Source organism: Miscanthus floridulus, chromosome 18 (genome assembly GCF_019320115.1).
Source record: "Miscanthus floridulus cultivar M001 chromosome 18, ASM1932011v1, whole genome shotgun sequence".
Classification (NCBI taxonomy): Eukaryota; Viridiplantae; Streptophyta; class Magnoliopsida; order Poales; family Poaceae; genus Miscanthus; species Miscanthus floridulus.
Genome location: NC_089597.1, coordinates 130,575,163 through 130,647,251, shown reverse-complemented (window position 1 = coordinate 130,647,251; position 72,089 = coordinate 130,575,163). Strand labels below are relative to the sequence as shown.

Here is a 72,089-nt window from a genome sequence, read left to right as displayed (position 1 = left end):
AGCCCAAGATTGACCATCATCTGTTGGAGTCTGGAGAAGGTCGGCTACTAATCGAAATGATTTCCACAAAGCATTCCAGTTCTCAGTAGCCATCGCCAACTTACCAGTCAAGACTTCAATAGTTTTTTGGACCTGCACAAGATCCCTGTCAGCTCCATGCCTAATCAACTTGGCAAGCGCGAGTTCTTCTTCAGCACAAGTAATTACCTCCTCAGCCCTATTGTGATTATTGTGAACAAGTATCTTCATTTCCTCAATACCCTCCGAGAGCTTCTGCTTTTCAACTCAGAGAGCTAGACCAGGCACCAAAAAACAAGTCAGCAGAAAGGGAAATTTGAATACAAAAGGAAACAAAAAAGAACCCGCAATACCATTGCACTCTTTCTTCATGGCCTCTATATTCTTCATGGCCTCCACATTCTTCAAGGCCTCCTGGACAGCAGCATCCCTCCGCTCTTCTGCCTCAACCACCCGGGCACGGAGAGCCTATTCCTCCCTCTGGTGCGTTTGACGCTTGGTCTCCATCTCGGCCCGATAGAGGTCAAGCTCTATTTTTAGGGCACTAACCTCAGAAGACAACTTTTTCTCAGTTTCAGACAAGAAAAAGAAGCCGGTATCATCCCGAGAAAAAGGCTAAACAAAAAGAGAGAGAGAAAAACAAGACATAAGAACAGAAGAAAGATGAACATCCAAAGAAAGAACTTCAAAAAAACTTACCTAGAGTTTTTCCCCAAAAGAAGTCGCAAAGGTTCCCCAGGTAGCGGTCAGCTCTGACAACTGATAAGTGGCATCGAATTGTTGCAACACATCATCATCCAAACACTGACCACCAGTAGCAAGAGGAGTAGAGGGAGAAGCCAGCCGATGCAAAGAAGGCAAGACCAGGGCCGCATCCTGGGAAGCCCCGGATACCTCCTCAGATGGATCCACCGCCACAGCCACGGTCACCCCCAGAGTCAGCAAATCCACAGCAGTGTGATCACCAGGGAACCCTATCTCCCTCAGCCACCTCGCCGACCGTACATTCCGAGTCCTTAGACTCAGTACATAGGGGTGCACCAGATGATTGACAAGAGGACGACTGACGGTTAAGGGAAGGCGAGGGTCTGCAAGATGATAAGGAAACTTGACGATAAGAATATGAATCAGAAAAAGGAAAATAGAAGCAAAGAAACATAACCAGGATTCACTCACTTAGCTATCTTCTTCTTCATAAAATCCCCAAGACGAACAAAAGACCTTAGAGGGGGAACTATAGTAGCAAAAATATCACCACCACTCTACGACAGGAGTGGCATGGTCGGTATCGGAGCCACAGAAGAACTCGAGCTCGATGACCGCTTACTACAAGAGAACAAGGCCAAAGTCAGAACAAAAAGAGGTGTTCAACAACAGAAAAACAAGAAAACAACTCACTGACACATGACAAGGGCCGCATCATCATCCTCACTCTCAAACAAGGCAACCACAGCGCCATTTGAAAAAGGAGAAAAGTACTCGGTTGAAGGCACAAACAAACAACAAAAAGACAAAACATATTAATATGCTCACCTAGGAGCACGCTACCTATAACTTGAGTACCTGGATGAGTACTCGACTGGCGAGACTTCTTGGTAGCAGACAAACCAGAAGAAGAACAATCTGCTCGCCCCCTTTTTTCCGACACTACGAGGAGCTTGAGGAACTGGATGAGGAACATACTCTACATATGCGTCAAGAACTATGGAAGAAACACCAGGAAACATCATGGTGGTTTAAAACTTACTGGTTAAAGATGCCCCAGCAAGACTCTCCCTAGTCTCCACCATGGCAGGGCGGTCATCAAGGGGGATCGGATCAACGAAGTTACACCCCAATTCCTATAAAAGAGTAAAACAACCAGACAAGAAAGATTAAGCAAAAAGTGGAGACAGCAAAGGAAATACAAAAAGTAACCGCATAAGAAAAAACAACTCACAGCAGGAGGCGGGTTGTTAGCACAATACTCAGGGACAGCATGCAGGATGACACTTACTCCTTTCAACATCTTTTGAAGGCGCTCGAGCACCTCCTCATCAGTCAACTCAAGGGTAGGGACCATACGAGAAGGGTCCTCCGCCCTAGAGTACTCAAAACCATAATTCTCTCGCTCCTTTGGAGGTTGAACACGGCGGCGAAGAAAACTGGAAACGATCTCGAAGCCGGTCAAGCCTTGCTGTTTCAGAGTACATATCCTCTCAAGAAATGGCTTTATCGCCTGGAGCTCATCCAGCGTCAGGGGATTTTTTTCCCCATCGATCATTAACTACGGGACCAAAACCAAAATGAACAGCAAGAGGAGGAATCATATTGGCGGTATAAAACCAGTTGGCACGCCAATCCCTCACAGAATCAACCAAGTCATAATCAAAGAATTTACTCTTACGACCCTGACGAAACTAAATCCCGTAGCCACCAAGAACATGGGTGTCATCGCTGCGGGGTTGGGGCTTCAGACGGAAGAAGTAACGAAAGAGAGAAAGAGAAGGAGGAATTCTAAGAAAAGTTTCACAAAGATGAACAAAAACAAAAAGATGAAGGACAGCATTGGGAGCAAGATGGTTCAAGCTAATCCCAAAATAACTAAGAAATCGATGAAGAAAAGCAGAAGTAGGAAGGCAGAGTCCAGCACGGATAAAGGAGAAAAAAGAACAATCTCACCAGGACCTGGAGTTGGGACCCGATGCTGGCCTGGAGCTTTCCAATCAGCAAACTCCTTGCCCTAGATCAGACCATCACTGACAAGCTCACGCAACTGATCCTCAGTTGTAGTCGGAGCCGGCCAGATCTTCTGAGCAGCCCTCATGGCCATGAATTCTTGATTTTCAATCACAGAAAGCGATGCCTCCTTGTCTACAAAGGTTGCCTAGGACTTGCTCGCTGATTTCTTCCTACCCATATACTAGCGAAAGCAATAAAGCACTAAGAAATGATGATGCTTAGACGACGGCACTTAGATGACGGCGACAATGATGATGGCGGAGTTTTGAAGACTAGGGTTTCAAGGCAAAAGCAGGGTAGCAAAGAAAAAGAAGAAGAAAGGCCTTTAAATAGATTTTATAGCAATAAAAACGCGGCCCACCAGGCCCGTTTAAACACGGCATGAGAACGCAACGATCCATTTCTCACCACAACTGACACAGCTGAAATGACGGACGGCACACTTCTACACAAACGGTACAGTTCAACGGGCAGATTTCAGACTTATCCATCCAGCACCATGGCAGAGTTATCATATTGGTACAAAAAGAACTCATCAACCATGAAGCAATGAAGGGTTACCTCACAAGGAACACAAGAACCCGGTTCTTATAGAAAGAACTCGGGAATCTCATAAACAACTAGGACATCAGCAGAAAAAAGAATAACAACTCAGATTCAAGACCCTCCAACTCTTTGTTCCAAATAGCAAGAGGCTCGAGGGCTACACTCAGTGAGTGCACTTTTTTCTTCAAAAAAGCGCATGTCACCAAGAAGACTTCTTCAAGACAGACCACTTCAAGGCCTCACAACAAAAAAAACCCGAACCGAGCTATATCCGAGTTCTTTTTGATAAAGAACCCAGGTATATGCTCAGGAGCCCTTCGATGAAGAATCAGAGCAATTTCAAGACAATACCCTCTAGCTCCTTGTTCCAAATAGCAAGAGGCCCAGGGGCTACACCCAGATGGGAGTACTTTTTCTTCAAAAAAAAGTACACACCACCCAAAGATCTCATGAAGCGCTACACGGTTTCGCTCAAGAAAGCACTCGGACGTACCTTCGATGTCGTCGACCTTCACTACCCATACAATGTAATCTTTGGCAGAGGCTTTGCAAACAATTTCAATGTCGCCATCCACATTGGATATCTTTGTATGAAAATGCCATGTCTTCACGGTGTCATCACTGTACATGGCAGTTAGAAAGAAGTAAGAAATATAGAAAGAGCAATCCACAAGTCTTAGAGGAACATAAACTATGTTCAAACAACTAGCAATAGCACACCAGAGCCTCCAGACATGCCTAAAGGGAAGACAGACCTTAAAGAACAAGAAGAAACAAAGATGGTCCCACTCGAAGATGCAATCCCAGACAAGAAAGTCACTATCGGAGGCAACCTTTCCAACAAAGAAGAGGAGGAACTCCTTGAGGTCCTTGCTAAAAACAAGGACATCTTCGCATGGTCAGCCTTCGACTTGCAAGGAGTCAGTAGAGACATCATACAACATTCTCTAGACATCAACCCAAACATGAAGCCAAAAAAGCAGAGACAGAGGAAGATGTCAGAAGATAGAATCTTAGCAGCAAAAGCTGAGGTACAGAGGCTGCTAGATGCGAAGGTCATCAGGGAAGTCAATGTCAATGTTTCACCACCGATAGCCTACCATGGGGGTACCCGGGGCAGTTTGTTCGGGCTTCGGCATATGTAGAACTCGACGGTAAACACAAGAGACAGTCGATTTATCCGGGTTCAGACCCTCGACTATGATCGAGTAATAGCCCTATGTCCAGTCGGTGTTAGGCTTTGCATTGGATTGATGGTCCAGTGTTCTCTCTAGGAACCCCACCCTCCTTTATATAGTCAGGAGGCCAGAGTCCTAGTCGGTTTACAATGAGAGTTCCTAGTAGGATTACAGAATAATACTACTACTAAGATTACATGGAAAGAATCCTAGTTAGACTAGATCTTCTCCCTTCCTTGAGGGGTATCCCATGGGTCCCGCATCGACAAGCCCCCGAGCACTTCATGGTTGAGCTCTGGAAGCCTCGTCTTGTTCCTTCAGGTCTTGCCGAGTAGGAACAAGCGTATGTACTCTGTTCTTGCATTCTGTTGATCTCCAAAGGAAACAGGTAGAGAAATTTTCCCCAAAGCTTGAATCCTCTTGCCTCCAAAACCGACCAATGGAGAATCAGAAGGTTATAATTGGTTTCTGCTTAGTTTCATTTGATCGAAGGCATTGACAAAGATAATATCTACTGAACTCCCTAAATCAACCAATATCCTATTGATTTCCCAGGCTGTAATATTGGCCTTGATTACCAATGCATCTTCATGAGGGTAGCTCTCTAGGTTGAGGTCTTGCTTGAAGAAGGTCAACGGTGTCTTTGACCAATTTGTGTAGCGGACTGGGTCTTGAACTGCTACATTGTTGACGAGTCTGAAGTGATCCTTTTTTCTATTTCTTTGTTTGGAACTCTAGTGATGAGCCTCCGACAATTGGAAGTATCTTGCCAATGGTTGGTAGAGGTGTATGTGGATTGAGTTGGTTCTCTAGAAGGGGTTCGTTTTTTGGTGTGGCCATTTGTGTTGTCTGTGGAGGTGGGGGTAAGGCTTGAAGCTATCTATTTGGATTTTACATAGGTTGGCTTGTCTCAATGTAAGTGATGTGCGGAGGCCTAGGGTTTACATAGGTCAGATTGGCCTCTACTCGGTGATTACTGCCCTGCCCTTGCTAAGAGGGTTGCTGGGTAGTAGGTCACCATGTGGGTAGGAAGCTAGGGTAGTATGCTGCTGCTAAGGTGGACGGGTGTATCTGGGTAGAATTGAAGCTTGGATACTGTAACACCCTAGGTATTAGGCTTGCATAATTCCACTTGCATTGCATGAGCATACGCATCAAGCATTCCTATATGAGCTTTCACATATGAAACATGCAATTGAAACATGAGAAACGTGACTTGTTATTTTATGTTTTCCCTATGTGTATGCTTATGATCATGTGTGATTGAGTGCGAGTGGTTGATGTTGGTCACTAAAACACCTTAGCTACACTTAGGATGCCTAATGGAACCATGTTCATGTAGATCACTTTACCTAATTAGGCTCGTAAGTGATGACATGCTTGGTTGACCTAGGAAGTATTTGTGGGTGACCAATGTGAAATGCTTGTGGGACCTTAGGGGTACCCTAAACATGTTTATAATGTCACTAGGAACAATTTTGGTATTCATGACTAAGGCTAGTTTGGTCTCTAAGTCATACCTATAGTGTAAAGTACCATTTTCTTGATGTATGTTTGACTGGAGTTGAATAGCACTTTAGAAACTTTGCATGGCTATGCACCCTAAAATAAAGTTGTAGAACTCAAGTAGTGTAACAACTTTTATTTTTAGGTCATAGGCTAGTTCAGCTCCTAACATGCTTGAATTTGGATCACAAAAATCAATGCAATGCTGTTTTTCAAACTTAGGAAATTTTCTAAGTCATAACTGAGTTTACAATTTGATGTAGCCTACTTTGGGTTGATGTAACTCTTAAACCTTTGTGAATTAGCTGATTCTTTCTAAAGCAATATTGTATCCCTAACATAGCTCTACAACTTTGATTTAAGGGGATTTTGCTAACTCGCCACAGATTAGGATTTAGGAGGGGGAGAATTATCGCTGTCAGTCGACCAATGCTGGCTCTGATGGCTGTCACGTTCACGCCGTCGTGGCCGATAGGGCGCTGGCCATGCTCGGCAAGTGGAAGCCGTATGCCAGCATTGCCCCCACTCATCAGGCCATCGTGGACACGACAATGCCATGTGCCTGCTGCTTCGTCTACTACCTTCGCCCGCGCCCTTTCGCCTCGTCCGAGCACACATTTGCGCATTACTACCGAGAAAGGCGCCGCCGCATAGCTCCTCCGTTGGCCAGCCATTGCACATTTGCTCACGCACATAGATGTGCCTTGTTTCGCTCTACTCCCTAGACCCATTTGCAGTCTTGTTCGAGCCAAGGTGAGGGCCTATTGGCCATTCCCAATACCATCGCCATGAATGGACCCTCGCTGGACCTTGAGCTCGCCGTGGCCTGAGCTAACCATTATGCCTCCGTGCTTCCTTTCCTTTGCATTGTCTTCCCCATGTCTCGTAGATGCTTTTACCCTACCTTGCCTAACCGCTGCCCCTCTGACATCGTCGGCGCATGAGTCTCGCCAGAGTGAGCTTCGCCGCCACGCTGCCATGCCCGCGGCCAGGCTTCCCGAGCGCACTAACTAACCCTAGATTAGCATGGATAGCTTTGCCTGAGCACCATGATGCTGAAGCGCCTCTCACCTGGACCCGCCATGGCTAGAGATGGATGGCGCCCCTTCGCGCCGTGCTGCCATGGCCGGCGACGAGCCACCTCTAGTGCTCCTCCGTGCTAACCACCTACACGTATAGATGCGGGAGAGGGTGAGGATCATCACAGTGGTGTCGGTTTCACCGGAGAGTTCGCCGTCGGCAAGCTAACGCCAGTCAAACCGCCGCCCCTGCCTCTGTGTGACTGACCTATGGGGTCCGCTGACTTGTGGGTCCCTCGTGTCAGTGTCTGTAGTTCTAGGTTTTGTTATTTTTTCCTAATTTTTGTGCTAACTTTGGAAAATGATATCTAGGGCTAGGAGTGTCCTATTTGAGTGAACCAAATTTTGTTGGATTCCTCATGAAGTGTAGTATTTGATAAAAATATGAAATGTACTATTTCTTATAGTTTTTTAAGAGAATAAAATAGAGTTTAATAAATGCTTTTAAATGGTTTCAATCTTGGAAAATCTATAACTTGAGCTAGGAAAGTGCTAAAAATGTGATTCCAATTTTGTTGGTCTTGTATTGTCATGTACTACCTGGGCAAAATATTAGTTGCACTATGATTGCGGGGGGTACAACCCCGGATACCCACGGTAGACTACATGGGCTGCGCCCCCAGGGGTGGCCCAGCCCACAAGACGAAGCCTTGCTGAGCACGGCGCCACTCGGCGCCCCCCGCAAGACACTGAGAAGATATCCTGAAGATACTATGAGATCTGTTAGGATATGTTCGATCCTAAGATTCCTATAATCTGTTGTTACTTTTCGATTATCTCCCACATCTAACCGACTTGTAACCGCGCCCCCTAGACTATATAAGGCGGGCAAGGACCCCCTCAAAACATAGGCAAGATCATACGAAGCCAATATAATCCAACAGGATATAGGAGTAGGGTATTATGTCATGCTGACGGCCCGAACCTGTCTAACTCTTGTGTCTCTGTTGCCTTCTTGTTCTTGATTACACGCATCTCTGTCGATCAATCTACCTTCATGGGATACCCCTCGGAGGACTATCGACGATATTCTATCGATAGTTGGCGTGCGTGCTGTTTCCTTGTCGAACAAGAAGGTACATTTTGCAGGCTCTTCATCCCTCTCATAGCCCAGCTAGATCTTCATGGTCAGATCGATCTCCTGGATCATCAATGCTGACGGAGACAGAGAGCTCATCGAGCCGGTGCAGATCGATTCTGCGCCGATCACCGTAACACCTACGACTACAGATCCGATCTTGGAATCACCTCTGAGGTTGTCTTCATCTACAATTCGTCGCCTGCTCTCCTACTACCCAAGGAGGTAGACCAACAATGATGATCTACTCGCATCCATCGATCAGGTTGGCCAGAAGCTCGCCGATTGCCTCTCCATCGCAGAATCGTCTCTGACTACTCTGGTTCAGCGCCGACCACCCTCCGATTCTGATCTATCGGAGGTCGATCTAGAAACTCCAGGGGTTACAGCCCTGCCCTTTGGGCTCACCAGCATCGCCACCACCTATCAAGATGCCCTAAGGGGCAAATTCGTCAACTAGGCGGGGGACATCTATCCTCTCGCCGACCAGATCGCCGACCAGCTCTCGCCGGCTGTCAACATGCTGCAGATCAGCCAACGCCCTGAAGCATCCCTCCAAACCATCCTGGAGGAAAATCTAGACTCCAAGTCCTAGGGCTCTACGGAGACTATTGTCAAAACCACCGCCGTACAACCTCCTTTCCCACCCTTCAGTGGAGGTGGAATTTTCAAAGTCAGCGTCGATAGCCCTCCATGGGATGGAGAAACCGAGGAGGACTGCGCCGCTCGAGTCAATAGGAACGCCAACCATTCGCAGCGCTGAGCAAATGAGGCTACCCTTGTGCTAGCCAAGGTTGCTCGCAACGAATAGCTCGACTCGCAAGGAAGGCGACGTCCACTCCAACACAACCTCAATGATGAATTTGTCCATGTCGACAGCCACGACATCTACAAGACCCCAAGCGCCAACTTGGTCATGGCTGCTAATGAGCTCGCTCAGCTCGAGCAAACGCCCAAGGTCGCCAAGGTCGCTGCGATGCTTAAAGCGGCGCACTGCTAGGTCAACGAGATCCGCCAGGATCAGAGACCCTCCTACTCGACAAGCTCGATTCGCCGATTCGCCGCCCCAGCGGAAGCGATTTCGCTAACTAGAATTGTGATGATGGACAACCCCTCTAGGGGGGAGCTGGGAGAACTGCATTGGCTACCCTCGCCAACATAACCAAGAAGTCGACCAAGACGTTCGAGCGCACATCAATAATCTCTAGGACTTCTCGTGTCGTTAGCACAGCTATCGTCGTAGAGCACGAGGAATCCGGACATGTCTATAAGGTATAATGACCGGTCTACTTCATCAGCGAGGTTCTTAATGAGTCCAAAACTCATTACCCTTAGGTTCAAAAGCTGTTATATGTCATTCTGATCACGTTGCGTAAGCTCTGCCATTACTTCGAGTACCACAAGATCGCCATGGTTACCGAGTTCCCTTTAGGGGACATCCTCCGCAACAAAGAGGCCAATGGCCACATCATCAAGTGGGCTGTCGAGCTCGGCACTTACTCTATTGAATTTAGAAGTAGGCCAACCATCAAGTCATAGGCACTCACTAACTTCGTTGCTGAGTGGACCAAGATCCAAGAGCCCATCCCTGTTGCTTGCCCCAAGCACTGGGTGATGTACTTCGATGGCACCCTCAACATCAATGGTGCTGGTGCTGGCATTTTATTCATTATGCTGACCAACGACAAGCTCGGATACGTTCTCCGAATCCATTTTCTAGCCTCCAACAATGCCATGGAATATGAAGCATGTCTCCATGGACTCCATATAGCCATTGAGCTCAGCGTCAAAAGCCTTATGGTATATGGAGACTCTGCACTAGTCATCAACCAAGTCAACAAAGATTGGACCTATTCTAGTGAGAAGATGGACGCATACTGCGCTGAGATCAGGAAACTCGAAGGAAAGTTCTATGGTATCGAGTTCCACCATGTGGTACGAGATCAAAATCAGCTCGCCGACCACCTATCTAAGATAGGCTCTTCTTGCGCCGCGATTCCACCTGGGGTTTTCGTTCAAGACCTCTTTATGCCGTCTATCAAGGAAGAGAAGGAAGTTCAAGAAATCCCCCCTGCCGAGCAGTTGGTACTTGCAGTACCTTCGTCGGTCACAGATTGGAGGGAACAGTTCATCAAGTACCTCACCAGTGCTGATGTACCGCCAACAAGACCGAAACTAAATGCCTAATTCATCGCAGCAAGCATTACGTGCTAGTAGATGGGAACTTGATGAGGAAAAGTGCCAAGGAAGGGATACTGCAGAAATGCATCACCCAAGAAGAGGGAGTGAAACTACTTCTTAAAATTCACTCTGGTTCCTGTGGCAATCACGCGGCCTCGAGAAACCTGGTCGGCAAAGCTTTCTAAGCTGGTTTTTACTGGCCCACGGCCATCACCAACACAGAAGACCTCGTCCGACGTTGTGAAGGATGCTAATTTTTCGCCAAGCAAATTCATGTGCCAGCGCAGGAGTTGTAGACCATCCCAGCTTCTTGGTCTTTCACATGCTAGGGACTGGACATGATCAGCCTTTCAAGCCTGTGCCAGGTGGTTTCCGGTATGTGTACGTCGCCATTGACAAGTTCTCCAAGTGGATCGAATACAAGCTGCTTGTTTCGGCTACTGCAAAGAAAGCAGTCGAGCTCTTCGAAGAGATCATCCATAGATTTGGTCTCCCGAATAGCATTATCACCGACCTTGGAACTACATTCACTGGTTATTATTTTTAGGACTTCTGCGAAGACCAATGCATCTCCATCAAATATGTCTCCGTTGCCCATCCTAGAGCCAACGGTCAGGTCGAACGGGCGAACGGCATGATCCTCGATGCCCTCAAAAAGAGGCTATATCAGAAAGAGGAAAAGCATCTGAGCATATGGCTCAAGGAGCTCCTAGCTATGGTCTAGGGACTGCGCACTCAAGCTAGTCGCAGCACCAGTGTGTCTCCATACTTTTTGGTCTATGGCTCAGAATCCATACTTCTAGCGGACATTGCCTTCCGAGCACCTAGGGTGGAACATTATAATGAAGAGCAAGCCATAGCTGTTTGGACAGAGGACGTCGACAGGGCCGAAGAAGAATGCCTGATCACTTGCATCTGCATAGCCAAATACCTAGAAGGCTTACGAAGATACTACAATCACAACATCAAAAGTCGTTCATTTGTTGTCGTAGACCTTGTTCTCTGTAGAAAATAGAAAACCGAAGGGATGCACAAGCTCTCCTCCCCTTGGGAAGGGCCTTACATGGTCAAAGAGGTTACCTGACTAGGGTCTTACCGGCTATGTGACTTGGACAGAATCGATATCCCCGATTCGTGGCACATCGAGCACCTTATACGTTTCTATTCTTGAAATGCTCTAGATATGTACTCTCCACTCCATGATGAATGAAGTTTTTGTCGCCATAATTTGTCTCCATTATTTCTCCACTCTGGTTTAATCTCCATTTGCGATTGCCAGCTCTAAGCTACTCCGGTTTAAACTCCAATACGTGATCTTCATAAAAGCTCCGACCCATTTCTCCATACTAAAATATCTCTAAGATATTTCACCAACCATCGAGCAGCACACGTTCCACTCTGTGTTCTTAGGAGAAAACCCAGTCTCCAATCTCTCCCTACATGTGCTACGGGCTCTGCGCTCTGCGTTATGGGTGGTCGGTTGCGGTTCCTTGGTCACGTCTATTCGTCCTACACGTGCACAGGCTTCGCGCTCAACATTATGGAATATGGGCTAGCCAAGGCCAAGAGCCCAGTAATGAACTAGCTACTCGAACGCTACTTATACCACGTATAAATGCATTAGGGTTAACAATACATCTATTTTTCACCAAAAGTGTTAGCAAGATGCATAAACATGCACATGTCTATATACAACATTTATACAAATACATAAATGTTTGTTTACGCCCTTGAGCATTTAACTCTCCTCTCCAACTGTTACATATAGGTTACTCTCCAAGCATGTCATTGCGCTTGGCCCTCATCGTCTGCCTCGCCGAATAGGTCGACATCGCTGGCTAGCCTCTTCGCCATGTCTTCCACCTCATCCTCCAGCGGTTGCTGCTTCGTCGCACCCATCCCTCTGGCGAATCCGGCCCCTATCGCTCGAAGATCGATGGTAGGGTAGTGGGACCGGACCACCACTAGGGCATGTGTCATGGCGGTGATAGTGGCATCTCGGTTGAAGCTCTCGAAGTTCTCCCATGCTGCCTTGCACCTATCGATGATGGTGTCTGGACATGGCGGCCTGTCGTCGGGCTGAGGAGCCACCTCCATATCAATGTAGTCGAGCACCGGCTTCCACAGCGTCAAGCTTTCTCCTTTGGGTTTGCGCCTCCTGCTCCATAACGTCGAACTACACCTTGGCCCTCTGGCAATACTCTATAGGCACCACAAGGATCTGTCACACGAAGTAATCACTCCAGCAACAACTCCGACCATGAACTACTCACCTTTTAGCTCCTCGGCTAGTTTCTCCACTCGCCCAGATGCCTTCTCCTTCTCCTCTTGGAGTTGATGGACGACCTGACGCAACTGGCCAAGTCTGCATCTTGCTCTACAAAAGTGACGGTCATTAGCAACATTAAGACTTCAGCAATACAGAACAAGTTCATCGATTTGTAGTACCTTCCTTCTACTCAGAGGCGCTTCTAAGCTACTCAGAGTTGTGCTCTAGCTGCTCAGAGTTGCGCCTCAGCTACTCGAAGATGGCTGACAGCTGCTCGGATAAGGCCCCTTTCTGGTATTCTAGGTCCCTCGCGTTGGATTCAGCAAGATCTCGTTCACGCTGGGCCCTCTGGATGCTTTTCTCCATCAGTTTCATGGCTTCCTTTAGCTTCGTGTTCTCCTCAGTGAGGGACTCCATCCGCTTGATCAGCTACTGCCGCTGTGTGGCAGTTCGCGCTTTGCCCTACAAAGCATCAAGATAATAAAGAAGCATATTCTCCAACACCAAAAATGGACATCACCAATGCAATACTAACCTTGATCTGCTTCATGGCTATGGAAAGGGTGGACGCTAGCCTCCTCACCTCCCTAGTGGTGTCCTCATCTTCCATGACCACCACTTCATCCCCCCGCTTGCGGAGGATCCGGATGGCTTGAGGTCAAGATTCTTCATGCTCAATCTCCTCAACCTTGTCCTCTTCCTCCATAGTTGATGGCGCTCCCTGGGGGCTCGGTGGCCGCATAGGGCGTCTAACCATGCCCTGCGATGTCTCGGGGCACGCCACTTGTTCCTTAGGCACTACCGGCCTCTCTGCCCTAGACTTTGGCATGACATCGGTAGCTCCAGCCTCCGCCTCTAAAGACTCAGCAGCTCTCGCCGTTGCTCCTAGCATCGCCGCTGACTCGCCTACCATCGTCACCAACTGTTCTCCACCGCCAACTCCATCGGCAGCGGTGGTCGACTCCTCCATAGGCCGCCGAGCTCCTGAGGACTTTGGGATGGGGTCCGCTGGCATTGTCTCTGTGCTGGGGACAGCCCTCGGCTGCTCGCCAGTCTGGACAGATGGATCTAGGTCCTCCGTGGGCCTCGTTCTGCATTGGATTAGCTCATCAATCACAGCAACTATAAAGATCGGACAACAAATGATTCCAAGGCAAGGATACTTACACATCGTCTTCCCGGTAGATAGTTCTGAACCAGCGCTGCCTTCTTGAGCACCCAGGCATAGCTCTGGGCTCCGCCCGCATGCCCTAGGCGAGAGGTTTAGTGGCCCTCACCATCGGCCTCTCTTCCACCTACTGCTCGGGGACTCCCTCCCCTCCCTTCAACTGCACCTCCGCGTGCGTGTTGCGTGGTGGCGCCTCAGTGCTCGAAGGAGGAGCTACTGGAGCCCCATCATCATCCGACCACTCGGACACCACCGCACTCTACATCCAAGTGGTCTGATCACCACTAAGCGAGATGCCTCCCGACTTGCGGGGAGCTACACCCACCGTCTTCCTCTTCTTTTGGTAGGCTCATCTATCGCCACCTTTTTCCCCAAACCTTCTTTGACATCCGAGGGGGACTCTCCATTCGACCAGCACCCTTGCCTTCGAACTCCGATGAGGCACTGATGGCACCTTCCTCTGGCTGAGTGGTTGGCCGAGCATCCACTGCCTTCGGCCAGTCGCTCCTCAAGACACCCAAGAAGTACGCCACTCATTCCTGCAAATGGATCTTTCCACAAGTGAATCAGTTCACTGCTCGGCACCAGTACAGGGAAAAAAGCATCAGGAACAATAGTTGAGATTTTTTACTTGAGGAGGTGGGTTTGTGCAGTTGAGGCTCTTGTTTGCCCTGGCATGCTGAATGGCGCGTTTGGAGTGAATAGTTCGGCTGCTCGGTGTATCACTGTTTCCTTCGACAGCCTCTCTATCCTCTTCCAGGTGCCGTCAGTGCCCCCCTTGAAGTCAAAACCTGCGTGGGTCCTCTCCTTGCAGGGCTAGACGTGGTGCACTATAAAGCTCGCCACCACTAGTACGCCATTCATCTTTATGCCCTTTATCAAGCCGAGGAGCTCCCTCACCTGATCCATATCAACACTGCTCGGCTTCTCCGACCAGCTCCTCTAGTTCTTCGGAATGTGGTTGACATCGCAGCGGATGGCAGGATGACTCTACTTCATGTAGAACCACCTGGCGTAACATCCCTTCAGTGAGGTGTTCAGTGGCACAGTGATGTACTCGCCCGCCATCCCATCGTGGAGTTGCAGATACATGCCACCGACTACTTTGGAACCGCCGCCGCCCTTCTTCTTCAGCTAGAATAGGTGTCAAAAGAGGTTGAAGTAGGGAAGAATTCTGAGATACGCCTCGTAGAAATGGATAAAAATGGAGATGTGCAAGATGGTGTTGGGATGCAGATTGCACAGACTCACTCCCCAGAACTCCAACAGATCCTGCAAGAAAGGATGAATAGGAAATCCTAATCCGTGCCAGAAATAATCTTCAAAAACTACAACTTCGTCGGTGTGTGACATCAAAAAGGGCTCACCGCTGTCTAGACACCATCCGATGGTAACACGGTCAGGAAGAACGCCCGCCTCCACCATCCCATTACGCTTCGCCTCCCCCATGAGTGACGGCACCCATTCCTTGTCATGGCTTGCTCCGATGGCCGCCTTCTTCGGGTTACCACCTCCCCTCTTCGGTGCCATCTCTCAGATCTAGTTTGGGATTGGCGGTGGAAGCGCGTGTGAATGTGAATTGGGAAGTGTGAGGGCTAAGGAGGAAGACGAAGTGACAAAGTGGCAAAGGTGGGAGCGCAGAGCGCGGCGGCACAGTTATAAAGCACCCCCTCCACTTTTCGCATTTAAGGGTTTTTGGGAAACCACACCACGATTCGCTCCTCTCTGAATTTCCCGAAGCAGCGTGGTGGACCGTTACCTGGGCTTCCGCGCAACTACAGCCCATATCGCCTATTTTTCGCCGCAATTTATTACTGCACACTGAATATTGACCGACCTCCGCAATATCATTAAGGCTCAGTAACTCCTACTTTACAGCCACTACTCCGTTTTTTCTCCACGATTTGATTTCTTCAAGATTTCCACTTGTGGCTCGGGGACTACGTCATCACTACAACTTGGTTCCTCACCATGCTGGGAATTTTCCTCTGGTTACTGTTCTTTCTAACCCTAGCACCACGTGACCACGTCACCTACTGTCAGGCTTGGGGACTAAGTGGGCACACTTCACCTTACGATGAATGTGCGCTTTTTCATTTTAGGGCTGCGCCCAGGGACTGGCTGCCTGCTCGGCTGGTCTTCTGCTTTTCTTCTACTTTGGACCCTGGCACCATATGACTATGTCACCTACTGTCAGGCTCGGGGACTAAGTGGGCACACTTCACCTTGCGGTGAATGTGTTTGCTTTAATTTGGAAGACTCTAGGACTCTTGAAGTTGAAGAAGACTATCTCCCTTTCTCGAGGTCGGACTCTAAGTGGACACACTTGGTCCACTACGGGGAAATTTTTTATTTTGAACTTGAGCTCCTTACATCCTTATGGCAAGCCTTACTTGGGATACATTGCTCGGCGACGGTTCACAACTGCTCAGTGACTCATTACAGTGGTCGGACTATGAGTCTAACTGCTCGGCTTTGTTCACACCTACTCGGACAAGCTCAAGACGGCGTTCCACAATGGATACAAGGTGCTCAGGGACTAGCTGTGGGGTTACAACCCTGGATACCCACGGCAGACTACATGGGCTATGCCCCTAGGGGTGGGCCAGCCCACAAGACGAAGCCTTGCGGAGCACGGCGCTACTCGACGCGCCTCGCAAGACACTGGAAAGATATCCTGAAGATACTACGAGATCTGTTAGGATACGTTCGATCCTAAGATTCCTATAATCTATTGTTACTTTCCGGTTATCTCCTAGATCTAATCGACTTGTAACCCTACCCCCCAGACTATATAAGGCGGGCAGCGACCCCCTCAAAATACAGGCAATATCATACGAAGCCAATACAATCCAACAGGCCATAGGAGTAGGGTATTACGTCGCGCTGACGACCCAAACCTGTCTAACTCTTGTGTCTCTGTTGCCTTCTTGTTCTCAATTACACGCATCTCTGCCGATCAATCTACCATCGTGGGATACCCCTCGGAGGACCGCCGACGATATTCTATCGACAGTGATCTTGCTGGAAATAGGAGTTTGCTATTTATCTTAAATAAATGCCAGATTCTTGTGCTATTTTTCATGGTAAAAATATATATCCATTGAGCATGAAACTTTTTGTACAGTGTTCTTGTGCTGTGATGAAGCTAAGAAAAATATGAATACTGTTGTTTGACACTTTTAAATAGAATTTCCTATTTATGCTAATTTAAGCCCTACTGGCTTGTCATTTTTATGTAGGATGTTATACTTGTTTAAATGCTGTGAAATTTATATAGTAGCCTATTAGGGACATGTATCAGCTATTGTAAGTTTTGTGGAATTTTCTGTACACTTTTGCTATGTGTTTATTATTTCACCTAATTATCTAAATAAATTAATAAATGCATGAAAAGAATTTATTTAGGAATGACCACTATGTTTTCTAGTACTCATTTTATGTATGTTAACTATTGGTAACATTGGTAGTGCTCAAAGTACTATTCTTGTATGTAGTGAAATATTATTTTCACTGTAATTCACTTATAGTGACTTTCTGGACAGATTTTAGAGTTATACAAATTACATGGTGAAGATTATGTTTGCTATGAATCTTGTCTATAACAAAGTTGTAGATAACTCACTTAACTATCTTGTGTTAAATTTGCATGGCATTTGGCCAAATGGTTTGTGAGTTATGACTGTTCAAAGTCGGTCTTCAGAACTTGTAGTTCTCTGGAATTTCTAGACTAGGTTTGATAAATGTGTCTGTTTGACCCTGTTAACTTGGGAATCATGCCAAGATGTTTAAATATGAATTGTAGAAAATTTCATAAGCTTTCCAGATTGTCTTGTTTCATGTCTTTTGGATCATTACAACTCCTGATATGAGTTAAACTAGCAGCTGTTGTCTGCAGCCCTACATCTGTGAATGCAGTGAATAACTTGATTGCTTTATAGGAGTTGATGTGATGATTTAGATGCTTAGGCTAATGAAGATAAGTTGTTAGTTGCAGGTGCTAGACCTCTTACTAAAGATGAACAATTTTATCTTAGGTTGTTAGAGCTTGGTGAGTGTGTAGTTCTTGTTTTCAAGAAGAGATATGCACCTACTCAGTAAAGTAGATACTAATCTTGTATCATCATGTCATTCATGTGCCCACCTATACATGGCTGTACATTTCATCATCACCTTCCATCTCTTTTGCATGCATGACTCTTATTCGTTGCATATGCATGCAATAGGTGTTCTAGAGGGAGTCATGCTTCTAGAATTCGAACAAGGACTTCCGAAGGAGCAGCAGCAAGTGCAGGAGCAGAAGGTGCAGGCCCTAGAAGGAGGAGCCAACGAAGAAGAAGTTCTTGAGTGTCCCGATCACCAACCATCCTCTTTTCTGAAAGGCAAGCCCCAGAGCATTCTAAGTCTCCTATGTTTTGAAAATGTTACTTTGAGTATCTTTATATGTTTGATGCATTAAGTTATAGGTGTTGGATGCAAACACTTGTTGCATATCTATCTATTCCTTGTCCAGTAAATGTACCCTGAATCCTATTTAGGTCCAGGAGCGAATCAATGCTTAGCCATGCTTAGACTGGTAAAGTCAGGTAATTTCCTATCACCTGCAAGATAGGATGATGTCTGGTCACGGTCGGCTATATTTACTATCGTGGAAATAACCATGTGTTAACAATAAATGGAGACCGGGCGGGATGTCGATAGTGAAACAACAAGGCAAGGAGGTCTTGGGTGTGAATCTATCCCCGTCTGTGTTGGTTAAGGACCGATTCGATGTACGTCCTTATGTCATGTTGAACGCATGCATATCACTTAGTTGGCCGGATAACTCATTTCGACTGTGAAGCCGAGTAGCTCAACTCAGGCCGGAAGCCGGGAAGTGAAAGTGTGCACTCTGGCGGAAGTAAGGATGTGCGGGGGGCCATTGGCGTAAGTCCAAAGGAGAGATTGACCTCCTAGCAGAGTGGATTCCCTGAGAGTGCAGTGCTGCTCGGACCCACGAATTTGTTCCTGAGCTATACCAAAGGTGACTCGAGGCAACCACTGATCAGGTTGATTGGGTGTGTGTTAGGAATAATTCCCCAGCTGGGTTGGAATTGATTTGAGTCACCGTCTCTCCCGGATAGTGAGAACTTGACTGAGCAGCGGCAACGTAGAGACACTTAATTGACTTGATGGTTATAATGATGATGATGATGTTACAACATTATACCGGATATGGTTACTAATGGTTGGATTCTAATCAAGTGCTTGCTCTAGTACAGGTGCTAATCTAGATGATAGGTTAATATTGGTAACTTGCTGCTTAACTAATAATTTAAATTATGCTCTTGTATTATTTAAGCTTTTATGCAAAATGGTTGTCAAGTAAGATCCACCGATAAAGCCTTGCATACTCCTTAGTGTCATTTATTTTTTGTTTACGACGGGTAAGACTAGCTGAGTACATTCTCGTATCAGGGTTTATTCCCTCTTATTGCAGATGACGTGCTTTATAATGGCTACTGCAAGTATTGTCTCCACCCTACTGGGGATGAAGACTAGATCATGGGCATGATCTTCTATGTTATCTTGTCATGATGCTTTTGCTTGATATGACTATGGAACTAGCTTGTATTTGAACTAAGTGTGTGTGATGGTTTCCAACTACTTTGCTTCCGCTATTTGTGAACTCGTGTTGTAATAACTATGTGAACTCCGATGTATGAGATACTTGTGAACTACTTGTGAAATGGATGTAACATGTGGCTTGTTATGTTGAATCACTATGATCTTGGTTGTATGCAAGTTGGTTTGAAATCCTTCATGGTTTCAGTTGACTACCAGGTTTATATGGGTTCAAGTATGACGGTTTGATCACTCCAGTGATTGCTTTTGTACTTGTGCTCTTATAAATTGGTCGGTTCTGTTACAGATACATGGGGCAATATGGCTGCTGCTGCCAGGCCACAGCGGAGGTATGGTTGACTTCCCTTGTTGGTTGCTGGTGCGGAGGCTGCGTGTTTTCCCTGCTCTTGATTCTTTCTTGTGTTTCTTTGGCGTTTGGACAATCTCTGGTGATGTGTCCCTTGTTCTCTCCATGGAAGAAGCAGTACTGCCTTCGGGGCTTCTGGTTTTGATTCCTATTCTAGTTTTTGCCTTGGTTATTTCTTCTATATTCTTGCTGGTTGTAAAGCCTGTTGCTTTGGTCTTTTGGTTGTTGCTGCTGAGGCTACTGGTTGCTTTCTTGATTTATGTTAAAGACTTGATGGTCTTGCTTTCGCTGTGGCTAATTGTGATTTCTGTTATCCTTTGGGTTTTGCTTTGGCCCTGAGTTTGTTTGTACTAATCCTGCTCTTCCAGTCTTCTACGAAGGTCGTTGTCAGAGCTGCAGTATTTTTCAAACTCATTGTATAGTTCTTCGATTATCGAGGGTTTTTTCTCTAGCAAGGTGGCCCGCGAAGCCTCCGATGCGGAGGCCTTTGATTGCTGCTTCAATTGCTACATCTATGGATACATTGGGAGCTCGAGCTTTGAGGTGAACAAAGTTTTGGTAATATTCCTTGAGAGATTCTCCTTGCTGCTGCTCGCATTGGAAGAGATCAGAGGCTGTTAAGGACTCACTTGAGAATCCTTTGAAGTTGGCTATGATTTTGCCATGGAGGTTTTCCCAAGAGTATACAGACTTTAGTTTCAGCATGGAATACCAGGCGAGGGCATCGCCTTCGGCTGCGATGACGAAGGACTTTGCTAGGACGGTGTCATTTCCACCGGCTGAGGCTATTGGAGCTTCGAAGCTCATGATGAATTGACGGGGGTCTGTCTGGCCATTGAACTTTGGTAGGGAAATGGGCTTGTATGTAGATGGCCAAGGAGTGCTCTGTAAGCCTTTGGATAGCGGGGACCTGTTGTCAATGGATCTTGGATGTGGTAGAAAGCTACTAGGCGTGCCGAAGATTGGTTGAAGTTGAGAGATTGGCAGCTGGCTGCCTTGGTTTTGCAGAACTGGTGGAGGCTGGTTAGAGTTGTGCAAAGGCGGAGGGTTGGGTAGTAGGCTTTGGATTTCAGCTTGCAAGATAGCCAACTGTTGCCTTACTTCTAATGCTTGCTGAGACATGAGTGCTGCCCTTTGGTTTTTAGCGTAGACTGCCGCTAACCAGTCTCTTTCTTGCTGAGCCTGCTGAAGTTGGGCTTGTAGCTAATGAAGCGTTTGCTCTGGTGTTAGGTTTTGGGCTGGCTGCCCTCCATCGTCTGCTGGCTGATCTGCCGTAGCCACCTCTTCTACTTTGGCCTCTGCACCTTCTTGCGGTTGTGGACTGGCGTAAGTGCTTCGAGTGTTGCGCCTGGGTCTTCCCCGCATAGGGACTTCCTCCCCCCTCTGGGTGCGAGCGGAGGTCTTTCTTTTTCCTGCCATTGTAGGTTTGTGCTTGGCCTAGCACGGTGGGCACCAATGTTGAGAAGGTTGCTCCCAGCATGTTAAGTATTGAAAGGTCTTCGCTCAGGCGAAGCTTAGTACCAACAAGAAGGCCTATGACACAATTAGGGTTTCATTGATTCATTGGTCTCTCTTTTACATGGGGTTTGCTATCCCCTTTTATAGGTCACTGTACAAGGCTGAGTTCTTTTACATCTATGCCCTGCAACCGTCAAGGCATATTCTGGGGATATACCCATACAAATAGAGACCTCCGGGGGTATCTTCGGCCTTCTCCTTCCTAACCACCTTACTTCATGGGCCTTGCTTGGAGCCCACTGGAGGCCCAACAGGCGCGCAGAACGAGCTCCCTCTGAGAACCCAGTCCTCGGGCGGCGAAGGCCTAGCCTTTGTCGAACTTCATCAGCTTTCGCGTCGAATCATCATCTTTCCCCTGGCGACCTTCGTGACATCTCTCAGGCGCCGCCTTGAAGTGAGCTCTGGGCCTTCGCCGACATTGCATTTGCTACCCGTGGGCCTTCACACAACTTGGTTGTGCGTCCGAAGGCACCCTGCACGAAGACTATCCAGAAAGCACAGCAGTCCATGTTCTAGGTTAATCGTTAGTTGCTAAAAAAGAGAGAGGAAAGGGGGATTGCCTTCACGACCTTGGTATCCGTGTCCCAACAACGCACAACGTGATTGCCCTCGCCGAGAAGGCTTTACTACAAGTGAATCGAGAACACAAGCAAGAACATGAAGAACACAATCTAAAATTGCAAATATATATGAAGTATATGAATCTGATGAGATTCAAATCTTGATTCGAAAGACTAGTCAACACATGTAAAGAAGATCAAGAACAGAGGCCCTAGTTCACAGTAGTCGATCTTGGCGATACAAGTGCAGCGAACAATGTCAGTTTCACGAGGAAAACAAGAACGCAACAAAACTCAAACTCTAACGAGAGCAATGGCGGCTGATTATAATGTCTTGGGCATGCAAACCCCTAGACTCGCGCCCCTAAAGGGCTCTAAGATGATACATGGTCCAATGGACCAAAAGACGGTGTCGCAGCACTCTGACAGATTCTGCAGGTTGACTTGTTTCGATGATTTCCGTTGACTCCAGATGAATTTTGACATCAAACCAAAGCCATTGGTTAACTTATGAAATTATCTTTCCATGCACATGTGGTTCGCCGAAAACAGAGTCTGTATGAGCCCTGGGGGTCGATTTTACCTGGTACTGCTCCTAGAATCCGAGATGGACTCCAACTTGAGTTGGACTGGGCCTCCGCCATGACTTGGATGAGTTGGACATCCATGCTGGTCCTCTTTGTCTCCTTGGCTTGTATCCGAAGGAGTGTTGTCCTCTTCAAGTTTTTCCCTCACTGGGACAAGCTAAAACACTAGCATTTCTTGTACATTGTGCCTCCTGCCACATAACATTTCTTTAGGGCTAGTTTGGTAGAGCTCCGCTCATAGCTTCTTCAGACCAGATTATACGGTTCTCTGTTAAACGCTTAAAATGCGACTAGATTCTGGTGGAGTGCTGGTGAGAATCACTTCTCCATTTACACTACAAAGCTGGGAGCTAACAATCCGCTCTCCACCGCCCCCCATTACTAAAAAAACTGTTTGTAGAGACGCCTCCTTTTTTTAATAGAGGCGGCTCAATCTACGACTACCTCTAAAAGTGGTTCCCCAAACATGCTGCCTCTACAAATGCCCTTATCTTTACAGGCGGTTCTATATGCAACCGTTTATATAAAAGGATTTCTAGATCCGCCAGGATCTAGAGCTGCCTCTAAGAATTGGTTTGTAGAGGCGGCTGGATATAGAGCCGTCTCTAAAAATAGGTATAACACAGTAAAATTCATAACTTTTTCCACTGAAGCCTGATGAAGACAAACTTTATATTAAAGTTGTATATGTCAAAGAGATCTACAACTTTGTAGTTGATAACTTTTTCATTTGAAATTATATAGGTCCAGCAAATTCTATTTGAAGTTCTCACATTTTGAAATTTAATTATTTTAAGATTTCAGACGATCTTGGACGAAGAAATGACCAACACCAAAGTTATAGATCTCGAAAAGATGTCAAACATTGCAATTGAGAACTTTTTTATTTGAAATAATAAATGGTAGGAAAATTCATTTACAAGTCCTCACATATTGAAATTTGAATTTTTCAAGCGACCTCGGATGGAGAAACCACCAAAACCAAAGTTATAGTACTCAATGGTATCTACTAATTTGCAATTGAAAACTTTTTCATTTGAATTCGTTTAGGGTCCTAAATACTCATCTCATAATTAGATGAAGTGAATACGAGGAGAATGTTTATGCCCTTTAGGCCCAAGTGGCTTCGGGTTGGAGTGGTCAGGGTAGCTATACACGAGGCCCGTTTTATAGAGGCGGACTGTGATTTACAGCCACCCCTAGACATCAATTTGTAGAGGTGGCTATTGTTGTCAGCGCCTCTACAAATATCATTTCTAGAGAAGTTGATTTTATTAAAAAAAATCTAGATTCTAGTCCTAGCATGGACTATAATTACTATAATGGCATAAGCACAGGTTAAGCCAGCACTACGATGCCTAAAATGTCACAATTTATTTGTCAGAAAACTAGGAGTGTTGTCGAATATTTTATTATATCAATGCAGATATGTTATAATGTTTTAAAAAATATATAATTATTAATTTATCAAAAGCAGCATCCAACCTACTAAATTTATAGTTCTCTTTAGCTAGCCCTAAACCAAACTTATCTATAACTATGACTAAACTTTAAGAAAAAAGGTATTAACATCTACAAGTTTAAATGAATGCATTACCGATACCAAAACATATCCCTTGGAGAATTTAATGAAACTAATTTATCTTACAGATGTCGGTGCAATTATGGTACAGATTCAGACCGTAAGGGTTCATGCTTCAAGGATAGACAATGGAGGAGTCCCTTGAGTTCTGCACATACTATCTGGATATCTCTCGGGTCGGTGTTCCTGTACCTCATCATGATGGAACGCTAAAAGACAAAAAAATGAGCCATGAGAAATCTGTACATGTACATGAGATTGTTGCTTTCAAGTACTGCAAGTATACTTCTCTATTCTCCAACAATCAACCGTAGTTTTACTATACTTACATGTGTGAACTACAAATACACACAACTTAGGCAGGTCAGAGGCTTGGCTCATGAAACGGATCGAATAGAGATCACTTTGGTGACTAGTTGCGACAACGCTTGATGGAAAAAGTGACGGGTTTTCCTCAGCTGAATGTATTAGCCCTCGGACCATCCACTACATTGTCATGAGGTAGCTCAGCTCTGTGGATTCAGGTGGGCAACATGCACTTTGCTTCTCTACCAGCGCTATTGGTTGCTAGGGCTTTGGCTTTGGGTAATAGGAACACTATATGGCATCTAGTAGTGTCGGCAAGTTTCTTTCGATTAGGCCATGTGTGCTCTCGCCAACTGGTTTCTTGCGAGTTATACAACGTTTTCACCTCCTCTGAATGAAATATGTGCCATAGCACTAGTACAATCATAAAAAAAAACTCCTTGAGAAAAATGACAATGCATGAAGCGTGATTTGAAGAGAAAAAGAAGATCAGTAAGTAAACACCACTGGTGTTGGTACAAGCCTACAAGACAGAAGGTACATTTCATACATACAGCCATCGGCTGCTCCACATTTATTCAGAAATGAATAGCACAGGGAGATACAAATTGCCAAATGAAGTTTCATAGTGCTTCAATTTATTTATTTTTTACTTCGTATACAGCTTCAGAAGTCAAATCATTTGAAGGAACAAAGTTTAATCAGAATGCATGCCAACACAAATGGAAACCTATGGTGACTTAATTTATTTGTCCTCCGTGTTGCAGTTTATTCATCATCCTTCATACAGCTCTTGCAGCATCTCTTCCAGCTCCTGGGGAGTGAATTTTGGGTTGGTAACCTTGCTATCCTCTATGTATTTTTTTGCGCCTCTCATCTAGGTACAACTGTAGTATTTGTTCATGAACTGACACACACCAACACCACCACACACACTCACACACACGTACACAAACAAATCCTACAACTACACCTAGATTTCAAGTTCGCGTCCTTGAGGAGATCACCGAAACCGTCCAAGGCTCCGTAGGCGACGGGCGCGCCGCAATCCCTTTGTAGTTCCATGCGAGAGAGGCACTGCTGAAAATGGGGAAAAACCCCAGTGGAAAATCGTGGGTCGAGCAGAGCTCGAACCCACGACCGGCCGCTGCACCACCAGCAGCGCTGCCACACGAGCTAAGGCTCGTTCCCTATCCTCTATGTATTTTGTATTTTGTTTAGCCTGGAATGATATTTTCGGTGACAGCTTTGCACAGCCTTTTCCTAAGCTCGGGATCTGGGACCTTCCACAGCTTTTGGGTAGTGTAGGTTTTCTGAAATTCAGACTCGAACTTGGACAGTGGGGAGTGGTTTCTCCCCAGGCAGAGTGGTGTATGATTGGACAAGCATGACAACATCGGTGCCCATGATACCTGTATATACCTCTCTATATAGTGCCCAAGCTCGTCTTTGCGAGTGACGATTTCTACATCGACTTTGGTATAAGCAGAGAGAGTGTCTTTGAGGTTCTCCCGTATGAAGTTTGAGTTGTTGAGGAGGAATAATAAGCCGAGGCCTTTATCTAGGAATAATTGTGACTTGGTGATGAGTTTTTCTTCAAGACAAGAAACCATCTCTGTGATGAGGCTGATCAAAGGTGGTGCCTCTCCAAGTCCAGTCTGAGGCACGTACTTACCAAGGCTAGCTGCGTGGGATACTAATGGATCAGTAACTGTGGAATCATTGCGTAGCAAGATGTTGATGTGGATCATTAGTAAAGTACTGTCCCAGTGAATGTCCGATGATTCTTGTGGAGTCTGAGTACCTGACGAGTACTCTTCAATTGGCTTGAGGGCATGAGTCGTAATCTCCTCCATTGTGCTCCATATGGCCTCAATCGCCTTGTGCTGCTTTGCTGAGTTGCTGACAAGAGGCTTACCATTTCCTTCTCAATCTTTTCAACCTCTGCTGAGGGCGGCGAATGGAACTGCAATCTGATCCCCGATAACGCCTTGGACAGAGCATAATATATACCGAGGCAGGAAATGTGAGAGGCTACATCTACTGGCCCACGTATAGAAAGAGATTTACTAAACTTGACATCAACAAAAAGGAGCATTTTCGACATGGCTTCTTGGAAAAACAGTCCGAACTGTACTGGATCCAGACTAGTAGCTTGTTTCCCGCTCTCTACCTCTTCCTCACTAATACCAGGCATGCCCACAAAGCCATGACCATGGTCGGGAAAGAAAGTCGCCGTGAGACGAATGGTTTCCATGATTTGTTCGAGAGCTTTCATCCAGCTCCATGTATTATCTCGTGTAGGATGCTCGACATCGAGTTGGAGAACCCAGCTGACGCCCAGCTCCGAGAACCACCTCTCCAGGGCACTCATGCCACCGCCGCCGCCTAAGATGCTGCGATTCTCTGACGGCCCACGGAAGAATTCCTGAACCAGGCCTTCAATGCGCTTCATCCTCATCTCCTTCAACGTTTCCTCGGCTGCTTTGCGGGGCTTCTTGATTTGTTGAGCAAACTCGGCATCCTTTTTGACGGCTTCAATCCCGGACGTGCCCACCCTGAGCTCCGAGTCCAATTGCAACAAGGCCGACTCCATAGAGATACTAGAGGAGCGGCGAGAGGCGCTCCCGCTAGATGTGTAGGCGGTTGAGACGATGGTACCTGATCTGGAGCTGCTGCTAACGGTGTAGGAACTGGATCCGGCCTTCTCCCCGTGCTGCCGGTAGCTCCAAGAAGGCCCCCGGCCGCCATCCCTGCCCGCCGCCTCCATGCCAAGCTACAAGCTACAACTGCAGGAGAGGGCGTTTGCGTTTTGGAACTTTGTTTTGGATTGAAGAGAGAACGTGGTAGATGATATGATAGTGCCGCCTTTTCAAAGCTTTGGGCCAGGATTCCAGGCTGGTGATGCAGCATCCATAAGGTTTCTAATACAAAATTGTTCATTAGCTTTTTATTATTATTCTAAAAATGACCAGCCCAAAAGTAAAGCTGCTGCACTAGCCCGCAATGACTCATGCGGTAGCTGGCAAGGTAATCAAGTTGGATCTTTCCTCATCGTCAATTAAAACGGGCCAAAAAACTGAAGGTCTCGTTTGGCGCGGTTCAGTTTTACTAATGAAGCTGTTTATTTGTTTCAGCTCAATCGATAAAGTTGAAACTGTTTTGATGACTCGTTTGACAAAACAACTATACATAGTAGATATAGATGTTGAAATGTCCAAAACACCCTTGTCTTTTCTTCTTTCCTTCTCTCTCCCGACGCCTCTATTCTTCGGACGAAGGTTGCGCCCGCCCGTGCCCAGACCTGCTCGTAGGCCTCAGCGGCCATGGCGGCGCTCGTGCTCGCACGCGGAAGTGCTTGCGTCCAGCAACGGCCGTGCCTATAACAGATCTAGTCTTTACACACGGTGGGCCCCACAAGTACAAGGTAAAATTGTAAAGCTACTATTTTCAGCTTCATCCCAACCCATTTTCATGTGATAGCAGGATTTAAGGAGCTTCATAGGTGAAGCTGTTTTCGAAAGGCCCATTTGGCAAAAAAAAAAAAGAAAGTTCAAACAACTCATGAAGCTGGTGGTGAAGCTGTGACAAAAATGATCTAAGTCGAGCTGAGTGAAAACAAAATTGCTGATGTCATCACGCGTGCAAAAAAATTAGATACTTAAAAATGCTAGGGCTTTCAGATTAAATACCGATTTAACTATTGTATTTATTCAATAATAACTTTTATACAGTATCCTACTTAAATATATCTATATCTGGATGACATTTCATAGGAGAACCATTTTTCTAATAAAGGTAGAACATTTTTTTATTATATTGAGAGGGACAATGTTCTAGGGTTCACAAGAAAATTGTTCGTATTACGGCTTGCATGATTCTGCCTCATGCCCCACTGATATTAGTAATGAGTTAGGGTCATCGAGTCTATTATTATTTCTATGGCCTGCATGATTCTACCTCATGCCCCACTGGTCATTATGACAGATGAGATCTAACATGTTCATTAAATTTATCTTTATTAGATGGTTAAGTGGTGTTGAATTGTTTCTTTACATAAATAGGAGTTCGGTTACTTATAATCATTGGCTCAGTATAAACCGACCATCATCGATATCTTATTGCTATTGATTAATGTTTGCTTAAATGATATTTATTCTGAATGATAACCGATTCTTCTTCACACGACCCCACGAGCTCTAACTGACTTATTCTCATGAATATACAGGGATCGGCTATTTAGCCGATTTTCTTCCATATCGTCTCTCACAGCCGTACATTAGGAACTGTCTGGCAACACCGGTAAGTTCTGCCCTTAATTACTGATGAAATTTCTCTCCTTGTCAATTGCTAGGTTAAATTGACTGCCACGCCTCGGGAGGATTGCGCAGGATCGACCACCCCTGCGCTGAAGCTAGGCGGATCTGCTCCATCGAGCAGACCCTTCCGGCTTGCTGCGTGTGTCCTCGGCACGGGACAAAATTCTATGTCGACATACATTTCTGGCATGCTCGGTGGGACACCACAATCGTCATGGCGGTTCACAATAACGACAACATCCTTATGGTACATCATGAAGACCTACCTGATGAAGATAAGGATACTATCAACAAAGCTACAGAAGAAGTGTTTGTTGTCCTACACCAAAACGCATGACAGCACGATTATTAAAAAATTTCCACTACCAAGAGTTCTACTACACGGACAGATAGATACAGTCGAAGCTGAAGAAAGGCGTTTCTTTACGGAAGCCACAGACAAGTCCATTCGTGATGCTCTATCAAGCCACAATGAAGCTTTCGTTGACGCATTTCACAACGCCATGAAAGAGACGATTCATGGAATTCCAGTTGCTCAGGTTGGATTGGCTTATTATAATATTCCAGATCCGTCGACTCAAGGGACTAATCAAGTCGGTACCGGCCATCAAGAAGCAGCACCAACTGGTAATGGTGACATCCAGAGACTATAAGGTTCATCTTAACAAACTCTGGGTACTGCTACAAATCAGATACAGTACAATCCTGGACCATTAGTACAGCGTGTGCAGCACCCGGTGGGGCAAAGTCAAAATCAGATGATCAATTTTGGCACATCAGGCCACATACCGTCGTTAACTCAGAAGATAGCACCATCAATTTAAAGGATCCGTAGAGATATAGATCCTTATGTCTATAATCAGAGACTTCAAGTAGCAAGCCAGTAAAGGACCCAATAGATTGAGATTCCACAAGGCTATCATTATGGCACAGATTATAACACCCTCCACATGATACCAAATCCAGGATATCAAGGCACGCGGGATTTCAATCCACATATGGGTCAGTAAGTACCGAAAAATCTGAATCCACAAGCTAACAAGTTGCTGCTCAAGGTGACCGAGATGATGAAGAATCAGTTCGGTCTGAAGCCAAAAGGAATGACTTTTTCGTACAAACGCCCATATCCAAAATGGTATGATTTGGTCGTCCTCCCTACAAATTATAGGCTCCCGGAATTCGCCAAGTTCACTAGTCAAGACGGTACAAGCACAATAGAACATGTCAGTAGGCATCTTACACAATTGGGCGAAGATCGAGTTCATTTCTTCTCCTTGTCCCTGTCAGGGCCGGCCTTCACTTGGTTCTCGTCACTACCAGTCAACTCCATTGCCAATTGGGCTGACTTGGAGAAGAAGCTTCATACATATTTTTACACTGGGACTGGAGAGAAGAAAATAACCGATTTGACAACCATGAGACAGAGGACTAATGAATCGGGCACTGAGTTTCTTCAGAGATTCCGAGAGACTAAGAATCTGTGTTTCTCGTTGGGCTTGGCCGATGATCAGTTAGCTGCTTTAGCCGTTCAAGGAATACAACCGATGTGGAAAGAGAAACTGATGGGACAGGAATTTGACAACTTGGGTCAATTGGCTCAATGAGTGGCAGCACTTAATAGCCAATTCTAGAGCATATGCAGAGACACCTGATTCTAGAAGAGTACCTCAATGGCCAAAGTTTATGATCCATATTCAGTCGATGACGGCTATGAAGATGAACAAGAAGAAGAAGTTGCTGCAGCTGAATAGAATTGGGGCAAGAAGACAGTGATGGTGCCAAATCCTTGGGGAAGAGGAGTTGAGGAGAGTTATGACTTTGATGTTACCAAATCGGACAAGCTCTTCGATTTCTTGCTTGAGAAGGGGCAGATCAAGTTGTCCGATGGTCATGTCATGTTGCCCCCTGATCAGTTGAAGAACAACAAGTTCTGCAAATTCCATAACGCTACTTCTCATTCCACTAATGAATGCAGAATCTTCAGGCAGCATATACAGAGAGCTATTCAGCAAGGGAGGCTCAAATTCGATACACCTCGGAAGATGAAAGTCGATGATAATCCTTTCCCAGGAGATCAGAACATGGTTAATGCTGGGCTGTTTAAAGAAAAAACCAAGGTCCTAACATCGACCAAATCAAGAGAAGCTGGAACAGTCGATCCCAAAATGCAAATATCGGCTGATGAGTACAGAGAGACTAGAAGATGTCGTGCCGAACAAAAGAGCCAACACGAGCAGGGGAAGATGTCGAAAGCAGAGACATCAAAGCCGCGGGTCACATCTCGGATTCTGCTGAATAAATGGTAGCGGTAGAAGGAAAAGGATTATCAGCGTTGGTTAAAGGATCAAGCATACCAGCATCAATTAGAAGAAGAGAAGTATGAAAGGGAACAAGCTGAATTACATTGGAATTGTCCCTTCTTTAGACATTGCTGGAATAAAGGTTTGAAGTTGCCTACTAGACACGACTGTCTAGAATGTAGTAATCAATATCGAGAGTATAGGCAATCTCGAACCAACCGCCGGTCTATCCATGCTCAAGATGTATATCATTATAACAACATGGATCGACGCTTAAAAAACAAAAGTGTTCATGATCGGTTGGGGAAAAGAGTCATTGGACAAAACTAGGTTGATCATGAAGAGGAAGGCACTAAAAGAATATACATGTGGCAGGAAGGCCAGTGGTGCCTAAGAGATTTGACAAGAAGCCAAAAGAGGAGGGTGCAGCGCCTAAGGAACAGAGAGATGGAACAGGCTTAGGCACCCGGTAAAACTCAAGTATGGCGTACCAAGCAGATAGCTGATAAGAGGCAACCATCGGCTAATATCCAAATGGCTTTTCTGTTACCATCAGAATTCAGAGCTCCGGTAGATCAGGAAGTTTATTCAGACTTCGATGAGTTAGAGTATGAAGAGATGGTTGCCAAGTTAATGGTTGTGCAGCAAGCAATATTTGATAAGCCAGTCAAGCATCGGCACTTAAAGGCTTTATACATGAAAGGTTTTGTTGATGGGAAGCCGATGAACAAGATGTTGATGAACGGAGGTGCTTCTGTCAATCTTATGCCATACACCATTTTTCGTAAGCTTGGCAAGGGACAAGGATATTTGCTTGAGACCGACATGATGCTTAGAGACTTCGGAGGAAATACATCCAAGCCTCGGGGGGCAATAAATGTTGAACTGACAATCGGGAGTAAAACTCTGCTCACCACGTTCTTTGTTATTGATGGAAAAGGATCATACTGTTTACTCCTCGGTCGTGATTGGATTCATGCGAATTGCTGCATACCATCGACCATGCATTAGTGTTTGATTCAATGGCATGGAGATGATGTCGAACTGGTTCGTGATGATGAATCTGTAAACATCGCGATAGTCGATCCAGTCTTTTGGGAACTAGGAGATTTCGAGTGTTTTTCTAGCAAGTCATGGGAAGGAGGCTTCATTAAAATCAGCAATGAAAGCCAACAGCCAATGCAAGCGATCGGCTCTAAGAGTTTGTTTTAGTAGAAAAGTCACAGCTTCACGTCGACCGTTGGATCAAAGGAAAAATGAGCATTAAGTCTTGGAGATGGGTTTAGGCCGACGTATGTGAATGCTGAGTTAAAGTGTAAGTGCGATTCAGAGTTAATGGATTTCTTAAGAGAAGTTCTGTTTCGCTTAATAGGGCGCTTGACCTGGGTTGATTACTCGCCTAATCTTTGATATTAAAAATTCTACTAGACGTTATCCTGGCGTCTGGGCAACATTCGATAGCCGATTCATTCTTGGCTCTAATAGCCGGTACCGTAAGGGTATCGCCTCTAGTTCAAAAATGAAAATCTTCAAAGGCAATAAAAGTCGATACGATATGTATCGCCTATAGAGCAAAAAACAAAAGATAGAAACAGTCATACACAACAGCATTGTACCGAGGTGCATCCATGGAAAGAACAAGAGTCGTTGTTCATCATATTACCCTAAGTATAAACTAATCAAAGACCTTGTTCACCACATCCTGAGCGGATGTGATGTCTACTACGGCCTCCGCTGCCATGGTGAATTCATCAAGTAGGTCCTCGTGCTCCTTAGGGCCATCGCCCATTAGGAAACCTGTTTCCATGGTGTGAAGCTCGTACCCAGTTCGGACTTGTGCCGCGGTCAGGGCTACCGCCGCACCATGACGAACGCCATGGAGGGCGATCTCCCGAACGTCGGTGGAGGAACCCCGGGCATTGACGGAGTCCACGACTACATTCACCGCTAGTTGGAGAGATTCCAACTATGCTGTCAGGGCTGACAATCATGAGAACAAGAAGACAGTCAAGATGAAGATAATGGAAGTCAGAGTAAAAAACCTTCATGGGATTCATCTTACCTGCCACCATGGCGTCGGATTCGGCCAGCCGCGCTCGGACGGCGCTGGCCTCCTCCTCAGCCACGTGAAGGGCGGCCTAGGAAACCCCAAGGCGAATCTCTAGTTGGCCGTTCTCCCAAGTTGCCTCGGAGTAATGGTTTTGAGCCATCCTCCACTCATGAAGATAGCGCCAGGCGTCGTCGTCGTTGTAGGAATCGGAAGAATCCGACGATGAGGCCGACACAGAAGATGCGGCGTCAGAGGGCCCGCCGGCCCTAGGAAGAGGACGGAGACTATCATTCACAACAAACCTATAGGCGGATCAGGACTGTTCATCATCATGAACAAGAAATGCCAATCTCACCTCATGCGCCAGAGGCGTTGATTCGTCGGCATACTCTCCACCGGAATTTTCTCCGCCGCGTGCTTACCTCGGTTATCTTCGCCGACCATGGAAGAACGATTGGATCTATGAAAGGGAGAAAGAGAACCGCTACAGGGTTTCAATAGGCGGAGAAGAGCGGAGAAATAGTTGCGAGTAAGGATATATTCGAGGCCGAAACCACCAACCGGTATTTGAAGACCTGAAGCGAAGGAACGGGCGCCTCGGGACGTGTAAAAGGCAACAACAATTAATGGAAGGCGAAGCACCACTTCACTAATACCGATGGAAATACAGCACTGAGCAACTGAAAGGCAGGAAATCGAAGGGTTCTCTTAAGAAAAGTCGTGTTTTCAGACTTGGTTAAACCAAGGGCCTGGATCGGCTATATCAAATCGGCTCTTTAGCCAAAAAAGCAAGCATAAACAAAAGTAATGCACATAGTGCCAAGACAGGAAAATTATCTGCTAAATATTGCCTATTACAAACTATGGTCCAAAGAAAACCTTGCCTACTATGTCATCGGCCAAGGTATTAAAAGCTACAGAATTGGCGGCACTCATGAAATCCTTGACCAAGCGCTCCTGCTCCCAGGGTATGCTGCATCTGGAAAACCATGGGGAAGAAGCTGAAGATTTTGGCCCGAACGGGCTTGGGTGGCAGCTAGTGCCATGGCAGCGCCATGACGAATGCCATGGAGAGTAACCTCCCGGACACGATTCAGGATGTCATGCAAACGAACCACCGAAACGGCGCCCCTGGCATTGACAAATCCCGCCGCATGATCCGAGCTGATCGAAGGCTCTCCAGTTGAGTAGATAGATCTAAAAGATTCAAAGGGGAGGTGATCAGAGTCTAGGAGACAAAAATTGAAAAGAGGCAGAGGTTATGACAGGTATCTCACCCGCAATTCTGGCCTCGGCCTTGGCCAACCTATCCTCCCCTAAATCGACCACAGGAGGTGATCGGCATCGAACCATGGCCAGGGCTGATTCTATGAGGGATAGACACTCAGCGAAACTCTGGCCATGTTGATCAATGGAGGCAAGCAGATCATCATTATCAATTCACCTCATCTGATGGCAAGGGGGCTGGTGGCAAGTCGTCGACGAGGAAGGCCTTGAAGGCCGAACGGAGTTGGCCCTATTCCCCGAGGCAGTGGAGGCATCATGGGATATACCCTCCTGATGACGAAGGCACTGACGCAATGATGCAGATCCAATGAAGACCTTCTCAGGAAACCTCTTGCTGTTCTCCATGATCTCTGACCTGCGGGAAAGCAGGAACTATGCTAAGGGTGCATAGGGTTTGGGGCAAAGTGAGTTATCCTTAGATCAACTGCCAAGGCCCATTTATATAGCCCAGGAAGGCGAGAAGATAGATTTCGCTAGGGGTATGAGTTTGGAATCAGAAACGAAAGCGGAACGGCACTTCGGAAGTTCAGGAGACGGATAACAAAGAAATAACAGATTCGGACTGATTGCTTCCTCAAATTACAAAAGATCTGAAAAAGATTCAGAGATTTTACCAGAGATCAGCCTATCCAGTTTATTTTGGATTGAAGGGAGTTTGGGCTCCAACAAGGCCAAAGTCTGTCGCGAGGCGAGTTGACGTTGGCCCATTGCTAACATTATGCCCAAGGAAAGAGGAAATCGCCCGCCTAAACATAAAGTCAACCGATTTTTTGATAAATCGGAAAACTATGGGGAAGAAGCCCGTGGCTTTTCCAGTGGGCATTTAGTGGAGTAAACAAGGGGAAGGTGTCCACACATTTTAGCTCTTGCAAACACTAGGATAGCTTTGCTAGCATGGAGAGAAGACTCAGGTGATATCACAAGAATTCTCCTAACTGCAATAGCTGATCCTCTTGCTTGACAGGATGCTAGAATGAGCGACACAATCACCCTATGCACGAGAATTCTCCTAACCGCTTGGGATCTACATAGCAAAAAGGATAAACCATGAAGGATCCAGCGGGATCGTAAACACCCGATGAGGCAGATAGAAGTGGAACATGGCTAAATCATTGAGTTTGCTCTCACTAGGGTCGGATAGCCATTTTATAGCTGGCTTGGAAGGATGAGTCCAAACGCCCGTGAAGCAATAATGCTCTGAAAAAGTTTTGAAGCATGGGCTCATGGCTTGACATGGACGACGACAAATAGTAGACCCCCGAGATTCCTTACCCGTGACTACGGGCCTATCGGGAGCACGGACATGGTAATTTTGGAACAAAATTTCTTTTGTCCCAAAATTGGGGGGCATGTGTTTACACCAAAATTTGAAAGGAGAGCCACAGGGACCCAGAAGCTCCCAGAATCGTATCATCAAGGGATCAGTTGCGGGCGGATTAGAAACAGCTGATTTAGATGCGAAATCTAGTAATCGGCTTTCTTCAGACAGCGCCAGCAGATAACAACAAGGCTACGCTCGACGCTAGGACAAAAACATGTTGGACTCTACAAAAACAGAAAGATTAGAGTCCAAGTTATCTTAAATTTGGAATATTTTCATTTTTATGCCAAAGTCTGTAACAAATCGTGCTCAAATAGGATTCATGTTTAGGCTCTGGGTATAAATACTAAACCCTGACTATTGTAAGGAACAACAATCAATCAAATACAAGTCAATTACTTTTTTTGGCTCCGGCCACCCCTTAGGAGTAGGAGTAGAGTAGATCTCGGCGAGTTCTTCAGCGAGTACGGTGCATCGATCCGGTCGACCTCCACTGCTTGTCTATAAGTATCATCATGGTTTATACCTCTATTCGTATGGCTGCATCGATCTGGTCGACCCCCACTACGACTCTGGTATAGGCTAGTTATCGACTCTCGCCTAGTTCAAGTATGGCCTGTGTGATTCTGTCTCACACCCCACTGCTTGAACTAGATAGAGGTCAAGTTATCGGCTCTACCTTTAAATGGCAGTCTTTGGTAGATTCATTAAGTTACCGATATTGCTTATTGCTTTCATTGTTTATCTAATTACAGCAATATCACTCTGTCTGATTGAGATTGATCTGGATCGGCCTTATATCTTATTTAACCCATCGTTTGCTAATCTTAAACTGATCTAATCTACATCTTAAACGATGAGTTATGTTTTTATTAGCTGTTTTATATTAATCTTAATCGTGCATAGTGTGCGGTTAAGGCATATTCGATCTTGAGTAGATCTATTGGTTAGCGAGAACCATTCCATGGCCTGTTATCATGGCCTATGGGATTCTGCCTCTCACCCCACTGTTAGCACTGTAGAGTGGGGATCGTTAGTTGATAGATCTGTTCCTGAGAAGGCATGACCTTAACTGTGCGCTATGCCTAAATCAGTTGTTTAGTCGATATCGAATGCTTTTATGAACAGCTCACATCACGAGATCGTTGAAGTAGAGATAAGTTGAAAGATGTGTTAGCCCCATGATCTTGTTATTGTATTACGGCTTGTATGATTTTGCCTCATGCCCCACTGATATTAGTAATGAGTTAGGGTTGTCGAGTCTATTGTTGTTTCTACGGCCTGCATGATTCTGCCTCATGCCCCGCTGGTCATGGTGATAGATGAGATCTAACATGTTCATTAAATTTATCTTTATTAGATGGTTGAGTGGTGTTGAATTGTTTCTTTACATAAACAGGAGTTCGGTTACTTGTAATCATTGGCTCAATATAAACCGACCATCATCGATATCTTATTGCCATTGATTAATGTTTGATTAAATGATATTTATTCTGAATGATAACCGATTCTTCTTCACACGACCCCATGAGCTCTAACTAACTTATTCTCATGAATATACTGGGATCGGCTATTTAGCCGATTTCCTTCCATATAGGCTCTCACAGCCGTACATTCGAGACTGTCTGGAAACACCAGCAAGTTCCGTCCTTAATTACTAATGAAATTTCTCTCGTCAATTTTAGGGTTAAATTGACTGGCATGCCTCAGGAGGATTGCGCAGGATCGACCACCCATGTGCTGAAGCTAGGCAGATCTGCTCCATCGAGCAGACCCTTCCGGCTTGCTGCGTGTGTCCTCGGCATGGGACAAAATTCTGTGTCGACATTGTGAACTTGTGAAATTTGTGGGAATGGAGGCCCTTACCTCCTCTTGCCCTCTAGGCTTCAAGATCTGAGCCTTGTTCATCGTGTTCTTGTTCGGTTCTTTTCTCTCCTGGTATCCCCTTTTCTTGTTTTTGGCGATTTCTTTGAATCCAAGCTTTTGGGGTCTTTTGGGTTGGATCAAAATGTGCAAGGACATCTAAGAATCAATCCCACCAAGTGGTTTGGGCAGATTCAACTCGAGCACGAAAATCCACTCTTTCGAGGGAAATTGAGAAAACCCCACCTTTCTTGATGGATTTTAAGATTGCTTGAGATTTGTTGGGTTTTGGGTGTTGATGTCTTGAAGATATCTTCTCAACACTCCTAGGAACCTCCCTTTAAAATTTCAAATCGATCCGAGTTGATTTGGTCGAGTTTTGGGCTTGGAATTGAGTTTTCCTGAAATCTGCTCCCGCATACCAAACATGTCCAGTATGAGGACCTGAGCACTGTTTCTTCCACGGTTTGAGTGTTTGAGCTCCGTTTTGTGATTCGTCTTTTGCGTTGGTTTTCCACTAATCCAAGGAACTTATCTTGGTACTCTTGTCACAAGTTGCCATGGGTATTTTAAATTCAGGAACTTGCTTCTCTCCTATAGGAGTTAAGGCCCCACCGTTTGGATCTTCGGTTCTTGAGTCTTCTCCAATCTGCTCGGCCGTGTTTTGAGGATCCCGCTGTGTCTCTCGGTCATCACCGGAGATACCCAGCCACCAGTTGGCTCGTGGACCTCTCGTGTCGTGAACCTTCACTTCTTGGGGTTGATTTTGGGACAGTGATCAAAAGTTTCAAAAGAAATTTGAGGCTCCCATTCACCCCTCAGCTCCTTTTGGTCACCGTTTTCGGTCGTTCATTGCTCTGTGTGAATTGTACGAGTGGATTTTTTTTAGAAAAAAATAAATTTGACACCGGAGGAAATGGCTAAGCTAGCGCAAAATATATGGAGGAACCACATTTATATATGTAGCCAAAGATGTCTTTGCGTGCTTGTATACATACTTCGTTGTAATTCCACAATTGGCTAGTTGTCATCATACATGCTTGCTATAGAATAGAGTATCTTCTTGGCTCTCTTTATCGCTTGTGAGGTGGGTGACCAGAGTCAGATAGCTAGTTTCGTGTTTGAATGAGCTTACTATTTTGTATGGGTGAACACAACGGAAATGGAGAGCTCAGGGTTGTAGGAAGCACAATCATTGTAAGAAAAGGGCACATTTGAGCTAAAGTAATAAATGGTACTGCTTACTGTTATAGCACAACTTACTGATTGATCTGCCTCATATGAAAACAAATCTGAAGCAGATGATCCCCGAGAAGGACCCGCTGGGTAGAGAAATCGTGGCTCCAAACCAAAACCCTAGGAGGCCCCGACCCTGATGGCTCCATCCCCACCGCCGTCGCCGCCACCGGTGGCCACCCTGGCACCAGCGCCCCCTCCCCCTCCCCCTCCCCTCCCCTCCCCACCCCCACCGCCCTCGCGAGAACCGGCGGCTTCACAGACTCCCTCCCCGTCCCAGCCACCGCCAACGCCGGGCCCCGCTGCCGTGGCCACCACCTCCATCAGCAACAGCAGCAAGCACCCGCGGTGCAACGCTGATGGTATCGAGCCACTCCGGTCCACTGCGTGGATGTCAGATCTGGCGAGCGCGACCGCACTGGGCGTCCACTACTGCCGGCGTAGATCTCCATCGTCGTGGACACCCCTAGGGGCAAACACAGGCCATGCCACCACGGGTGGCGCAGACCACCACCTCAAGAGCTGATGCGTCTACAGAGGATGAGGTGGGCTGTTTGTCAGGCTTTGGTCCAGTCGAGGCCACGGCGGATGCGGACATGCTCAGTACACCGCCGCGGGATGACCATCCGATCGACGACAGGGACAACTCCGCCAGACGCCGCCTCAAGAGCTTCACTAAGCAAGTGCTGAAGAAGATTGACTCTCCACTAATCCATCAACCTCCCAAGCAGTCGTCATCTGCTAAGCTGGCGCTCCTGCTCCAGAACAAGTGGCTGGCAAGCCAGAGCCTCTCTCGAGTTCTGGCTTCCAGGCGAGGTGAGGTCCTTGTCATGCAGTGTATGGGCTATGTCATGGGTCTATCAACGCCAAGCGTGTCGGGACAGAAGGCCTACGAGAGGCTCTTTGAGGGTAACCTGACTGCGCCCAACATCGAAGCATGTGCCTTTCGCGACGCTAGTAAAGGCTCGTCCAGGCAGCAGCGGAGATGAATGCCCCCCCTTAGGTTGCACGGCTGCGCTTTTATCGGTTGTATACCATTTGTATAATATCGGAACTTGAGTTCGTTTACTAGGATGCTAAATTGCACGGATACGTGGATATGAATACCGGTACGCGATATGGCGATACTCTGATACGCCATTTTCCCCAAAATGCAGATACGGGGATACGACAATATATATAAAAAATAAAAAATAAAATATACCATAAATATTACATAACATAACATGGTTCAGGGCATAACGTTCAATAGTTCAAGGCATAACGTTCAGGCCATCAAGCCATAATTCAAACTTAGGTATGACACACACACATAACATAGCAACTAGATTAAGGACATGACATGATGAAATGATAAAACGATAACTGATAAAGTGATGAAATGATGGTGCATGAACAGCAGCTGGCCATGGCAAACTGGCAATCATCCATCAATCCATCGATCCAACATCTTCAGTCAGACCCAGCAGCAGCACCAGAGCTTTCAGTTATTCCTAGTGCCCCAAGATCTTCTAGAACTCTTTCAAGGTTTGGTTCATCAAGTGACAGATCAGCATGCTCAAGAAAATCAGCACCACCCTCAAAATCAGCCTCAAAAGTATCAGCTCCAATATCCCACATTGCTGATGGACCATGGTGGTATTCTTCAGTTTTCCTTGAAAGAAGGCGCAAGTTCTGGTGTGTGAAAACTAAATCCTCAGCACGGCCAGGATTCAGCCTACAAAAGCAATTTGCAACCAGGAATCAAACTTCATGCAAGCAGCAAAAAATAAGGCAATTAAGAAAATGACAATAAGAGGTAGAATTAGAACATGTTTCTCAAGGAACTATGGATCAGCCCATAGGTACTCCAATTTCTCTCAGCACAAGAAGATGATGTTGGCTGACCAAGTAATCTAAATGCTAACTTTTTCAGGTCTAGTGTAGAATGACCATGAATTCCCCACCATTGCTTTGGATCCATATAAGTTCTATCCTCAAGTGAGTCAAATGAATTGAATCCAGGCCCAAACAAAGAGAAATTAACATATTGTTGCTTGATCTTTTTTAGTTCCTCACCAGAAAAAATACCTCCTGAAACAAGCATTTCTCATTTCTGAAATTTCCTCATCATTGTGAGGGACTACTCGGTTTGGAACCTCACTGATCCATGCTTTCGTGTAGTACTTGGAATTTAGTGAGTGTGCTAAGCAGTGCAAGGGGGTGTTACTTTTTGCCCATCGACTCACCAAGATGTCTAGCACAGCTGAGAAGAAGGCAGATTCTTCATGTGGTTCTAGCCCTTCATGACAATAGATCATAGCCTTCACCTTCTCTATCATTGTATCCCACATTTCATATATCAAATGCAGGCATGGCTTGTCAGCATCAGCTGCCCGTATCATAGAATAGATAGGCTTAGTGAAACTGAGGAAGTAGCGCACCTTATCCCACCACACATCATTCATAATCTTGTCTTTGACAAATTGAGCCTGACCTGGATTATCATCCCTGTAGGCAGACCACTTGTCACTCATTACCATCACTGAAAGAGAATCTTTTATAGCAACAAACCTCTTCAACATCACAATGGCAGAGGCAAATCTTGTCTCAGCAATGGCAAGGAATTTTAGCTTGCTATGCTCATTGAACATAAACAACCTCATAGAGTGATTCATGATGTAATTCTTTATCATGCTGGCATCTGCAATAACCTCGCTAATCCACTAGAATTCATCATGAAGCTCATCCTCAGCGTCCCTAGGAGCACAAATGTTCTTCAAGGCAAGGTTCAAAGTATGCACAACACATGGGGTCCAGAAAATATGAGGGTGTTTCTGCTCAACAATGATACCAGCAGCTCTGCAATTGGAAGCATTATCAGTGATCACTTGCACAACATTTTGTGCCCCAACCTCATCAATTACAACTAGCATCTTCTCTGAAATGTAATCCTTGGTCTTGGATATTCCTTCAGTGTTGATTGCTCTAAGAAATATTGGACCATCTTCTGTTACAGCCAAGAAATTCAAGAGTGGACACCTTTGAGCATCTGACCATCCATCTGATACAATACTCACACCTTTAGAGCTCCATGTCGCCTTGATGGGCTGCAGCATTCTCTCGACATGTGTGTTCTCTTGCACAAGAAGAGTTGTTCTCAGCTTGTTGTAGCTTGAGGGGACATATCCTCCAATTGGCTGATTGGCAGCAAACATGAAAGCCTTCCTAAAATATGGGTTACGTGCAAGATTAAATGGCAGGCCTGCTGTATAAAACATTCTAGCTATCAGTTCATCAAGCTGGCTACGGACTTCTTGATTAAAGCTAGATTCAATAATTGAGACACCCTTCCTCTTTCTCGTCTTCTCGTTGCCCTCAGTAGGAAGTGGAATATCTCTAGGCATGGTCCTGGCAACAGCGGCATTGGCAGCAACAACTTCAGCTTGCAGTTGTTCAAGAACATGTACAGTCACCACTCGACAAAACTTTACCCCAAAACCAGAAATCTTTAACAGATGTGCTTTAACTCTAGAGTAGCTTCCTTGGAAATGATGGTCACAAAGTCTACATCTCATCTTTGAGTTGCCCCCCCGACCCTTTGCAATTCTCTCAATTAACTCAACATACCTCCACAGTGGCTTCTTAGCATCATCATCTGAAGGTGGAGGAGTCACATGAGCAGCAGCTAAGACCTGACTTGCAATAGCAGGGTTGTTGGCGACAGGAAATCCTCCACTTTCAGAACCATAAGTAGATGCAGAAGCATTCGAAGAAGTCGCCATTGGATCTAATAACAAGAGGAGAATCAGACAAGGAGTAGGGAGATAGCTGAGAAGTGAAGGGAAAGACCAGATTAGAGAAGAAAAGAAAAAATGGACTCACCGTAGAAGGGGAAGGAACCGCGGCCGCCGATGGCGTGTGGAGGCGGCAGGGGCTTGAGGACGTGGTCCAGGGAGAGAAGACATAGGCGGAGAGCTGGAGAACGAAGGGGCGGCCGAGCGGCGGCGGTCGAGCAGCGCTGCTGCCGCAGATCTACGGCGTGCTGCACGTCTGCTTCAGAGGAGCATGTGTGCAGCGGCGACGGCTGTTGTGGCCGCACGAAAAGGGATTGCGGAGGGGCACAGCTGAGCGGACGGCTTTTATATGAACCGAACGAGTGGTTTTAAGGGTTATCAGGTATCCTACAGGTATCGGCAAGGTATCCCAGGAGTATTCGTGTATTTTTATTATTTGAAAATTACGTTAATTTCCGATACGTCCGGGATACGTATCCGGCAGTATCCGTATCTGATACCGGTACGTGAGTTTTGCGAAGTATCCACGTTTCTTAGCTAGGATGGTCCAGCCTCAGGCTGTCTTTGTCGACCTCCTAGGGTGCTCGTTAGAGGCGCATCCTTTGTTTGATTAAACTCTTCTATCTTAATACAATGATGCGCAAATCTCTTGCGTATTCGAGAAAAAAAAAACAAATCTGAACATCCCCAAACCACCACAGCCTTGGCTGTGGCTGGCTCATGCCCCTCGCGCATGTAACAGTTGTCTGCTAAACTCTTCTTAATATAAATCATAACTGGATAACCAGATGTTTCAAAAAAAAATCAATTCTGAACATACTGAGGCCACATGATTGCCGGCGACGAATACCACAATGCAAGGGGGTGGCGTTATGGGCAGGACCAAAGCAGCGGAGGGTGCAGGGCAATGGGTTGCCCGGTACTTGGGCTGACATGGGCCATCCAAATTACGTGGGCTTATGTGTCTGCTGGACGAAACGTTGATAGTAAGCGATGATATCAAAGCAGTCAGTAGCAGAGAATGCAGAGCATATAAAAGCAAGGAATGATAATTGATATAAGCGATGCTGAGGTGAAAGCAGATCAGACACAGGTAGCTTCTAAATTCTGATAGAAACCGAGACGGGGACAGACATGCATGCAGCTAGCTGTTTTTTTTTTCCTGCTGTATGCGTCGTATGTGCATGATGAGTCAACAACAGAGGATCTTTTAAAAAAAAATCCATTTCTTGCATGGCTATAGTCTATTCATTGTAAAAGAACATCTACTGACATCTGGGCAAGTAAAATGGTACTGATTTCTGTCATATATAGCATCACGTACTGAACTGCCTCATATGAAAAAGTAAATCTCATAACACTGAGATCACTTCCACATAACTTTATATATCACTTGTACTCGTACAAAGCCCACAAGGAAGAAGATATAGAGAAAGCTATGTGGTGTTACATTTTTATTTCTAAATGTGAGGAAAATATATAAATACTGAAGTGAATGAAGTATAACAATGCTTCAACTTTTGCTCTGCTTCACAAACAACTTTGGAAGCCAAGTCATTGGAAGCAACAGATTCCATTCCAAATAAACCAACACCAGATGCTTGGAGACCTACACCTACATGGTGACGACCTGTGCTTTTGTGGTGCACTCTGTTCATCATCCTTCAAATAAGTCTTGCAACATCTTTTCCAGATCCTGGGGAGCGACTCCTGGAGTGATATTGTTCTCCTCTATGTATTCTGTGTACCCCGGAACAATTTTCTTGGTGATAGCTGTGCGCAGTCTTTTTCTGAGCTTAGGATCTGGGACCTTCCATAGCTTCTGACTGGCGTACGTCTTATTAAACTCAGACTCGAACTTGGGCAGCGGGGAATGGTTTATCCCAAAGCAAAGAGGTGTACGACTAAACAAGCATGAGAACACTGGTTCCCAACATGCTTCTAAATAGTTCTCCATGTAGCCCTCCACTTCATTATTATGTTGGAGCCAGTAGAAAAAGTGATTGTGCATAAGGCTCTGCCGTATGAAGTCAAAGTTGTTGAGCAAGAATAAAAATCTGAGGCCCTGATCTAGAAAAGATTCTGACATATTGACAAGTTTTTCATCTAGACAAGACTTCATGTTCATGATCATGCTGTTCAGAGTCACATATTTACCAAGGCTAACTGCTTTAGATACAATTTGCTCCATGGATAAGCGATTAGAGGAGATGAAGTTGATATACTCCAACACAGACAGAGTGGCCTTGTGAATGTCCGATGATGCTTGTGGAATTGGAGAACTCGACGAGCCGTCGTCGACATACTCTATGTCTATGGACCCCAGAACACGAGTCCTAATAGTCTCCATTGTGCTCCATATGGCGTCACCTACCTCCTCCCGCTTTGCTGACAAAAGCTCGTCCATCTTCCGCTTTGCTCCTGCAAAGGTGGAGTCGGGTGTCGACCAGATCTTGTCTCGTGCATCGGACAGAGCCTTGTACACAGCCAACAGAGTATGGAGCTTCTTGTATGGTGCTGGTGCCGGCGGCATCCCATTAATACAAACAACAACCTGTCGTATGGCCATGTCAACAAAAGGGAGCATTTTCAACATGGCTTCTTTGGCAAATCTTGCAAAGGGGATTTGAAACGGAACATTATTAGCTCGTTTGTCACTCTCAGGCACAGGTTGATCTTCATCTTCCTCCACACAAGCACCGAAACTGATTTCCAAGATTCTGTGGAGACCATGGATCCATCTCTCTGCAGCAGCTGCAGAAGTATGGTGGAGTTCTGCACATGCATCATCACCATCAGGAAGGTGGAGAACCCAGGCGACGCCCAGATCCGAGAACCACCTCTCCAGGACACTCATGTCGCCGCTATTGCTATTGATGTTGATGCTGCGCTCTGCGGATGGCGCACCAAAGAATTCCTGGACGAGGCTTTTGATGTCCATGTGCTTCATCGTCTCATCCCTTTCTATGCAGGATTTCTTGGTGGGTCGAACAAGCTCAGTATCCTCGCCTAACGCCAATTCGAAGTGTCTGACCTCATACATGGAGATAGAGGACAGACCAGAACCACTAGATGTGTAGGTAGTTGAGACTATGGTACCTGATGACGAGCTGCTAATGCTGTTGTCGTAGGAATTGGATCGTCCGGTCTGCTCGCGGAGGCGGTAACTCCAAGGAAGAGAAGTCCCGCGGCCACCAGCATCCCTGCCCGTGGCCGCCATGCCAAGCTAGATGCCCCTCTAGCTAGCTAGCAACTGGAGATGTGTGATCTGCAGACAGACAGCAATGTCTCCTGATCGAGGTTGAGCCGGTGCCCGTTGACTTGACTCTCGGGTTTGGGGAGGAACAACTGATGAGTGATGGAGAGGGGACTACTGAGAGGCAGAGAGGGCGTTTGCGTTTGGGCTGAAGAAAACGCGGCGACGACGCGCTTCCACCTTGCCGTGTTTACAGTCTTTTATCTGGGCCGAACGCAAAGCATCTGCACTGGCCCACAATGTCTCACGCCGCACCAGGCAAAGTAATCAAAGTGGATCTTTCCTCGTCATCAAATCAAATCATCAATCAAAGAAGAAAAAAAAAGCAATCTAAGTGGTGCTGAGTGAAACCGAAATTGCTAACGTCCTGGCGCATTGCAAAATTTGGAAACTTTTTAAAAAATGCTAGGCCTTTTGAAATTCTATAATGCATTTATTACGATAATAACTTTAGAAAAGGATCCTACTTAAATATACCTGTATCTGGATGACATTTGTAGAAAATTTTCCCCATAAAGGCAGAGCATTTTTTATTATATTTTAGAGGGACAATGTTCTAGGTTTTACAAGAAAATTGTTCTACCTCATTGAGAAAAATGCTTTAGGTTCGAGAGAATAATGTTCTAGGCTCACAATAAAATGTTCCGAGTTTAGGACAAAATGTTGCAGCTTAATGTGCATAATGTTGTGGCTTTAGAAAAAAAAATATTCTCGCTTAAATAATTAATAGATGCTTTAGCTTCAGGAGAAAATTGTTCCATAGTATGCTAGCTCCCAAAATCTAGCTTAGATAAAAATGTTCCATCATAACTAAAACAATCTTCTAATACGTTAATTATGGCATGGTCGGTTTGGGTTGAGCCCAGCGATATTGCGGTGGTGGCATGACTAAGGAGCCAAGCTCAGTGATATTGTCGGCGGCGGCATGCCCGAGGAGTCAAGTCTGATGATGTTGCTGACGTCATCATGCCTAAGTGGTCAAGCCGAGTGGTGTAGCTAATAACATGAATGAGCATACACTGTAATTAAGCAAAAACGCTACTATAATAAGTATTTTTTAGTGTTGGGTAAAATAGATTTTAGATGTGGTTGCTTGGACTATTGAGGGAGTTGCCATTTGGCAACCACCTTCGAAAATGAAAAATATGATTTGTAGAGATGATCACCTTTGACAACCCATGGAGGCTCCTCTCTCCATTCTGCTCTAGCGATATGTTTCGTGGAGTTCGGCAAAGGATAGCGATTTCTTTGTCCAGAAACACTAGGGGAATTCTTTGTTACTCCCTCTATTTAAAATTATAAGACGTTTTAGCTTTTCAAAAGTTATATATCTGAACATAGTGTATATCTAGAAAAAACAAAACATCTTATCTTATAATTTGAAACGGAGGGAGTACTTCTTTGGCTTTTATTTTTAGGAGACAATGGATTTTATTTTTAGAGGAGGCACTTCTATTCGACCGCTCTATAAGATAAGAAGTTTTAGGAGACACTGAAAGGATATGCCTGTCTCTAAATTTAACTTTCAGAGGCGGACCTCTTAAGAGGTCCGTCGATGGAAAACCCAAGGCCCATAGAAAAAATCGGCCACCACATAATTCCAAACCCTAACATTGGCTTTTACCTTAGATTGGCTTTTTCCTTAGAATTGAAAGTAATGTCAATATTGTTCAGAGATCATATCTTGCATCAAACTAAGTAATAACAGGAGGATGGGCACTTACGTTGGCTTTTACCTTAGACATAGATGTAGCAGAAGTATTGGTGAAATCAATCTCTCTAATTTTCGTGACAACGCCATGCCGATCTATGGTGAAGCTCTCAATGGCAGCTTGTAGATCAGCAGCGCCCTATGCCTTTCTCATCTAGCATTTTGCATTCCTACTTGGGAAGTTGTTCATATGAGGGCCTAATGATGTTTGGGAGTGTCAATTATCTGTTGACAGATTTTATGTGGTTAAATCTGTCAGATTTTTTATAAATGCGACCCAGTAGATAGTTGTAGCACAAACCCTAAAGCACAATCAAATGTATAGAAATCTAACAGATTTAGTACCAAAGAAATCTTTCAACAGATGAATAGCAAAAGTCATGATGTTGTTTTCGGATTGTTGGGGTCAGTCGAATCACCCTTGGGATTGGTCATAGTATAGACGATTAATCTTCCGATTAATTTCCTAGTAGAGTCACCAAAAAAGGGTGTTGATGCAGTACCAGTCCATTGCCGGAGGAGGTAGCATGCTCGGATCACACGAGAATCACCTGGTGACAAAACCTAAGAAAACCATCCTAGCCGGAATTCCCAAACCAGCCTACTAATGTCTTCTGGGAAGGATCCCAATGGGAGGCACACATAGGTTGTTCTATGATTGACAAGTCATCTAGAACGCCTATAAATGCCATCAATGAACTTGCAGAACAGCGAGAACCGAGCAGCGCTTGGGTGGCTAGCATAGCCGGCGTGAGTTCGATTCCCAGGAATCGCACTCACGTCTCACACCGGGCTTTGCCCCCAATAAATTCCATTGCCTCTCACGCTTGGAGCCATAGAGGGAATGCGACACGCCCATCGCCTACGGAGCCATGGTTGGACCCGGTGATCTCACAAAGGACGCGATCTTGTGATCTGAGTGTAGTTGAAGGTTTGTTTGTGTACGCGTGGTGTGAGTGTGGTGTGCGTGTGTGAGGTTGGTGTGAGTCTGTACATGAACAGATGCTATAGCTGTATCCAGATGAGAGGCGTCAAAAAAAAACAAGAACTTGCAGAACAACAAATATGAGGGATGGAAAAGTTAGGGCTTGAGAGAGAGAGAGAGAGAGAAAAGCAGATGTGTTCTTTTGGATTGGTCAATTGGATACGCACTCAATCATCCGTGCCTCCTTATATGTATAGAGTGAGGTGGTCTTATCTAGTTTGGAGTCGTTTGTGAGCCAAATTTTACATGAAATCCGAAATTCAACGGTGACCGGCCAATACTAGTTGATTTTCTAGAAAAGCCATACTCGGCCTATATTTTGGTTGTCAATGGAAGAGCATATACATATCACTGTTGCTGGTACAAGGCTTCAAGGCATATGGTACAGACCGCTCCCGGCTGCTCCCATATGTATTTAAAAGATGATCGAGTGAGCTAGAGAAAGTACAAGTTACCAAATGAAGTTTTATAATGCTTTAAAAGCCATGCAATTTGAAGAAGCAATTCTTACATTTCATTACAAAACCAACAGATAATATGAAACATAACTAAGTGTACATACGTTGGCTTGTCTTGTGTGGCGCTCTTAGTTATCCTTCAAATAGCTCTTGCAACATTTCTTTCAGGTTATGGGGAGTGAATTTTGGATTCGTAACATTGTTATCCTCTATGTATGTTGTATAGCCTGAAACAATTTCCTCGGTGATTGCTTTGCGTAGTCTTTTTCTCACCTCAGGATTTGGGACGTTCCATAGCTTTTGAGTGGTGTACATCTTCTGAAATTCAGACTCGAATTTAGACAGTGGCAGCGGAGAGTAGTTTTTCCCAAACAAGCAAAGGGGTTTATGATTAAACAAGCATGACAACAATGGTGCCCAAGATACTTGTAGATAGCTCTCCATATAGGCCTTGACTTTGTCAAATAGGGTTGCCACACAGACTTGGAGAGAAGAGAACGCAGTCATCCTGTCCTGAAGATTTTGCCATATGAAGTCTGAGTTATTGATCAAGAATAAGAACCTAAGGCCATGGTCAGGAAATGATTCTGACATCTTGACAAGCTTTCCTTCTAGATAAGACGTCATCTCCATAATCATGCTATCCAAAGGCGATGGGATGTTGTTTTCTTCATGGCCTTCCAAGAAAAATATACTGTCCAAATGTGGTTGGTCTCCAATATGAGGCAGCACATAGTTACCAAGCCTAGCAGCTGCTTCAGATACTACTGGAGCAACTATTGAGTAATTGTCCAGCATGAAGGCGATATGTTGCATTACTGACCGAGTGATGTTGTGAATGTCCAATGATCCTTGTGGAGTTTGATGACACAAGTCCTCCATCGACTCTAGGGTACGAGTCCTAATCTCCTCCAATGCGCTCCATATAGCATCACCCACCTTGGCGCCCTTGGCATGCAAGAGGTTGACCATCTCGTCCCGTATCCTTTTAACCTGTGCAGAGGGCGTCAAGAGGAATGGTACCTGGATCTCGAACGAGGCACTAGACAGAGCACTGCGCACACCCAGCAAGAAACTGATCTTCTGGTATATATGGCGCCGGTACCCTGCTGAATTGATAACAATCTCATCTCTTCTTGTGGTAGTAGGATCCGGAGCAACTATGACGTCAATAAAGATGAGCATTCTCAACATGGCTTCATGAATAAATCTTGCACAATGAACCTGATCCCAAACACTAGCTCTTTTCTCCCTAAGGACATGGACATCCTTAACAGGTTTTTCTTCTTCCTCAGAAATACTGGTCGCCGGGCCCAACCGGCCGTTAGCGGGAAAGAGCGCCGCGGTGGACGAGACGATTTCGTTGAGAGCCCAGATCCATCTGCAGCCTGCATCATCGTCAGAAGCTTGCTCGAGTTTCCCTGCGGATGCATCGTCATCAGAGATGCGGAGAACCCAAGCGACGCCCAGCTCGGTGAACCACCTCTCCAGGACATCCATGACGCTGCTGTGACTGGTGATGCTGCAGTTCGCGGACGTCAGTAACTTGTTGAGTGGTCGAACAAGAATAAACTCCCTTTTCTCAATTGCAACCCCATCAGGTTCCAAGTCCAAGTGCAGCATGCTCGTCGCCTCCATATCCATAGAGACAGATGATGATAACAGAGAGCTGATAGATGGGTTGGTAGTTGAGAGTCTTGAGACTATGGTACCTGATCCTGATGAGGAGCTGCTCATGGTGTAGGATAAATTGGATGACCCGATCCGCCCGCGGTTGTAGCTGCTGAAATAAGCCCCGCTGCCGCCATTCCCGCCCTGCATGCTACCTTTGCAAGGGTCTCACGGATTTGTGGAACAAGTGAGGAGGCCTTCTCCTTCGTGTTGATGGGAGCTGTGGGCAGAGAAGCAGAGTCAGAGTCCAAACTAAAATGAGAAGGTGCGGGCGTGGACGCCGACCCCAAACTTGACTACGTCTGACGAGCGGCGGGCAGAGGAACCTTGGTGGCGGCCGGAGGTGGGTTTACAATTTCGGCGAAATATCGCCGAAATTTCCGAAATATCGCCTTTTTCGTTGAGATCCAAAAATTTTTTTGTATCGGTCAAAATTTTTCGGTTAAATTCATCTTTCACTCTAAAATTACACCAAACCACACTAAAATGACCCTAATATCATCTAGTCTTATCAAAGCCCTAAATTTCTTCAAATTTATTTAATTTTCTCACTCACACATTGGACGGCACTAGTATATGCAGCTCGCCCACCGTCAGCACACTGTATTACCGCGGCTCTACTTCTGTGATATATTATGTTATTTCGTCGATGTTATATAAATTTATGATGGATGATGGATTATAGAGTTTTTCTAGTGAAATGATGCCAAATTTGTTTAAAACTCAATTTAAATTTATTTAAATTTGAACCGATATTTCCGAAATTTCCGAAATTTCGTATTTATCGCTGGGGACCGAAATTTTTTTCTTACCGGTATTGTAAACCACTCATTGTTCAACTGTGTCCGAGGGGACCAGGATCAGGACCTCCCCGCGTTAGCTAGCTTGCGTTTAATTAGCCCCCAGTTGATAGCTAAAAGAACAAGTAAATGGTAAAACTACTACTAGCTACCAGCATGCAACCGAGTGTGCTTGCAAGTGACAGTTACTTTCACTGTTGCATTCCAAATAAGATAATCGAGTTGATAAAAGTGACATACTGCAGTTTTGCAAATTTGAGAACAGAGCCAGACTCTGTAGTTGCAGAGCTGATCACGGTGGAGAAAGCAGATAGCTATAGCTGTTGTTTTGTCGCTAAAGAATAGGTTCTGTTGACGATATGAAAATCAAGGCTGTCAGCTGACAGAACAAATTGCTGCTCACTGCCGATGGCCTGACCTGGTGCACACAAACAAATTCAGAGCAAAAGCCAGGCACGCACCAGAGAAGAAACTGCAGAGCTGGACAGTAAAATTGAGAACAGTTGCTGCCCTTTGCTGCTGCAATAGAGTCGAGACCCAGCACAACCAAGAAATCAAGAGCAGCTCAAGCTGCAGGTGCTGGTATGCACCGAACAGCAGCTTGGAGAGAGCACGCCCTACATCGAAACACACAACGATCAGAAACACCGAGCAAAGACAGCAGCTCGAATCATGGCGGACCGATGACATATGCAAGCAAGGGGGAGACCCCGACCCCGAGTCACCACCACCAGTGATGGGCGGGGGCGAGCCCCCCCTACCGATACCGGAGCCCTGGAGCCCCCATGAATTTTTAGGCAAAGTTCTATCGTGTAGGTGGGGCTGAGACTTAAGATCGAACAGCAGTCGAAGGTATGTTGCTGTCGCACTTTTGTTCAGCCCCTAAAATTTTTCCTGGATCCGCCACTGAGCAAGGGGGCACCCTGACCCCGTGTCATCCCCTGGTGGCGACTCGGGGGGCTTCCGTCGCCGCCGCCGAGGGTCCCTCAGGGCGCCCTGTGGCCGCCGTCGCCACCCTGTCCGGCGTGCGGTGGCGGCGGCCCGCGGCGTGCTGCTCAAAAAGGCAGCTATCGCGCTTTCCTCCCCACCCCCTGCTTCCTCTCCTCCACCTCGCCCTCCCCAACCTCCTCCTCAGCCGTTGGCGCTCCGAGGGCGGCGGATCTGTCATCTGGGAGCTCGATCTGGCCTTGGCTGCGGCGTCAGGCGGATCTGCGGTGGCGGTGCCTCCTGGCCGGATCTAGCTAGGGCCTGGCCGTGGCAGGCTGGTGGCCGCACCCCCAGGTTGGTGGAGACCAGATCCAATGGCCGGGTGGCCGCGCGGCCACATCCCGCGCTCGCTCATCGCCGGAGGCTACAGTGGCGGGCCAACGCGCGTGTGTCCCCTGGATCTGCGCCTCTGAGACTGCGGTTGGCCTTCGGCGGCCCAGGGTGAAAGGGTCGAGATGGCGACTAGAGGGGGGGTAAATAGTCTTTTCTAAAACTTAATCTCGTCGGCTAACCGAAACAAGTGCGGAATTATAACTATCGGTCTAACCAAGACTACACCCCTCTATCTATATTCACTAGCACCTTTCAAAGATACTAATTAGCAACAAAGGTGCCGGGCTAGCTAGAGCTCTCCTAACCAATTCTAGAAGCAAGGTCACACAAACCTATGCCACTAGTACTTTAAGCGACAAGGGAGCTCCTACACATGCTAGTAAGCAAAAGCACAAAGCCAACTAAGCTCACTAGCAATGCTCAATAACAAGGCAACCAATGCCAAATTAGAGAGCACAATTACTTAGCTACACAAATTAAGCAATGTGACTAACAAGGTTACGCAAACCAAATTAGCCACGCAAGGAAGCTACTTCTATGCTACACAAGCAAGAAGGTAACTAGCAAGCTACACAAGCTAACTAATTACAAGAGCAACTACACAAGCTTAATATGTATAAAAGTAATTGCAAGCTTGTGTAATGGGGATGCAAACCAACGGGAAGAACAAGGTTGACACGATGATTTTTCTCCCGAGGTTCACGTGTTTGCCAACATGCTAGTCCCCGTTGTGTCGACTGCTCACTTGGTGGTTCGGCGGCTAATTAGCATCACCCGCGAAACCCACATGTCGGGCGCCGCAAGAACCTACCCCGGAAGTGAGGGTAGCTCAATGACACGCTTTACTAAAGTTGCTCTTTGCGGCTCCCGCGGGGCGAGCACAATGCCCCTCACAAAGCTCTTCTCTGGAGCGCCGCACAAGCTTCTTGCGGGCTTCGACGGAGACCACCACCAAGCCGTCTAGGAGGTGGCAACCTCCAAGAGTAACAAGCACCACCAGCTTGCAACTCGATCACCTAGTGCCACTCGATGCAACCTCATAATGCAATCGCACTAGAATCGCTCACTCACACAATCGGATGATCACTATCAAGTATGTGTGAGATGGAGGGCTCCCAAGCACTCTCAAGCATGGACACAAAGTCCCCCAAGGTGCTCAGCACCAGCCATGGCCGAAGGCCACTTCTATTTATAGCACCAAGGGATAAACTAGCCGTTACCCCTTCACTGGGCAACTATCGGGTCGACCGGACACTCCGATCGTGTTGACCGGACGCTGGACCTCAGCGTCCGGTCGCCCGATGACAGCCATGTGTCACCTGCGTTCAACGGCATTCTTCCGATCTCAACGGTCATCTTCTGACCGGATGCAGCAGCTTCAACTGACCGGACGCTGGACCCTCAGCGTCCGGTCGTTTACAGTAAGGTACCGATCCCGACCGGACGTGATCGGACGCAGCCCCAGCGTCCGGTTACTCTCCAGCGACACTGCTTCGTCCGACAATAGGACCATACACTGCCTCCAGCTTCCGATCACTTTCAGAGCCAGCGTCCGGTCGACTGACCGACGCTGCACGCTGACTCCCACCACTGACCGGACGCTGATCCTCAGCGTCCGATCACTGCATGACCAGAGTCCGGTCCACTCTGTGGGATTTCTCAACTCCGTTTCTTCACCGAGTTGATCCACATAAACTTCAACTTCATCTCCTTTGTAAATGTGCCAACACCACCATGTGTATGTGTGTTAACTTTTCACAATCATTTTCCAAAGGGTTAGCCACTCAACTTGTCATGCCACTCAATCCTAGCGACGATGCAAAGTTAGATCACTCGAGTGGCACATAGATGACCGATATGCAAACAAGTTTGCTCCTCTTGATAGTACGACCATCTATCCTAAACCCGGTCATCAACTTCTCTACACACCTATGACCGGTGAAATGAAATGCCCTAGGTTATACCTTTGCCTTGCGCATTTCATTCCATCTCTTCCAATGTTGATGCAACACATACATCAACATGATCAATAATGATATGATCCACTTCATATCATCACGTGATCATATTGGTTCATCAATCTTGACTTCACTTGCTCTTCACCGTTGCCATCGTCCATCAGCGCCAAGTCTTGCTCAAGCTTCACCGCCACACGATCCATCACTCCAAAGCCTTCGACTTGCCCTTCACGCTTGCAACTGGTCCATCAAGCCAAGTCTTGTCTTGATCTTTTCCACCTTGATCACATGACTCAATGTCATGTCTCATGTGCATTTAAGCTCCTTCATCATCACATGTGTGAGCTTTGCAACATCTCCAAGCCATTTTCACCTTCATGGCATATGTTGCTCATACACATGTACCTGTGGACTAATCACCTGTGTATCTCACATAAATACAATTAGTCCACCTAGGTTGTCACTCAATTACCAAAACCACACAAGGACCTTTGACAGGGCCTGTGCGCCCACAGCAGCCAGTGGGTGTGGCAGAACTGCCTAAAATAACTCACTTTCGGAGATGCTTGTTTTCCATTAGACACTAAACACCCTAAGAGTGGGCTAATTTAAACAGTTCTATCCAGCACACCCCATGGGAGAACCCGAAAACTCACATTTTTCAACAGGATCATAAATGAGAGAATAAAACTTACACCATTTTAGCCATTTCTTACATCACTTTTCATGCAGCATCAGAGTATAATATCTATTGTTTATGACGGTGGAATATAAACATATTATCAGAGTTTCAGCGGAAATAAGAATGTGTTTAATGTCAAGTTAAACATTTACAAGATGAACATTTATATGCACGAAATAATAACACGTTATAATTTTTCCCTTGTAAAACATTTTGGGTGAAAGTTTTGAATAAACTCTATGTCCGCGCGTAAAGGAAACCCTCGCTGAGCCCACCAGAAGGTTTCCACACACAAGTATCAGCTCCACACGTTCCTATCACCTACAACAGGGTAGAACAAACCCTGAGTACTCAATTATACTTCGCAAGATTTACCTGTCAGGAGGAAAAAAAGACTCCAAGGATATGCAAGGCTATCTGGCTTGTGGACTGATTGCATCTATAGGAGCATTACTAAATGTGCATCCTTATATTTAGTTTTATTAGCAGTCATCATTTGTTCATTAGCTAACCATTCTATATAAGAACCTATGCCACTTCCAAGCATGTGGTAAGCAATCAGAACCATTTTATCCTTTCCAAGTTCCAGTTCTTACTATGGTGCTAGACCATAGCCAAGTCGTACCGTATCACACGATGATTCATGAATCAATGTATCTCAGCTGGGTACCCCAAAATACACGCCCCGCTTGTGTTGACCACTCTCCTGTCACGGGGTCCAGGTCCCCGTCTAAACTTAGACTCTAAGCCCCCGTACCTGAGTCCCAGACTCAGTGCGGTACTTGGACCTCCACCCAAAAACCACCTCTAAAGTTGGTCCGGAAAGAGTCAGAACCCATGACAAGAGAGTAACAAGTTTTCCCGCTCCCATAAGCAAGTATGTGCTCAGGATAATAAGTCTATGACCTGACTACCATCCACAGCAATAGATAGTCCTCAATCAACACAGGCGGGACAAATGTAACCAGAGCCACGCTCAGTTGCCTAACCAGTCCATGTCCATCCAAAGTACAGTCCCGCCCAGTCTCCAATTATTATCCATATATATTTCATGTGATAGTAACATGATAATAGTAACAATAAGATCTTTTCCTATCTCTCGCAAGTGATAGGTAATCACTCGACTTCTACCAAAATCCTATAGCATAGCAATCTACGCGATCCTGTCATACTAGTAAGACTCATAGGACAAGGATATATATATGCAAGTCTGTTTCATTCAACTCCTTAAACTTAATGCACAAGCATAAAATAAAGTGCAGAACAATAGGGGTTATGCACTGGGGCTTGCCTGGGTAAGATATAACCAACAGTTAGCATTTCATCATGGTGGCATGATCCTCCGGACACCATCCCTTCCTGATACTCCAGATGACTCCACGATCCATCGTTGTTCCTATTATGGTATACGTGGATACAATGCAAAGATGTAAATAACCAACTACAACCGTGACTCGTAAATTATGATTTACGCCTCTCAAGCTAACGAGCTAGTTCTAACGACGACCGTACTTAGGCTAAGTATCCTTGTTGTCGAACTAGACGTTATTTCCCAAAACATATTTATATGTTTATTTATTATTATTCTTTCATTAATCACATATATAACAAAACACATATAAACTTCTAGGTGATGTCAAAAGCATTTAGTTTAGAGCTGAGATTTTTATGAGTGACACCTAATGACAAAATATGGCCACTGTAAAAAGATTAGGTGCTTAAGTGTTATATTTTATTTATTACAATAAAAACAAAAGTTAATTGTGATAAAGCATGTGAAATAAGATAAACCTAAAACTTCATATTTTATAGAAACACTTTGTCCTATTATTTTAGAAACTACTAGTACACATCCTAAACATGCTAGAAAGTCTAGTGCTTAACCCCAAATCAATTATTTATATACCTTTCTCTATTTACCTGGTTTTAGGAGCACTTTTACCACATAAAAGAAAAGCCCTACAAAAAGTCCTCAAACAGCAAAACTTTATGGTAAAGCACATGATATTATATTTATCTATTACATAGATTTAGTCATTTAGAGTCTAACAAAACAAGTTTGGCATTTTTATGTTTTTTCTACAAATTTAAATTGATTTTAGAACTTTTGGCCGATTTAAACAAAAACCTAGAAAAAAAAAGGGCACTTGGGCCCAAAGCGGCCCAGGCGCGGTGGCGGCGATAGGCCGGCCCATCCACGGGCGCGCGCGCGGACGTGGGCCGCGGTCTGGTCGCGGGCTAGGCCAGAAATGGCCCAACGTGGGCGAGCCCAGGCGTCGGCGGCAAACTTGCATGAAGGCCCCTGAACTTTTCACAATTTCCACTCTCATCCCCAACACTATTTGACACTATTTACATGAGTATAAAACTTTGTGAAAAACACCATGCGAAAGCTTCTATTCACTCCCTCGGTTCTCACCTCCCTCAGAGCAGCGCACCAGCACGGAGAAGCCGGCCGGCCGCCGATTAGGCCCAGCAGACGGCCGACAACAGCGGCAGCATCGGGCGGGGCAGAGGAGGCCCCAGCCGCAGGTGTGGGTGGTGGCGGCACAGCTGGACGCGGCCGGTGATGGCCCGGCCACGCGCACAGCAGTCGTTGGCACGACGACGGCGGCGTTGCGGGACACGGAGGCGGAGGGGGACCGACGCAAGAGCAGCGGCGGCCCCGCGCGCACCCATGGAAGAAGCAGCTCGCGCCACCGTGGCTCACAAGGGCACGGCCACGCGTAGCGGTGCATGCGGTCGGCGGCTGGCGGCAGCAGGGCGGCCACGCGTACGGCGTCCCAACGGACGAAGCGCAGCCATGGCACGCAGCGCTGGTGGGGTAGGGACTCGCGGGGGCAGCGGAGGGGTACGGGGGGCACGCAGGCGGCGCGGAGGCAAAGAATGATGGCGGCTGCGAGCTCGAGCTCGACTCAGCCATGGTGGGCGCTAGCCTCGGCAGAGGCATAGAGAGGGAAGGAGAGCACGCAGGAGAGAGCACGCGCACATGGGCGCCTCTGCGTGCGTCCTGCATGAGTGGACGTAACGCGGATGGTGGCAGCATGGGCAGCGGTGCAGCGAGACATGCGTTGATTGCTCGGCATGCAGAGCAGCGGCACCTCCCCTCTATGCACAGCAAGGAAATAAATTGGACGTCCTGCACACTCTTCCCTTTCTCCTTCATGACCGGCTGAGGGGGTAGGCAGGCAGCAACAGCATTGATTGCTTGACGTGCAAGGCAGCAGCGTCTCTCTCTCTCAGTCCAAATCAGAGCACCAGAGGCCAGCAAACAGCGTGTGGTGCCGGAGACTGTGTAGTTACCGAGTGCCCCGACAATTACCGAGTGTCAAAAGTCGGGGCACTCGGAAAACATTACTTACCGAGTGCCAACACTCGGAAAACATAAACACCCGGTAGTAGACCGCTTTACCGAGTCCGCACACTCGGTAACTTCAGACACTCGGTAAAACTATAATTTTACCGAAGGGGCGCACTCGGTAAAAACAGACACTCGGTATTGAGGTGCCACGTCACCTAGTATACCAACCGTGCGCCAAACGGCGTCACGGCGTGACATGTTTACCGAGTGTAGAAGTATTTGCACTCGGTAATAATAAAGTTTTACCGAGTGTAAGTGCACAACAATCGGTAAACACTATCTTTTACCGAGTGTATTGGCGCAACACTCGGTAAAATTCAACCAAATTTCTTGTTTTTCCCTTCATTATTTTTCCTCTATCCACATATGATATTTAGTACTCCATTCCAAAATATGGTGTTTATTTCGATTTATTTACTATATTTCACAAAATTTTCATTCTTTATGATAATTAGGTACATATCGTGTAAATTTAATTGTAATAATTAAAATCGAACTCGATAAATCACGAGATTGGAAGAATTAACATTGAAGCATACATCTATGTTATAGAAAAATTTTCATAACATTTCGGAAGTATTTTTACATTCGTCGCTGCCGAACCGGTACATCTCCCAAAGAGACGCTAAACATTCACAATGACGAGTAGGATTTCTATTAAGAGTGAAATTCAACATTATGATTTGAACTTGGAATTTTTTAGATAGTAAATAGATGACATGAAATAGTTCATGTGAAAGTTTGGTGAATTTTAGGATTAAATTGGCATTTTTTCATTTTTGTTTTGCATGAAATAATGGATACTTTTACCGAGTGTGACCTCAAACACTCGGTAAAGGTTAGCCACGGCCCACCTGTATGTTTACCGAGTGCCGTAGATCTGGGCACTCGGTAAACATGTACCAGGCCCACATGTTATTGGGCTGCGGTGCTTCTGTTTACCGAGTGCCGTAGATCTGGGCACTCGGTAAACATGTACCAGGCCCACATGTAATTGGGTTGCGGTGCTTGAGTTTACCGAGTGCCGTATATCTAGGCACTCGGTAAACAGAGGCATTCACTTAGCCGTTTCTCCCTCAAATCGTGCAGACACACACACGCCGCACGCCCACGCATCCCCGCCGCACTGCCGCCGTCCCCCGCGCCGGCGCCTCCCCGCGCCCGCGCGCTCCACGCCGACGCCGGCGCCTCCCCGCCGTCGCCGGCGCCTCCCCACCGCCGCGGCCGCCTCCTCCCCTCCACGCCGTCGCCTCCTCCCCTCCACGCCGTCGCATAACCGGCGCGCGCGGTGGAAGACGAAGCAGCTAGAGAAGGACTACGACGCGCTGAAGCGCCAGCTCGACGCCGTCAAGGCCGACAACGACGCCCTCCTCTCCAACAACAAGAAGCTCCAGGCCGAGGTCTGTACCGCACAGTACAATTCGATCATCACCTCATCTATTTGCTGTGTCGACTGATCCTCGCCGGCGCCATCGCGGCCGTGTCCTGGATCTAGGCTAGAAGCGTGCGACTGCCCGCTGTCGCCGGTGCCTCCCCACCGCCGCGGCCGCCTCCTCCCCTCCACCACCGCCGCCACCGGGCGGTCCCCCACAGCCGCCGCCACCGGGAAAGGAAGGGCTGCAACCTCATCCATTGCCGAGGTTTGTTGCTAATCTATCTTCTCAGATTGCAATTTCAGTTTTTCATGCATACCGGTAAATGCCCTAAGCCACTGGAACTTCATGCATACACTCTTTCATGAGTTTGGTTGTGACAATACATGAAGTTTCATGTAGCATCATTGTTTGTTCAGCTCAAATATTAAAATGAGTTGATGACTTTCATGTTTAGAGTTGATGACTTTAGTTGTGAAAGATGAGAAAATGACTAGACGTGAGTAAGGATGAGCGTTCTCTATATTGTTAGCAGCTGGGCATGTTTAGGGCAAATTTGCTTTGCTCTTTTGTGCTATTATGCAGCCTTTGCCAATTGCAGCAAGATCTAATTGTAGGCTGTAGCTTCAAAATAAATGTTTTCAAAGAGTTACCACAATAGTACAGCCTCCAATTGTGACTGACACTAGTAGGTCACTTATTAGCACATTTTCAAAGTGACTAACACTAGTAGGTCACTTATTAGCACATTTAGGAATGAAGCAAATTTGAAGGTAGACAATTGATAGTGTATTAGCAAAATGGAATATTCAAATATACACCGACTTTTCAAATGTAAGGTGACTTCCAAAGCAACTCTTCTAGTACATATATAGTCGTGTCACTTTCATTGTGACTGACTCTAGTATGTCACCTAGCACATTTTGGAATTGAGCAATTCTAAAGATATACAGGTTGTGTCACATTCATAGTGACTAACCTCCTCAAAATGCAAACCTGGCCGGGCTCCTTCCGCATAGCTGCTGTCCATGCACTGGGCAGTGGACAGACTACCTGTATTGAGTAGTGTTGTGATTTGTCCAGTTGCATGTAGGTGCTAACACTGAAGTTTTATAGGAGTATAGCAGTGTCGATAACAAGCATGGGGGATAAGGATCCATCGAGATATGGGGACAAACTGTGGGATGATGTGCTTGTTTTTGCAATCACCTATGGGCCGTGCAGTGCAGCACCCTGTTGCAGACAATGCACAATTCGATTTGCCGCTGCTGCCCTTGCTATCACGTGTCCTAGCTGGCGAGAGCTGCAGAGTAGGCGAGTGGGTCATTGCCTAAGCAATATATGTGCCATTTTTTTTACCATCTGCCTAAGGATACCGTCTCGTCACCATATCTTTGATATCTAAATTCAAAATTAAGCAATATATATGTGCCATTTTTTATCATCTGATGAGGTCTTCATGAGGGTGAACTTCGATAAGCAATTTGGCCTAATATTGCCGCTGACTTGAACAATAAAAAAAACATGTTGCTAGCTGCATCCATGATGCAGTTGCTCTATCCGATCCATCCATCCGTTCATCGTCCATTGCCCTTGACCGAAAGCCTGCATGCTGGTACCATGCTCTAGCACTATAGTATAGAGCTCACAGCTAGCTATAGTTCTCCTTCATGCACTTGCATATGGTGCATGCTTTGTGTGGTGGAGGAGTGCGTGGCATCCATTTAGCGGCCTTTCAACCTTAGGTAAAATCTCATCATCCAATCTAGCAAACATCTTCTATGTGAATCGACCAAGAACATGAATGTCTCTTTATCATCTCATATGGTTTTTCTCTAGCACTACTACTCTATTGCTCTAAACTGCAATATCGTCTATATGTTAGGATGGATGACCGTCAGTGGATGTACACGGGCTATCAGAAGAGGGGTCAATACACAAATGAATGGATTGAGAAGGCCAATGATTTCATGACGAAGGCATTTGCAAACGGACGGCGACATGCCTGGTGTCCCTGTAGGAAGTGTAAGAACAAGGCAATGAAAACATATGAGGAGATGAGTAAAGATCTTGTCAACAATGGATTTGTAGAGAACTATACCCGGTGGACCATGCATGGTGAACGCCATCGTGCGAGAGAAGAGGTCGTGAGACAACAGCGATGGCAAGAGAGATCCATGGGTTAGAATTTGATCCGAGCACCGCTGATCTCGAGGGTGACATCGTCATGAGGTTGGGACCAGGTAAGCCACACGGGCGGTACTATATGGGCAACAGCACCATAGACACGGCCAACACTCAGACACTCGCCCAGATTAGAGCCCGGAGCACGAGTTCGAGTCCGGCCATACGCCCACGCTCACAGCCCCAGGTGGTAGCACTCCAGGTTAGTTCTGTTGCATTCGTTGTCCATTCATTTTCTACTCGTTCTTTATTTGCATTCTAACTATGTGATAAATAATTGTAGGCCCAGATTGAAGCCCTGCAGGAGTCACAGCAGGCCTCACAGAGCCAGCTTCAGGCCCTCGAGCTGTCGCACCAGGCCGAGTTGGCACAGGAGAGGGCACGAGTGCAGACCCAGCTTGAGGCCTTCCAGCAGGCGCACAAGGACTGGTACGAGTACATGGCCCGTTTTTCTCAGAGCATGGGCCAGCCTCCACCACCTCCGCCGCCGCCGATGATACCGTTGGTGCCTCCACCTCCGCGCGACGGCACTCCTGTGAGTCACTTAGATGCACTCTTCACTTTCGTGTCATATAGAGCTACCTTCGACTTATACCTTAGTTTGACCTACCATAGCTTAGACCTTAGAATTTGCTTTGATCCAGATAACTCACATGTGCAATCTCATTCTAGGGACCTTCTACAGCTGGATCGAACAACGATATGCAGGGTGATCAAGACCTGGACTTGACTCCATTTCTTCGCAGGCCTCCGACCATGTGACAGGCCATCCGACCTTGTTTGATAGTTTTGTATGTTGAACTGTGGACTTGGTTGAACTTTGTGGACTTTGGACATATGTTGATGGTGTTTGTGGACTTTGCATGGTGCTTGTCGACATATGTTTGTTATTGTGAGTGGATGTGACATTTGTGGACATATATGTGATATATATTGCCTATATGTCATGTTATTATAATTTCCTGTGATTTTGTTGCTTATTGTGACTAGATATGCACTGAAACAAACAAAAAAAAATTCTGTGGACATATTTTACCGAGTGTAGCACTCGGTAAAACAGAGATTCTGTCAGTTTTACCGAGTGTAGCACTCGGTAAAACAGCGACCAGAACCAAATTGGTTCTGATTCTGTGAATTTTACCGAGGGTGCCATTTTTTACCGAGTGCCGCTTCCCCACTCGAAAATATTTGACTACTTTTTATCGAGTGGGAACACTCGGTAAACACTCGGTGCCATTTTTTACCGAGTGCCAGGTCCCCACTCGGAAATATTTGACTACTTTTTACCGAGTGGGAACACTCGGTAAACATTATTCCTGAAGTTTATTTGCGGAATTGTTTTAATCACGAAAATGGTTATTATTTTACCGAGTGTTAGGAGCTACACTCGGTAAACATTATTCAAAAAATTTATTTGCGGAATTGTTTTAATCACGAAATGCTAATTTATTTACCGAGTGCTGCTAGTGACACTCGGTAAACGTCGCCGTTAACGGTCAGTTTGGAGGCTGACGACCGTGAAGTCATAATTGTTTACCGAGTATCATTGTAGCACTCGGTAACTCTCTGCGCCGAGTGCTCCGATATTAGACACTCGGTAAAATAACTTCACCGAGTCGTTGTTTGCCGAGTCCACTTTACCGAGTGTGGCACTCGGTAAAGAGTTTGCCGAGTGTGTAGCACTATTTGTCGAGTGTTACTCACACTCGGTAAATACACAGTATCCCGTAGTGGCGTGTGTGAGTGTGCAACTTTCTTTCTTTCTTTCTTTCATGACCCATTGTACATTTATGTATATATATTTATCTGTAGAGATTTACTTGGAAAGAAATAAGTTGTACACTACTTTAATTAATATAGCAGCATATTTATCAAAATAAAACATGTGAGTATATATATACATATATATATTTTTATCGGTTTACTAATTTAGATAATTAGCAACATCTAGGCACAAGAAAAATTTCACCAAAGCTCGAATTTAAATTAGATTCAAAAGCTATATATATATATATATATATATATATATATATATATATATATATATATATATATATATATATATAAAACTACTACCCTGTAGCTATACTGTAGCTGGCTACAAATTAACTTATTCTGTAGCCACTTTGAGTTACGATAATTACTATGTTAATTTACAAGATTATAGTACCTCCTTACTAAGTGGTTTACTATAACGTTATGGTAAATATCCTCATGTGTTATAGTAACCCAACTATCGTAAATATGTATTGACATTATCGTAAATTATTATATAAAATTATCGTAAATAGAGGTGGCTAAAGAAAAACTTATTTTGTAGCCGGCTGCTGAATATATATATATATATATATATATATATATATATATATATATATATATATATATATATATAGTTCTATTTAATAATGTATTTTGTTTCATCCTATTTTTGAGTTCTCTTCTACTCTAATCTTGCTATAATTTATTATTAACAAGTTAATAATTACATGTTTAGTGCTAAAGGGCTCATATAACACTGGAGGTGTTACGACCGGTTGCCTTGCGCTCACGGCGTCCGGCGGCCGGATCTGCCGCCCTGGCCTGGGGCCGCCGCGATCTTGGCCCAGCACCTGCTCGTCCCTGGCACGGTGTGCTGGTTCCGTGTGGTGCCCCTGCGATGGCGGCCGTCCGGCTTCCTCTGTTGTTGGATCTGCCCTTACTGGATTCGGGCGGTGCCGGGGCCCTACAACGGAGTCAGCGTCCCTGCTGCTAGTCTTGGGCGCCGGTGGGATCTACATGGAGTTCTGGGCGAAAGCTTAGCTCAGCTTTGGCCGGGCCGACGACGGTGACGTCTCAGGAGCCACATACCTCCTTGGAGGCGTCATTGATGAACCCATGCTCCCCGTCGGCGGCGGAGTATTCTGGGCGTAAACCCCGCCTTACATGTTGTTTGGCCAGCGGCGATGGCGTCCACAGTTCTACCCTTGGGCGTCACCCCTTCCTGAAGGCGTCGCTGAAGAATCTGTCCCTTGGTCCCGTGTGGTCACCGGCTTCCGTGGCTTGTTCCGTCGATTCCTGGTGGAGTTCCTCGCTGTGCCTGTCTGCACCTATGCTCTACTTGCAATGGTTTGTCCTGCAGCAATTGACATTGCCGTCATCGCCGGGCTTTCTTAGCGGATGCTTTGCCGCTATTGACCTCCCTTTGACAGATGCTTTGCTGTGAGTGTGTCATGGCGGCCCCCTCTGCGGATGCTTCGGCGCAGTGGGCGTCTTCTTCGTTGGCGGATGCTTTGTCGCCGTTGTTGCTGGATGCTCGCCTCTCTTCGCTGGTTGGATACTTTGCCACCAGGGCATTGTCTAGCTTGTAGGCAACCATCGTGTTGTTGTATCCTTTCTTGCAGGCACAGTTGGTAGGTTTTGGGTGTTGAGGGTAGTCGCTCTTTCTTTCCTTCTTTTTTTGTTTCCTTTGTTGTATTCCATGTCACTAACCACTGGCTTGGTGGTTTGTGATCTGTGTTATGAGGGTTTTCTCGTAGCTGCGTCGTGTAATTCACTTCTCTTAATGAAAAACGGGCTATATTTCCCGATCGTGAAAAAAAAGATAGAAGCTTGAGGGCTACAGAAAATTGACAAACTGACCAAATGAATTCTGATTGAAGCCAAATTTCAGCCGCAATCTCATATGCTCATACGTGATCCATTCCGAGATAGACCCCAAAAGATTGAAAGTTTAATCACTAATTTGATAAAATCGGGTAACCCTAAGAAAAAGGGAAAAAAGTTTGGGGAACTTCAAATTCGTGGCGCTCAAGTGAGGATTTGGTGAAAGATCACCCTAGGCTCGCTCATTTGTGTCCTAGCATCGATTTACTTCAAGAAATCCCATTTAAATCACTGCAAAAAGGAAGAATGAAAAATCCCTAAAAAAAAGCACCGAAAATCGCATGAAAAAATTAAAAATTTAGAATTGGAGCAGGAGATGAAGTGGAACTAGAAATCAATTTTTGTATTACTTCACGAGGTCCGATTACGAGTCACTTCTTAGCAACTAGCTCCTAATGTATATATAATTTTAGGTGTTGATGGTATCTCGTAATGAATTTGATAATATCTTAATCTTGTGGTGCCTAATGTATATATATAATTTTAGGTGTTGATGGTTAAAGTGCTAATGCTAGAACAACTAGCTCCATAAAAACATCAATGAAACCATAAATCTGACAGCTAGATACAGGAGTAAAATGAGAGTGGAGAATATGCTATTAAATTGTTTTCGGTAGTTAGTAAGATTTATTGTTAATTTTAAAAAGAAATTTAATTTACGACAAAGCTGGATGACGAGAAAGTAAGAAACCGAGTGGTGATCAACGATCAACAACCGCGTGCATGCTGGTCAAAAAGTCAGGGATCCATCATGAAGCATGAAAGTGAAATTCCATTAGCATCGCCTCTCCAGAATGCATTGCTCGATTGATTCCAGTTCCAGCCGTGTGCGTGCGTCCATCATCGAATTGAATCCGTGGATAGATTGCAACTAGCAGTCTAGCTCCAATGGCGGTGGCCTCAATCTGGCGGAGAGCATGGAAGAGATTGAGATCGAGGGGCAGCAGCGAGGACGACGCCTACGGCAGAGGCGGTCGGCTGCAGCCTACCAGCGGCAAGGACGACGCCGACGGCGGAGGCGGTTGGCGGCACCCTACCGGTGGCTACATCACCAGTTCAGGCGGTACAGCCTACACCGCCAGCAGCACCACCACCGCACCATTCAATTCACGCGGAGAAGCACAGCCTCGGCCTTGTTTAAATCCAGAGGTTAAAGTTTAGATGTATCACATCGGGTGTCATATGCGTTACAATTACAACAGAACGTAGAGATGGACCCGTCCCCCCCCCCCCCCCGACCCTTCCCTTCATCCCCACGACGACGGCGGCGCCGCCCGCCCCCCACCGTCGGGCCTCCACCCACAAGCCTACCCACCCCTTCCTAACACAGATCTGAGCACCCCTCGACCTGATCTATCCATCCATGGGGTCGGTGGAGGAGTTCCGGCGCTCCTCGGCGAACCCGCCTCTCCGGAGTGCACCCCTGGAACCTGCGCCTCCCCTCAGCCCAGCCCACCAGAGGCCACTCAGGCGCTGGCGGCCAGCACCAGCCCCTCCCCCAACCCCAATCCCAGCCTGCCTCTTTCCTGGGCGAGGAGGCCGCGCCCATGACGAGGACGCAGCTGTTGGAGGACGAGGTCGTTGTCGAGGACATCTTGGAAGGCGAGGACGAAGATGAAGACGATGACGACGGTGCGTGTAACACCCTCGGTGTTACATAGTGAATCATTTGCTAAACATGTTATGAGGATCATACTTAAGTGATATTGCATGTGGTGTGATGAACAGGTAAAGCATTGTAACTTAAACTAGTCATAAAAATGAAAAACAAAAAGTTCTTTCGTGATTTGTACAATTATCGAGTAGGGTTGTAAACCAATTTTTATTAAGCAAAAATGCTATAAAACATCTATGTGACACTTAAATGAAGTTTGAAATATGAACTTTGTAGATGACAATGAAATACTTGGTATTGAAAAATAATATTGCTAAGTAGTAGTTTCAATAGCTTAGAAATGCGATTTGGAATAGAATTTAACTCAAACTTAGAAAAATTCCAAGTTCGAGGGGAGCTAGACGTACCTAGGTTTAGCAATTTATTTAGAGAGATTGGGTTAGAAAGTGAGGTGATGTTTAGCTCGGTTTAGCAGCCTCATGTATCAGTTTGATCATGGTGAAGTCGGTTTTGGTTTAGAGGCAATGGTTTAGTGGTAGTCGCTGCTTTAAAATTCGTACACAGCACGTTTTTGGGCTAGCTCACTGGTTGTGCGCGGTCACCACCCCTTGGGGGCGCGACGCCACCGTGCCGGCCGCTCCGCGTGCGTGAACGCTGCCGCACATGACCGGCCGCGACTGCGTTGCCCTAACTGCCTCTAGACAGGCCGCTGCTGCTGCTCGCGCAACCGAGCGCCGCGGCCACCTACCGCATGCGCTGCCGCGCTGCTCCCACCGCACGTCGTGACGCTGCCGCTGCCGTCGCGTCACCGTCTCGCTCTCGCCTGCCGCTGCACCGCGCTGCGCCACTGGCCCTCCTGGGCGCTATGCGCACGAGGCCGGACCACCGTCGCCATGCCATTAATGGTACTGCGGCGCGCGGGCCACGCCGACCTCGTGCCATCGGCTAGTTCCGGCCATGGGCCATACTGGTGTGTCGACACAGAATTTTCGTCTCCGTGCTGAGGACACACGCAGCAAGTCGGAAGGGTCCGCTCGATGGAGCAGATCCGCCTAGCTTCAGCGCAGGGATAGTCGATCCTGCGCAATCCTCCCGAGATGTGTCAGTCAATTTGACCCTACAATTGACAAGGAGAGAAAGTTTATCAGTAATTTTGGGCGGAACTTGCCGGTGTTGCCAAACAGTCCCGAATGTGCGGCTCTAAGAGCCGATATGAGAGGAGATCGACTAAATAGTCGATTCCAGCACATTCATAAGAATAAATCGATTAAAGTTCGTGGGGTTACGTAAGAAGAATCGGTTATCATACAAGATAGATATCATTATTTGAGCAAATATTAATCAATGGCAATAAGATGCTGACAATGATTGGTTCATACTGAGCCAATGATTACAAGTAACCGAACCCCTTTTATATAAAGAAACAATTCAACACCATTTAACCATTTAATAAAGATAAATCTAATAAACATATTAGATCTCATCTATCGCTATGACCAGTGGGGCATGAGGCAGAATCATGCAGGCCGTAGAAACAATAATAGACTCAACGACCCTAACTCATTACTAATATCAGTGGGGCATGAGGCAGAATCATGTAGGCCGTAATATAATAATAAGATCATGGGGCTAACACATCGTTCAATCTATCTTTACTTCAACGGTCTCGTGATGCGAACTATTTGTGAAAGCACTCGATATCGGCTAAAACAGCCGATTCAGGCATAGCGCACAGTTAAGGTCATGCCTTATCAGGAATAGATCTACTAAATAACGATCTCCATTCCACGGTGCTAACAGTGGGGTGTGAGGCAGAATCACACAGGCCGTGATAACGAGCCATGAAGTGGTTTTCGCTAGCCAATAGATCCACTCAAAACGCAACATGCCTTAACCGCATGCTATGCACGATTAAGATTAATATAAAACAGCCGATAAAACATAACTCATCGTTTAAAGTGCAGATTATATCAAATTTAGATTAACAAACGATGGGTTAAATAAGATATAAGGCTGATCTAGATCAATCCCAATCAGGCAAAGTGATATTGCTGTAATTAAATGAATAATGGAAGCAATAAGCAATATCGGTAACTTAATGAATCTATCCGAAGGAAGGCCACCCTTAGATAGAGCCGATAACTTGACCTTGATCTAGTTCGAGCAGTGGTGTGTGAGGCAGAATCACACAGGCCATACTTGAACTAGACAAGAGTCGATAACTAGCCTATACCAGAGTCATAGTGGGGGTCGACCGGATTGATGCAGCCATACGAACAGAGGTATAAACCATGATGGTACTTACAGACAAGCAGTGGAGGTCGACCAGATCGATGCAGCCTTACTCGCTGAAGAACTCGCTGAGATCTACTCTACTCCTACTCCTAATGGGTGGCTGGAGCCGAAAAGGTAATTGACTTGTATTTGGATTGATTGTTGTCTTTTACAATAGCCAGGGTTTGATATTTATACCCGGAGTCTAAACATGAATCCTACTCGAGTACGATTCGTTACAATCTTTGGCATAAATGAAAACATTCCTAATTTAAGATAACTTGGACTCTAATCTTTCCCTTTTTGTAGAGTCCGATATGTAGTTTCCTGGCGCCAGCCGTAGTTCATCATCGTAATCCGCTGACGTCATCCCACGAGACCCGATTCCAGAGTCATATCTGAATCGGCCGATATCGATCCTCACTTAATCGATTCCTTGATTGGCACGATCTTGGTAGCCTATGAGTTCCCATGCTCTTCTCCCAAATTTTGGTTTAAACACATGCCCTCCAATTTTGGGATAAAATGATTTTATCCCAAAATTCCAGTTCCTTGGTTTGCCACGCCGCAACCGTTCTATTCCGAGATATACATGCAACTCCTAACTTTCTGGCCTGAGTCTTACATAACATCCTAATAGTATCTCTTCCAACCCTCTCAGCCCTTTCGCTTTCTCCTCCTTTCTTGAGCCAACTTCAATAGCTGACGCCGTCATCGCCAAGGCCCCAAACCCTAGCAAATCCTCTGTTCCATCAAGCCGTCATCCAAGCAATCTTCGTTAGATTCGAACCTGCTCCGGCCGTAATGGTGACCAATGACCACATTTCTGAGGTATGCTTCCAAGTTTTCACTCTCCAAGTATCGGTGGCTACCCCGTATTTCTTCTCTTTTTGAACTCATTTCATCCAATTTCTAGGAGATGAGGAACGAAATCTTGATTCCATCAGCTGTTGTTCCTAATGTCTACTTCCTCGGGCCTATGGGTGACCCTGATCCATTTGATTTCATCCGTCAAAGAAATGAACCAGATCCCCTTCAAACATTCTGTCGTGGACTCATCTTCCTGGAATAAAACTTCCTTCAGAAACCGGCCTAAAGCGCCTAAGGGGTGGAGAAATTGGTTCCATAGGATATTCGAGAAGAAGGGTGGAGATTGGGAGCTTTATGATCTGAATCAATGCTTGATGCTCTCGTTGTCCGAAATGGAGAGGAATGATTCACTCCTGATCTCTGCTTCTTATTTCTGGTCCAATGCTCTAAATGCTTTTATTTTTGGTCACGGCCCAATGACCATCACCCTGGCCGATGTCTACATGTTGACCGGCCTTAGAATATTCGGATCAGTGCAGCCTTACGAGTACTTGAGTGCTGGCTCCAAGAGATTAGCCAAAATAGCAGACTATATAGGATGGGTCAGTTACATTCTGAATCATGTTGGAGATGGATTGGCTATCGGTGAAAGGGAATACGTGGCCTTCCTGAACATGTAGCTGGAAAAATTCATTTTCTGCGGGTCATCTTGTGGTCCAACCTATAATCATAAACTCATGGCGGAGCATCTAGTACTAGGCAAGGATATCCCTCTTAGAAAGTATCTGCTAGGAGCTGCTTATCATCTAATATACCAGGTGGCTGCCCAGTTGCTGAAGAATGAACCAATGCACACTATCAGCGGCCCTTGGTGGCTGATACAACTGTGGCTCAATTTGTACATGCACAAGCTCGTAAGGACTGATCTCAGATACCTGAGCTTCCCTTCCTCTAATTTTGATGAGAAATACAAGGGCAAAGGAGGAAGAACCCGCCAGTGCACGAGCTACGGCGAAGCTGCATCGGCCATAACAATTGACTTCGATGTTGGCTATCTCTTCAAAAAGTTTTATAGAGGGTTTGATGCAGGCGTCCTGACTTGGCTACCTTATAATGAGGATGAGAATGATGAACTGACTTTCCCATTCAAATTTCGATTTGAATCCGGCTGTTCGGATGAGGCAGCAGCTGCGATTTTTAATTCCTTTATCAAGCCATGTGTTCTTCCAGCCGAATTCCATCATGGTCGCGGCAAAATGGTCACAGGTTCCTCTATTCTAGGCAACCCTCCAACTTATGAGTTTTACAACCCTTTATTTGTAGCTCATCAGTTTGGTTTCGGCCAATTGTCCCCCCAACTTTTCTTCAAGGGCATACTGAGGCCAAGAGAGGATATTAGTGAGGTGTTGGAAGCCTCTAGAGTTTTTTAGTTGGGATCAGATCTTCCTTTCCTTTTCTTGCATGACTGGACCAAAGTCAGTTTCTCTTCCACCCTTTTTGACTCTTGGTGGCAAGAATGGCACTCCCATCTTTTCTGATAGTGAGGTAATCTTTTATCCCCTCCTTAGA

At 46.0% G+C, this 72,089-nt stretch overlaps 1 protein-coding gene and 1 pseudogene across 1 annotated transcript; both read right to left on the bottom strand.

Annotated features, from left to right (window-relative positions):
- Positions 1 to 40,096: 40,096 nt before the first annotated feature.
- On the bottom strand, positions 40,097 to 42,408 carry LOC136524686 (uncharacterized; annotated as a pseudogene).
- Positions 42,409 to 43,756: 1,348 nt separating this feature from the next.
- LOC136521731 (exocyst complex component EXO70C2-like) lies at positions 43,757 to 45,830 on the bottom strand. Its single transcript, XM_066515502.1, has one exon. The coding sequence runs from the start codon at positions 45,638 to 45,640 to the stop codon at positions 44,078 to 44,080; it is 1,563 nt and encodes a 520-aa protein (XP_066371599.1). The 5' UTR covers positions 45,641 to 45,830; the 3' UTR covers positions 43,757 to 44,077.
- Between the last annotated feature and the right edge of the window lie 26,259 nt (positions 45,831 to 72,089).

What these genes read in the sequence shown, in the direction of transcription:
- LOC136521731 (XM_066515502.1), bottom strand. Translation starts at nt 45,640, where the DNA reads ATGGCGGCCACGGGCAGGGATGCTGGTGGCCGCGGGACTTCTCTTCCT.